Source organism: Pyxicephalus adspersus, chromosome 1, assembly GCF_032062135.1.
Source record: "Pyxicephalus adspersus chromosome 1, UCB_Pads_2.0, whole genome shotgun sequence".
In the NCBI taxonomy this organism is placed as follows: domain Eukaryota; kingdom Metazoa; phylum Chordata; class Amphibia; order Anura; family Pyxicephalidae; genus Pyxicephalus; species Pyxicephalus adspersus.
The window spans coordinates 1,391,921-1,458,059 of record NC_092858.1 but is presented as its reverse complement, the minus strand read 5'-3'; the positions used below and the strand labels follow the sequence as shown (position 1 = coordinate 1,458,059).

The 66,139-nt window shown below is 42.0% G+C and overlaps 5 protein-coding genes across 5 annotated transcripts in view; 2 read left to right on the top strand and 3 right to left on the bottom strand.

Moving 5' to 3' along the window:
• The window catches only part of LOC140321790 (olfactory receptor 1E16-like), a 3,024-nt gene extending 1,810 nt beyond the window's left edge, over positions 1 to 1,214 (top strand). Inside the window, exon 2 of the mRNA XM_072398576.1 lies at positions 227 to 1,214. Coding sequence (XP_072254677.1) covers positions 227 to 1,214 — 988 coding nt within the window. The remainder of the gene's footprint in view (positions 1 to 226) is intronic.
• A 6,142-nt stretch (positions 1,215 to 7,356) lies between these two features.
• Positions 7,357 to 8,238, top strand: LOC140321789 (olfactory receptor 2M3-like). The gene has a single exon (XM_072398575.1). The coding sequence runs from the start codon at positions 7,357 to 7,359 to the stop codon at positions 8,236 to 8,238; it is 882 nt and encodes a 293-aa protein (XP_072254676.1).
• Positions 8,239 to 12,872: 4,634 nt separating this feature from the next.
• On the bottom strand, positions 12,873 to 14,789 carry LOC140321788 (galectin-1-like). Its single transcript, XM_072398574.1, has 3 exons — positions 14,763 to 14,789; positions 14,399 to 14,478; positions 12,873 to 13,176 (listed from the first exon to the last, which is right to left on the bottom strand). Exons 1-3 carry the CDS (start codon positions 14,772 to 14,774, stop codon positions 12,873 to 12,875), a joined length of 396 nt encoding a protein of 131 aa, XP_072254675.1. The 5' UTR covers positions 14,775 to 14,789.
• Positions 14,790 to 24,633: 9,844 nt separating this feature from the next.
• On the bottom strand, positions 24,634 to 29,214 carry LOC140323201 (galectin-1-like). Its single transcript, XM_072400093.1, has 4 exons — positions 28,996 to 29,214; positions 28,671 to 28,750; positions 27,348 to 27,519; positions 24,634 to 25,265 (listed from the first exon to the last, which is right to left on the bottom strand). Exons 1-4 carry the CDS (start codon positions 29,005 to 29,007, stop codon positions 25,122 to 25,124), a joined length of 408 nt encoding a protein of 135 aa, XP_072256194.1. The 5' UTR covers positions 29,008 to 29,214; the 3' UTR covers positions 24,634 to 25,121.
• A 7,084-nt stretch (positions 29,215 to 36,298) lies between these two features.
• On the bottom strand, positions 36,299 to 43,907 carry LOC140323172 (uncharacterized). The gene is made up of 2 exons (XM_072400017.1): positions 43,788 to 43,907; positions 36,299 to 39,056 (listed from the first exon to the last, which is right to left on the bottom strand). Exon 2 carries the CDS (start codon positions 38,885 to 38,887, stop codon positions 37,622 to 37,624), a length of 1,266 nt encoding a protein of 421 aa, XP_072256118.1. The 5' UTR covers positions 38,888 to 39,056; positions 43,788 to 43,907; the 3' UTR covers positions 36,299 to 37,621.
• Between the last annotated feature and the right edge of the window lie 22,232 nt (positions 43,908 to 66,139).

The following is a 66,139-nucleotide window of genomic DNA, read 5'->3' as shown; positions in this document are numbered from 1 at the left end:
TTTTTAGTATATCCCGATAAGCAGAACCCTTTGTTAGTTAAAGCTCTGCTGTACAAGAACTGCCGGAGACTGATAATAAATCCCATTCATGTATGATGTTCCCCAGGAAAGTTTGTTATATTCATCCTATATTCATCCTATATATTGGAATGGTAATGGGTGTGGTATGACATTATGTAATATATTTGTTCTTCTCTCCCTATAGGTGTCCAGTTTAGACCTTAAGAAATATGTCCAATCAGACACTGACCTCAGAAGTTATGTTGGTAGGGTTTCCAGGGGCTCCAGAATACTTAGAATCCTTTATATCTGCTTTAATGTTTCTTATATATATAATATCTTTGGTTGCCAATGGGAGCGTCATAGCTTTGGTGGCATTCAATGGGCACTTACACCAGCCCATGTACCTGATCATCGCCAACCTCTCTGCATCAGATATCTTATTTGACACCGTCACATTACCAAAACTAATTGCCAAGTACTGGTTTGGAGCTGCCCAAATGCCCCTCATGGTTTGTATTTTCCAGATGTTCTGTGTCCATTGTTTCGGGACCCTTGACTCTTTCCTCCTATTATTAATGGCCGTGGATCGTTACGTTGCCATTTGCCATCCATTAAGGTATGCCACCATCATCAACGTACGGATGACTGTTCTGGCGTGTGGCGCTTGCTGGGTGGTTTTAGCTCCTTTTTTCAATGTAATTATCACGATCAGGATTTCCCAAATAACTCTGTGTGACCGGAACAAAATCAGCACTTTATTCTGTACTCACACCGCCATCTCAACTCTGACCTGCATGGAGGTCTCCTCTCTCAGGGTGACAGCTTTCACATTCGCCCTAGTTGTCCTTCTGTCATGTCTAGCACTTATTATTATTTCCTATATTCTGATAATAAAAGAAATCTCATCCACCAGCCCTGAAAACTGGCAGAAGGCCTTTTATACCTGCACCACGCACCTCCTGGTCATCTCTCTCTATTATGTTCCTCGAGTATTTGTCTACATTGTAACCAACATCCCATTGCTAAAAATTCAAAATGAAGTCAATGTAATCCTCCTCGCTCTTTACTCATTTGTGCCGCACTTGGCCAATCCCATAATATATTTCCTCAGAACAAAGGAAATCACAGATACTTTACAGAAAGTTTTGAGAAAGAAGTTTAGATTTTGTTTTTCATCAGTCAGCTTCCAACCTGGGACAGAGAACAGCTGAAATGTTAATGTCAAGCAGATTCCAGAAATGAAATAAAAATGATTGCATGACGTGAGGGATGAGTTGTAATAATGGCAGCAAGACGTGTGAATATGGCCCTGGCCTTTCCTACCTGGGTTCTGGGATGGCACAGATAGTTACTAGCCGTCCGTCCTTTATTCATTTCTCTTTATTTTAATTTAATTAGTAGAGTACGGAATCAAAATGAGTTTCCTATGGTAAAAAATTCAGCTTATGCCACATTCCTTTATAAACATTACAAAAACAAGGACAAAACAATTGGGACTTTTTAGGCATTGCTGAGCATACTGTGTGAACGCAGATCGGGGACACTTACATCTGTAAGGACATTGTAATTTGTAAACTGTTTTGATTGTAATAAATTTATAATTTAATGGTTTGTTTCTAAAATTTGTTACAATAGGTCTCTGTAATCCTGAGGAAGCGAACTTTTTTCCCTGAAACACGTAAAAATGTAATATCAACTAGTTAGAGGCCAACATGTAGAGTGAAACATAAAACTACAAAAGTTAATTTTATGGATTTCCATTGTAACAAATTAGTTTTGGAGAATGTAGATGGTATTCAATATTGGAAATTATGCCTAAAATGTCCCAATTATTTTGTCCTTGTTGTTGTAGAATTTAAATATTTGAGATGATATAACTTTGGAATTACAGGAGAGTTCCTCCCAAAAAGTAATTTATTTTAGTTTTAAATGCACACCATTTGGTTTAATCATCAACTGCATTTTAATCATTACAAAACCTTACAAAATGATATCGCTGCTGAAGTTTTCTTCGTTACTTTCACCCCAACAACCCAACAAGAGAAGACATTCACCCACCAACCTTTCCACGTTCACATTCTAACCTCGCGGTATCGTCCTTCAAACTTTTTCTTTATCTTGCTGCAGCTCATTATAAAATGGTTGGTTTTCCTAATCAGTCTGATTTGGTTCAATCTGAGTTGTCACCGGGGATCTGAGATTTCTTTTCAGAAGCATTTGTGCTGAAATCTTTAGCAAGTTTCAGAAGGTGAATAATCAGCTTTGGTTGGTTAGGTCTGAAATATTTATCCTATTAAAGTTCATTATCCTCTAGAAAATATCATCCAGGGGGCTTACAGTTCACAGAACTCTAACGAGGGGACCCCCGGAGCAAAGTGTTACCTTGTCCTATTTTACTTCTGACTCCTCATGCAGTGTAGTCCCCTCCTTTCTAAATTTCACTTGCATCCCAAAATGTCCTCAGAGGTTTTCTTTTGGTCTATGGTTGGCCTAAACACGCTCTCCAAGGCTTTCATCAGTGAAGCTGGGTGATCTGGCAAACCTGGAAAGGATTTCTTAAAAGTAATTTGCTATTTGTTTTCAGTCCTAGACCAGATCCATTCCAGGTTTGCTGGAATGGATCTGGTCTAGGGGACAATCAGAGAGCACTAGAGGTTTTGAATGGGGAGACTTGTCCCCATTTAACCTCTAGTGCCCGGGGATCACAGTGGAATTGCAGATGAACTCTCAATGGAGTTTCTGATAAGTACAGCCCATGACCGTGTGCCTCCAATCAGCTGTGACTGCAGGCGAACTCTGAATAGAGTTTCTCCATTGAGAGTTCATCTGCAGTTCAAATCCACGGTCACCAGGCTGTACTTATCAGAAACTCCATTGAGAGTTCATCTGCAGTTCCACTGTGATCCAGGGGCACTAGAGGTAATTACCCTTCAGTGCCGGGGATCGTAATGATTTCCCCGATCTTCCGATGGTTTTGGGAAACGGGTTTGCCGAAATTTCGCGGACTCATCGGAAGTTGGAGGACATTTTTGCATGAATGCCACAGACCTTCTCGTTCATCCCTAATTATTATTTAAACATTTTTTTTACAATTGATTAAGTTGCTTATTATGATTTTAAAACCATTTTTTGTTTGTAAATATTTTACAATGCTTTTTTTTTACATAATTTCATTTAATTGAATATCATTAAGAAAAGAACACACACACACACACACACACACAAACACATATATATATATAAATAAAACATACAATTGCAATGTGTTCTTTTTATCTACATAAATCATCTTTTTTTATAGTTTTTGCTAATGGAGGAACTTCCACCAAGTTATAAAGAAAAAATGGATCAAAAACTAATTCTAAATTACATACTCCCCCTCCCCCCATGCATTGCAATACTGGCATTCATTCAAAAAGGAAAGAGCCCCAACAACCAGGTTCACCACAATTCATATTCTTAAAACATTGATGTAAAAATTTGGTCAAAAGCTATAGTAGGGAGGCCAAAAATATACTTCCCATCCCATCACTCCTGCAGAGAAAATCTTCATAAAGAGACAAGAGGCCGGATTTATTAACACTTTCCAAGGCTGGAGACGCTTTCATCAAGCTGGGTGATCCAGCAAACCTGAAATGAATCTGGTCCAGGATTCGAAACATTTGCTAACAAATAACAAATTACTTTTAGGAAATAGATAAGTAATTTCTGAGGAACATTTTCAGGATTCTCTATAAATATTATTAAAAAATTAATTCCCCCCCCTCACTCATATCTATAGTAGAACATGAACGCATCCACTAAACTCGTATTGGCCAAAGATTACAATTCACATCTGAGGATATATATTCACATGACCATCAAATTACACCACACCAGATTTTGGCCAGTATTCCCTTTATTACATTAATAACTTAACCAATTAAATACATTAAATAACAAAATTAAATAACAAAAATAACAAAACAACAACAAATCAAATTCTACTGTACTCAGCTCAGCTTTCCCTCATCCCTGGTAAGTCTCCCAGTCAATGCTGCTGCTGAAAAAACCTACACAGCATGATGCTGCCACCACCATGCTTCACAGTTGGGATAGTATTGGGCAGGTGATGGGCGGGGCCTTGTTTCTTCGAGACATAATGCTTAGAATTGAGGCCAAACTGTTAAATCTTCATGTCATCAGAGAATTTTGTTCCTCACAGTCTGAGAAACCTTCAGGGGTTTCGTCTAACCACTCTGCCATAAAGTCCAGATCATTGGAGGGGGCAGTTATGGTTGTCCGATCCCCAGAGAGGATCTTTGGAGCTCAGTCAGAGTGACCATCGAGTTCTTAGACACCTCTCTCCCTTCTCCCTCCATGGCTGTTCGGTTGGGTGACCAGCACTTGGAAGGTTCCTGGCTGTGCCAAAATTCTTCCATGTGAGAATTACGGGGGAGGCCGGGCTCCTGGGAACGTTCAGTGCAGCAGAAATGTTTTTGTAGTTTCCTCAGGTCTGTGCTTTGTAACAATCCGGTCCCTGAGCTCTGCAGGCCGTTCCTGTGACCTCATGGCTGGGTTATTGCTCTGATAGTCAGCTACGGGGCTTCTATAGAGAGGTGGCGCCTTCCCAAACCATGTCCAATCTACTCACCACAGGGGGGCGCCAATCAACTTACCACAGGCGACTCCAATCTACTCACCACAGGGGGGCGCCAATCAACTTACCACAGGCGACTCCAATCTACTCACCACAGGGGGGCACCAATCAACTTACCACAGGTGACTCCCATTTATTCACCACAGGGGGGGCGCCAATCAACTTACCACAGGCGACTCCAATCTACTCACCACAGGGGGGCACCAATCAACTTACCACAGGTGACTCCAATCTATTCACCACAGGGGGGCACCAATCAACTTTCCACAGGTGACTCCAATCTCTTCACCACAGGCGGCACCAATCCAAGGGCAGAAATATCTCAGCAGAAATCAAGAGACATGGGAGGCACCTAAACTGAATTTCATATGTTGTTACAAAAGATTTGAATACTGGAAATTTCCTTTTTTTTCTTTTTAATAAATTTACTAAATTTTGTAAAATTCAATGTTCACTTTGTTATTATGAGGTGCTGAGTGCAGATTAATGAGAAAAACAAAGAATGTACAGAATTGTAGCATTCTAGTGCAACATAACAAAAGGTAAAGTATATAATGCAAAAATATAGACAGCTAGGGGCCCATTGACACCACAGTGCTTTGCAAATGTTTTCTTACATTGAGGTTCCATTCTAAGTGAATGAGCTGTAACGTTGCATTGCATTGCCGTGCATTTTGTTGGAGGGTTGGGGGTCAGGGTTGCATGAAACATAAATGTAATAATAATATAACCACTGTACATGGAGTGAATGGGCCCTAAGAGTCAGGAGGAGGCTAATTAGCAATTAAAGAATTATTCATAACTCTCAAACCACAGCTTACATAATCGAGCTGTCAGATTTTATCCACCAGGGAAGATTCATATCATATAAATACAGACATAGAATCCATAAATCGAGGAGAATGCTGAGATATGTCATTATAATTATCATGGTATTTTTGGCAAATAAACTCCATTTAGAGAAATGTATTCGTCCAGGCAGATCACTCTTCAAACCATTTTAAAATGTTATCTAAATCTGTCTTTATTTTAGTTCTCCTGTAATGCCCCTGACACCAAGACTAAGTGAGAATCAGCCAATCAGGATTCTTCATTGGACAGTTATGTCAATCTAACACTGGAAGCTTGCTGACAGGTGAGAATTATCACATTGGACTGATCCTGATTCTTCTTCCAGTTAGCAGTCTGGGGATGGGCCGGTTGTTTAACCGCAGGGATGAGGTGATTAACCTGGCTATGTCATCTGGCCGAACAAATTCTGTGCCAGGTAAACAGTTCCATCATTTCATTTTAATCTTCCTTTCTGCTTTCAGGATACTTCTAACGAGACAATACACCAAAACCACCTCACACCCCTATGAACATTCCCAGCACATTTCTATCCACACCCCATGAAATGGCCGTCAGCCTACAGGTAATAGATTGACTTCATCTGCAGGACTACAGCTCCTTGGCCATACCTGCCCCAGCATGAAGGAAGTCACTGATTGGCTCATTGTCACCTCTTCCTCCTAGGCACAGAGGGGGCATTATCCATCTGGCATTATTGTGCACATTACCACTGCAAATTGCAGATTCACCAACCTCCCCCGAGCAAGGCCTGGCTTTCCATGCCATTTATTTTAGAACATTATTCTTAGCCCCTCCCCTGAGGAGTCACAATTGGCCATTCAAACATTCCTCACATTGACTTCGATTCACCCTTTTTTTTTTTAAAGTACCTCTTTATTATATTTTTTATGCAAAACTTCAACACACACAATAACATGTTATTAATTTTACAAACCACAAAAAACAGATAAATACCAAATAACACATACAATAAAAAACAAACTCCCACTAAATCATAATACATCCAAATCCCCCAAAGTGCCCTTCCACTTCTCTATACTGTACCAAGTTGGAATATTTTCATACTATCTACTAACTCCAAGAAAGTTCCTTCCTTAAAAAACTTAACCACATACCAAAAAAGTTTCACGGCATTGGGAACATTCACCCTTTTTTTTTTTTGGTTTCAACAAAACTCTTTCAATGTGACATAAAAAGACAGAAAGAGAAATTGGTGGTAAATTAATTTAGTGGTTTTTATATCCTTTATGCTAAAATTCTAAGACTGGTACCCCTGCTTGTCTTCTTATTTTTTTTGAGCTTGCATTTTTCATTTTTATTATGTATAAGATTCCAAAATACAACATTGGGCCTAAAAAGTATGTGTGTGTGATAAATAGTTGTATATTTTGTATATGTTTTATGGAGTTTTTATATACAATTTATTTATAACTTTAGGATTTTTTATATACATTCCATATACAGATTTTTCCAGCATTTTAGATAATTTGGTTACATTATAACTGATCATATAAACTAACTACACAAGTAAAATGGGTGAATGTTCATACACACACATATATATACCTGGGATAATCCTTTTTCTATTTGTTTGGTAATTGATTTGTATTTTTTCACGTCAAAGTTTCTATACTGAAACTATATAACAATATCAAAAAATGTCCATTAGAAGATGACTGAGGTCGATTTTCATTTTTTACCATTTTTTAAGATACAAAGCATCAGATAACCGAATCACACAATATTTTAGACAACTCAAGGCAAGAATAAAAACTTATCAGTTAAAAGGCCTCTGTGCCGTGTGTTTGGTACAAATCCCCCACAAGTGTATATGTTCTTCTCCTAGGTCGGTGTTGGAAATGATGTCCAATTACACGGCGGTATCAGAAGTTGTATTAGTTGGGTTCGCTGCTAACGGCACGGTCATATGTTTGGTCACCTTTAATAATTACCTACATCAACCCATGTACCTGCTCATAGCCAACCTGGCTGCCTCCGACCTCCTATTTGACACCGTGACCTTACCAAAACTCATAGCCAAATATTGGTTTGGAGCTTCCACCATTCCCTTAAGGCTGTGCCTGTTCCAAATCTTCCTGGTGCATTATCTTGGAAGTCTGGACTCCTTTCTCTTGATGCTGATGGCTATAGATCGGAATGTGGCCATCTGCTCTCCACTACGATACACCTCCATTATCACCAATAAAGTGGTCACTATTTCCTGTGGCATCTGCTGGATTATTTTGTCATCTTCTATAAATTCAGTTGCTGCCATTTTAGCATCGCAGATCCCCCTGTGTGGCCCCAACAAGGTAAACAGTTTGTTCTGTGGCTATACGGCCTACGCGGCTTTGGCCTGTGCGGATATATCTGGCCCAAGAAAGATTGTTTTTGTCAATGCTATGGTTGTTCTTTTATTACCCCTGGGGCTAATATTAGGGTCATACATTAAAATAATAGCAGTAATCTCATCAACTCGCTCCGAGAACCTCCGGAAAGCATTTTACACCTGTGTGACCCATTTGTTGGTCATCATCTTGTATTTCACTCCTCGAATCTTTATGTACATTGTAAGTAATGTTCCTTTTGTCACAATAAAACCGGACATGAGCGTTCTGCTTCTCTCCTTGTACTCATTTATACCCCACATGGCCAATCCAATTATATATTTCCTTCGAACCAAAGAAATCAAACAGACATTGAGAAAGGCTCTTAGGAGAAGCAAGTTCAGAGAGAAAGATTGATTATCTCACGTGCCAAATGTCTGCCATCTTTTATCGCAACGATTTTACACTTATACTTATGACAATGAAAGATAAATCTAAAAAAAAATTATTTATAGGATGCTGTTGGACAATTTATGTCAAAACAATGGGCAATAATATCATAGAGATGTAATATGGAGTTGACGCCTTTGTGACTATAAAGTCTTTCACTCCTCTTGGAATGCCTAATTTTAAGTTGGCTGTGGGAATTTTGTGTGTACGCAGCTTTAGAGTCAAACCATTGAAGGTGAATTTTTAGGGCTAATAGTCAAAATGCAAACAGGGATCCTCCTTCGGTATTTCTGCAACCAGATGTATCTGATACTTAGCTGGGGTCCTGGTCTTGGTTATCATTGTCACATTGTAGTGTTATTGTCACATTGTGAGTGACAATAGATTTACAATTGGCAACATAACTTTATTTTATAACTACACATATGTCTGTGTTTTCATTTCAATACCAGGACTTTTGGTACAATATCAGTGTGCTTTTTTTACTTTTTCATTTTCTGGGAATGGAAGAGGATCATGTATTTACCTCTGTACTGATAATCAGTATTGGTGTTCGAATACGGGATGTCCTTATATTCGACCCGAATATGGCTGTTTGAATTTGGATAGACCCGACAAAAAAACAAAATTTGATGGCAAAAATTCAGATTAAAAAATTAAAGTTTAATTAATTTAGTTTAAGTTTTTTTTTTTTTTTTTTTTTTTTTTTTTTACAGGTTATCCTACAATGACATGATATCCAGCACAGTACTATTATGATACATTTGTTACATTTGTTCTAGCAGTAGAAAAATGTAACAAATGTATCATATTACTGTGCTGGAAAGTGATACTTACAGGCCATCTTCTCAATGATTGAAGCCGTGGCTGCAATCATTGTGAAGAGTGTGTGATCCCGGGGCACTACAGGTTAATTAGCTTGTAGTGCCCCGGGGATCGTAGTGGAAGTGCAGAGTTAATCCCACATGACCGTGGGAACTTTGCCGTCACAGCTGTGACTGCAGGCGATCCCCGGGCACTAGAGGTTGAATGGGGACAAGTTTCCCTATTCATCACATCTAGTGCCCTGTGTTCTGGGAGAATTTGCTATTGCAGCCCTTATAGTGCCTAAAAATAACAAGTTCTCCCACCATTGACTTTAATGGTGTCCACCCAAAAATATCACACTATTCAATCGAATAGCTGTGGAATTGAATAGTAAGATATTTGACCAGCACTACTGATAATCCTGAGCCATGGGGGGGATTTCTAGTAGCCATGTACATTCCCAGAACACAACCCTACAATATGTACATGATCACACACCAAAGTATTCATCCACAGGTCACACATGGCATTTCCAGCAAGGATCTGCCGCCAACCATTTTATGCCATAGGTCCTATAGGTATGTGATGGCATCAGTCCTGATCTGTACCAGAAAAGTATGTTGTAGGTGAGAATTGCATTCCACATTTAGAAATATATATTTCCAGAAACAGGGCAAATTTCTGCATCACTTCTGAGAAACTTATATTTCTGTCTGTATTAGTCTGTCATTTGCAATCCCTATTTAATGTACAGCGCTGTGTAATATGTTGGCGCTATATAAATCCTGTTTATTAATAATAATATAGGAGCATTCTACCTACAATACCTTTATGTTAATCCCACAAGACCTCTAACACCTTATACAGATTGTTTCACTCTTCCTTCACTTGGTTCGTTACATTACTCATTTTGTACCTTAGGGCAATTTTTTAAAAATATAGTAAAACACCCCACCCTCACAGAAGTAAAGAAATCCCCAAATGTTATATTCAACAGACCAGTAATCTAGTAAACCATAAATGTGTTCCAGTGACTACAGCTTAGAATTCATTCATTTCATGGTGTCATAGCTCTCATTAGGATATCCTCCCCGATGCAGGATATACAATTACACTTGTATTGGAGGGGGCAAGTTTTTATTCCCCAGAGTTAATTTATGCAACTTGGTTTATGATCATCAATTTCTATTTTATTAATATATTCATAGACTATAGAGACATTAAAGTAAAAATGTTTGGAGACCGTCCCTTGCCATAAATCATCTCACCACCCGCTGAATTGATTTGGCAGAAGACTTTAAAAATGATAGACAGTAAACTTATTTTGTGAAACCTTTTAGGAGTGCAACCTTATTTTCTGGAATCATGCATTTACTAATGTTTGTCATCTTGAGAACTAATAAATAAAATCCTAAATTATTAGAGGCACAGAACTACAATATCATTTACTCATATCCGTTTGCAGCGCGTAATGGGCGGGAGACCCGGGTTCTATAAATGGCGCTGACCAATGGAGATTCTCATCTTAGAATGCAGTCATATGCCCATAAAGGTTATTACCCCCACAGGTGGGCTCCTGGACCCCATAATGTAGTATATGGAAGACCATGGTGACTTTTCTGCTCAGTAAACCCAATACATGAAGGAAGGAATTATCTTAACGAGATTACTGAGGCCCTGTACAATTCTTAAAAAAAGATCTTAATGTGTACTGCATTGTATTTCATGTTGGTAAAGGAAAATACTTGCGTTGAGGTTAGAAATAATTGATGGCAATGCCTTGCTATGCCATAAGCCATCACTGCATGGCCTTACTAAGGGTCATATTTTAGGCATTTCCTATTGCCCGTCTATGGTCCCCAGTGTTCTTGTTTTGCTGTGCTCATGAAAAGATTGGACAAGGCAACAGAGATTTATGTAGGAAGGAATGGAACACAGAACACAAATATTATATCTTTATCTGTTTATTGTCTTAGCACAGTCATCACAACAGCCATTTTTTGACAGTTTCCTCCAGATATATAACAAGGATCCCATTTCTTTTGACTTCCTAAAGATCAATTAAGACAGATCCGAAATTCAGCACTAGTGGCCTGTGATTACCATGAGCCTTATAGGGGCTGTGCCATAGCCTTCCAGCAGAAGGCGCTATAAAACACATGGATTTGTTATAGACTGCAACAACCAATCCTAAATTAGTTCTGTGACCTGAACAATTGATTGGATCAGACCTTTATTTGCTTATTGGCTGTGTGTGAAAGGAGCTGGGATGCGGAATGGTATTGGCGGGGTGTTCAGATGTTTTTAGCTACTCCAAGTGTGGCTCAGGATTACCTTTTTTTTCATGTTTTATTTACCCCAAGCCACACTCGGGATTAACACTCAGGGGGTTAAAGAGACCCTGTCACCAGACTCCAGGAATAATCTTTCGATATGTTTAAACATCTCTGTTCAATTGGTGATGGTAGTTACAAATCTCCAGGCCGCAGGGTTCCTTTATGCCAAGTATTCGTATGCAGATCTAGTACGAGCAAGCCAATGAAGGGAACCAACCGGTCCCGCGGAGTAAGGGACCCACATCTCATGACCTCAGCAACCCCCTTCCATGTTTTAATGCCACTGTCCTGGCAACATCTGCCTCCCCTGTAACCCGGCATCAGCACATCCACTTATTCTCCATGTAGATTACCCCCCACCACCATAATATTTATTAAAATAAAGACATGCAGTCTATACACCAGCAACTGTCAGAACTTTTTATGCATCAACACCAAAAATCCTAAACCTGCAATGATTTTCCAGCATGATCCCATTATTATCCTCTAACAATAAAGGCTCCTCAAAAGTTGCTTCCTGAGAAACTTGTGCCTTCCAGGTCAGTTACCCTGAGAAAGGATCTCTCCAAATCTCTAAGGTCGATGTTCTTCACACCAGTGTACCATAAGCTTTAAAAATAGCTATTGTCCGAGATTCCCCATGTCAAGAAAGTAACTTCCTCCCAATACTAAAAGGTTGAAAAGACTGCTATAGGGGTACAACCCGATCTGCCTCAGAACCAAAGGGCTCACTTTTCTGATATACATCCACCAATTACATTCTCATTGTAGAGTCGCCACACCTGCGGTAATACGTGGGTGTTCCTTGATGGAGATTGGGGACAGTGGAGGTGTTCTCTGCAATGTACGAGTCCATCTCCGAATGCGCCATTACATTGCTAAGCCACCTAATTCAGTTATTTTGTAACAATAAATGACAGCAATGAGCAGTAGGACGATGACGAGCAGATTCCCAGCATTCCCCCAGACTGAACAATTACTTGTCAGTGATTTCCTGATCCCTATTTCCTCCAATAGCTCCACAAACATGACATTAATGGGTCAATATGAGGCTGGAGGTGTTATATATACACAGCACAGATGAATAAAGGTTTCAGGGTGCAGCTCATGGGGTTTGAGCCAAATCCTGGCTACCATGGGTGTTAAATATCTCTCTTCCGGATGGAGAGGGATTTCCCTTCAGGTAACCTTCCCCATTTACCGCACCGGCGAAGTATCAACGCCGGCCACGGTAAATAGGGGAGCAACAGCAAGGAGGGGGCACTGGAGCTCCGGCAGTTCCTAACACCCCCTGGCCTATCCGTTGACCGATCGGCCACGGGACGTCAGGCCGGAACAATTTACCAACTAGGCCCTATCTGGCCTAAAGGCTGGAGTTTGCCAATCCCTGCTATAGAATTTACAATGGCAGCATTAGGAAAGCCCATCGACTGTAGAAGGTTTTCATCATTCAAGGAATTAGTTGAAAATGTAACCACTATAGCAGAGCTTTATACCCTCATCCAAAGCCATCACCACTTCTTTACATTCGTCCATTACTATGATCACTTTGCTGAATATACATGACAAATGTACAATGCATAGGCATACCGTGGCATCTGATCCTTTCTGGAAGGGGAATAAATCTTCGCTCTGCTCTTCTCCCCAAACACCGTTCTCCCGTGAGTTGCAGAATATCTTGTTGGTGACTCCAGAGAGGTCAAACCGGGGATTGAAGTGCAGCAACAAGTTTTCAGGATCTTTCCCCAGGTTTATGGCAAAGCTAGAAATACAAAACAGCAATTATTGTACTCTGACAAACCTGTGATATAAAATATTGGAGTTATTCCCACCTAATGACATTTTATAATAAAGAATCCCAGCAATGTTAGAGATTTAAATCCTTAAACAAATAAAGTTCCCATATAAAGTACCTAACGTGAACCTGTGGTCAGGACATGGACATTCAAATATTAAGGTGTCAATAAATCATAAGAGCTTTAAAACAATTGCAGATCTTTGTACGTTCCAGCACTGAAATCATCAATCCTCAAACTCCACCAGGAAATATGTAAAGCAGAACCACGCAGGTAACAGCACCTGGGAGCAGCAAACTGCAAGTAAGAGAGTTGGAAGGGACATTAGATTGTGAGCGTCTTAGAGGGACAGCTAGTCACATGACTATGGACTTTGTACAGCGCTGCATAATATGTCAGTGCTATATAAATACTGTGTAATAACTGCAGGAAAGTCTTTAGGCTACAACTACACAAACAATTTGTCACCTTTGACAGTTGCATGCAAAAAAATGGTTCCCAGACTCTTCCATTAACTTGGACATAGGACCAGTATTGCGGCTGAACATTCCCGCTCTGAAATCGTTCCTAAGGTGATTGGAACCATATTGGTGCAACTTCAACAAAAGAACAAAATGCCATCCTTCTCTCATTTGAACCAATAATTACATCTTCATGAGAAGTTTTTCCGGATCACCCTCACTTTTCTGGTCCAAGCAGTAACAAGAAAGACAGGCACTCCATGTAATACCTCTGTACTGACAGAAGGGGGAGCTGAGGAGTCACTGTCTGGAGGGGCATTGGAAGAGGCTTGGCAGGTGATGTTACATTGCAGGCCCACAAATAAATGTTTACTGAAAAGTCCATCACCTGCTATATGTTGCAGCCCAGGAGAGAATATAACAGAGTATAAGTCAGTCCCACAATTCAGGGAAAGCAGCTGATGGTCATTAAGTCATCAGAAGTAGTTTTATCCAAGTTATTACCACAAGCTGGAAGGTCTCTTGGTAGAAATTTAATATAAATTGGAATTAAGGAAAGCCCTCCTATTAAAAATTACTATAATGTGGGAAAGTAGTTTGTATGATACATACAGAGCACACTATTGTATATTGCACCATGCACAGAGCGGACATGTATCCAGGTTATTGCATATAATGACATCAGACACATACACCTTATACACATCGGGATCACATCAAGACTTACTCTGTGCAATCCTCTGCAATGAAGCCCTTCACCTTTATGAATTGGCCGTGTCTCACAAGGAGGTTGTTCACAATCACACCCTGTATGAGAGAAACACAAGAAGTTAGATTTACTCCACGTACAAGGAATGATAATTACCCCCAACATACCACAGAGAGGGGAACAGCTATAAAATATAGGGGGCAGAGTATAAGGGAAAATATTGAACATTCCTTGGAATTCAACTTTGAATGTAATAACCTGTGCATTGCCACATCTCAGAAAATAACCTTCCTATCTACTAAGCAGCACAGAACTCCCACAGCCTAATGGAGCCCATGATACCCCATGGTGCTCATGATATCCTATTGGTGCCCTTACTCACTTGCCCTTCCATGCTCTTTCCTTGCTGAGACACTTATGAAGAGCTGCCCTCACCCTTCCTCTTATTTAGAACGGGCTGCTCAGGGTGTAACCAATCATTAGGACGGGTGTAACCCCACATCCACCAATCACTGGACTGGAGAGGATATTTCAGAATTGCCTGATTATAAGACCAAATATTTGGTATCACACACCTGACCCAAGCATGCAGATAACGATGGTACAAGTTGTGCATTCCCATTGTAGGTCAGTGATTCAGAGGATCAGAACAACAACCAGGCCAGCAATGGCAGCTTCCATCAGTGAGCATAAAACACAAAACAATGGCAGCCATCAGAACACGGGGCCCGGTGTATGACCCCAATACTGGGAAGGTCAATAGGAACAATCCCTCATACTGCAAATTGCTCTTGATTGAAAACAAGCTGAACTCTTCAGTTGAAGTTTCACAAGTGAACACTAATAGGGATCTGCTGAATGGTGATCCAGTCCCAATGTTAGGACTCCAAGTGTCAGTTCTGTATATGGGACCCCCAGTGTCAGTGTGTCCCCAAGGACCCCAAGTCAGAGGTGCCATATTGTATTTTGTATGGACAAAAAGAATATTCTGGGCACTCCATTTATTTAATGGCCAATGAACAGATGACTTTATGGGGGGTTGTGAATGTGGTGTGTTTCTGCCAATGGTTCCACATTTGGCACGTTTTGCCGTCATGAATATCTGGATATTTGGTGATTTCTGATCCAACATGGATTGTCATTAGGCCTGAAGGAAGACGTCACCATTATTCATGAGAATAAAGTAGACGAAGTCTTTGTGATCTCTGTAAGAGGTAACAAATACCTGGAAGTGTCACACTGACATATAACTGAACATTCATGGATAAGAAGAGAAATATCCGATACTCCGGCCATTTTACCCTCCTAACAGCCATGTTTGTCACACACACCAATGTTTTGTTGGAATTGGGGAGATTTCCCATATTTACCCCCGGTTACACCAGGACATGAAATTACAGTTGTCCCCAGGGACTGGACATTACTAAGAACCCGATAGGTATTTTAACCCTTTCCCATGATAAAATGTCTATTCTTGTGCTCTGTACCCCCACCGGAGACATTTCCCGGTACTTTATCTCCTTGTGACCCCCTTATCACTGGCACAAAGCAAGGAAAATGGTTCAATGGGAACACTTTAAGCAATAAAGCTTTCTTCAGTGTTTGCTACAAAAATGGAAACCAATTTTTGCCATGTGATGTGAAGCTACTGCCACCAGTGGTCCCAATAAAGAGGTACTACAAGTCCCAGCCTGCCCTGACTGTAGCAGGCATCAGGTACTGGAAATAGTTTGTCAGCTACCAAGACATGCTGGGACTATCCCTCAGATGATGGAAGATGCTGGGATGTGTAGTACCTTTATAGGTGATGCCATAACGTGATATTCATAAGGGGTCTGCTGGGATCTGCACTTCTTTATCAGACCATGCTGGGTCTTATTTTTTTTACTAGAGGACGCAGGGTCTAGGTATTCTTTTATCAGACCATGCTGGGTCTTATTTTTTTACTAGAGGACGCAGGGTCTGGGTATTCTTTTATCAGACCATGCTGGGTGTTTTAGTCCTTTACCAGGTCTCGTGTCCTCCAGCAGTAGCAGGGTGCACTAACCTATAATGATGGTGCTGATGAGGGTCACCCCGGCAGTCTGACGAGCAGGAGGTAGATGTAGCGTGTGTATGGTGGGGGGAGGTGCAGGGTCATGTCCCCCTCCCAGCTCTGAGGGTTCTTTTTAGGATGGCAGTGAATCATGATATGCTCAGTGACTTAGCCAGTAAAGTCTTCCCATTGTGCTTCACCAGCACCCTACATTAAAGTTAATTTCTCCCCCTCCCAAGCAGCAAAAAGATTCAGTTTGGTAAATAATTGTTTTTACATTGTGCACTTCATTTACTCCCCCCCAACCCGGGAATATCTGAGGTGCCCCCTCATATTGTAACCCTGACTACAGAAACTGGAATATTAAGGAATAAATGTGGCTGCAATAAGAGTTAAACAATCCAACATTCTGGTTTATATGAAATTCAGTGTTATCCCAAGTAGTATTTAGCTAATGATTGTTAAATCATCAGAACACGTTTTATTCTGTTTGCCTCAAGCTCTAAATATTAAAAATAAAACACTTTATGTAAGGGATAATGGAGAAAGACCCCATATTTATCATTAACATGGAGGGTGGGGGTAAGTCATATTGACTATACAGATATTGCACCATGCACAGAGCGGACATGTATCCAGGTTATTGCATATAATGACATCACACAGATATAAGTTATACATCGGGATCACATCAAGACTTACTCTGTGCACTCCTCTGCAATGAGCCCCTTCACCTCTACAGATTGGCCGGGTTTCACAGTGAGGTTGTTCACAATCACACCCTACATGGGAGACATATTATACACCATGTATAAGAGAGGACGGAGGAGGATTACCCCCAACATACCACAGAAAGGGTGACACCGGCTACCCCCAGCATAATAAATATTTACATTACCCCCCCTCTAACTTCCATGGACCCGAACAACAAAAAACCTGCCACAAGCCGCAAACTTGACACCTTAAGTTTGCGAGCACCGCCACACCCTGACCGACCGTTGTAATGCTTCCCTCAGACTCAGCAACCACAAATCATTACGCACAGCATTAGGGGGAACGCCATCCCCTCGTAAAATTAATCCAAGATCAGACTCCAACTCCCTATGCCTTGCCACCAAGCCCCCAATCTTACCCATAAAGCGCCCCACCTCCTTATTAACCTTTATGCGCGCCTTATTTAATCGCTCGACCGAACGAGCCTGCCTCCATGCCAATCGACCCACCATTTCCGACCATACCAAGATGGTCCCAGGGAATGCCTCCCCGAGTCGTAAACAATCAAACTTGATGTCACGAATCAATTCCCTCATAGGCCGAAACCCTAAATCATTTCCACCCACATGAAGGATCAGCACATCAGGAGCTCTATCCAGGCCGGCAAACCTGTTCACCTCAGGGACAACCCGCCTCCACTGCATACCCGGGATCCCAATCCAATGCACCCGTGCCACCTCCCTCTGTGAACCCAATTGCCTACCATTCTGCCGCACATTCGCCCTTCTGGCCCCCCAAGACACGTATGAATGGCCCAAGATCCACACCAAACACGCCGGCTGATCTGCAACAAAAAGAAAAACACCTTACTAGCACCACAATGCCGTACAACAAAAAGAAAAAACCAACCCACAAATCAGCCCTTCATCCCATTCCAACAACATGCACCCGCATTTACTACAACAAATGCGGCCGCACATACAAACGGAACTCATGAGATTCCCACCGACCAATCTTTTTTATTACCTCCGGGCCCAAACCCCACCTAGCAGCCTCCGTGGCTGCCCCGATTCTAAAAGAATGAGCAGCATACTCACCAGGACTCCTGCCCGCCGCCTCTACACATCGTCTGAACACTGACACATATTGAAAGCGAGTTACGAAAGACCTATCTCCATGCAGAAACAAAGGCCCACCTCCCCTTGGCCTCAGCATCCTGTAGACCTCTCAGTACCAGGCGAGTCCCCTTGCCCACCTGATCCATCTTAGACTTATAGATCCACACCCATAACTCACTACCCAGCACCTTAACATCACCCAAACGCAGGCCCCCCTCACTTCGTTTACTAGGAGATACCACTTCACCCACCCGCAATGCTGCAAAAAACGTTAAAACAAATACAGCCTTAAAAAGTACAGCCTCAAAAACACTAAAGCACACTGTTCCAAGACTGCGACAGATTTCCTCTAACAGTCCAAACGACACTGGCCGTCTGCTATCACCCGGCCCCTCCCCTTTCTATAGCCTTTCATTGCCTGGCGAACCAGAAAGCATTTGGTGCTATCCGCCCGCCCCAAAATTTTAAATAAAAAGGCCAAGGCCGCCAACTTTTTGCGCATGACACTACTGGATACCCCCTTCTGAAAATTCCACAATAAAAACATTAAAACCATCTCCTCCCCACCCAAACTGTGTTCCAACCCTCGCTCATCTTCCAGAAACACCAACCATTCCCTCCAGATACCGACATAGGCCCTCCAAGTCCCCAAATTCCTGATTAACTCAACTAGTGCCCCCATATCACTGACCATAAATCCACTGGACAAGGAGTCCCTCGCACGTCTGCCCCAGGCGCCAACTCCCGAAATCGATCCCACTGAAAACGAGAAAGAGAGTCCGCAATTACATTCTCGTACCCAGGAACATGCACAGCCCGTACATAAACATTCAACTGTAAGCATAACAGAACCAAATGTTGTAACAGACAGATCACCTGTGGGGAAGATGCAGAATTATTGTTCGTAACCTCCACCACACACATGTTGTCGCAATGGAATCTAACCTTCCGATTCTGTAGCAAAGGACCCCAGAACGTTAAGGACACCACAAGCGGAAACAGTTCAAGTAAAACCAAATTTTTACACAAACCCAGCCCCTGCCAATCTTCCGGCCATGCCTCCGCACGCCAACGTCCGGCAAAATAAGCCCCATATCCCGAGCTCCCAGCTGCATCCGTCCAAAGGTCTAACACCCCATTATCCACCGGGGCTTCCATCCAAAGCGACCGCCCATTATACTGATCCAAAAATTGCCTCCAAACCCCCAAATCCCTCCGGAATACCTTCGTCAACCGAACAAAATGCTCAGGCCTCCTAACCCCTGCTGTAGCCGCTGCCAGCCGTCGGCTGAAAATCCTCCCCATTGGCATAATCCTGCATGCAAAATTCAACTTTCCCAACATGGATTGCAACTCCTTCAAACGTATTTTTTCCAAACAACAAGCCCTCTGAACCTCCTCCTTAAGTGCCACCAGCTTGTCCTCTGGTTACCTGCACTCCATGCGGACAGAGTCCAAAACTATCCCAAAAAACGACAACTCGGTCACTGGGCCAACGGTTTTGTCACCAGCTAAGGGCACGCCAAATTGTTCCGCCACATGTTCCAAGGTACCCAGCAGGTTGGCACAAACCATAGACCCACTAGGTCCAACACACAAAAAATCAAGATAATGGATGATGGACTGGACACCTGCTACCTCCTTTACAACCCATTCGAAAAACGAGCTAAACATCTCAAACAATGAACATGATATAGAATAACCCATGGGCAAACATATATCCACATAAAAAGCCCCTTCCCAACAACAACCCAGCAGCCAGAAACTATCAGGATGCACTGGTAGTAAACGAAACGCTGACTCAACATCAGCCTTAGCCATCAGGCATCCCCTCCCAGCCCGCAGAACCAATTCAACCGCTACATCAAAAGAAGTATAAACAACCCTGCACAGCTCAGGCGCAGTACCATCGTTAACCGATTCTCCTTTGGGATGTGACAAATGATGGATCATCCGAAATTGATCTGGCTCCCGCTTGGGTACCACACCCAAAGGGGAAACTACCAAATTCTCAAGTGGCAGAGCCCCAAAAGGCCCTGCCATGCAACCCAAAGCAACCTCTTTTTTCAACTTGGCAGTGACAACCCCAGGATTTAGCAACGCTGAGCGCAAGTTATTCTGTACCCTGCGTATACTCACCCACTCACAGGGGATCCTGAAACCCTCCGCCAACGCCCTTGCTGCCCTCTGATCCGGGTACTTAGAAAATGACCCATGTTTTCCAGCCTCACCCGGGTCCTCCCTCTTTCCCGCAAGCTCGTTGGGAAGCCCTTGCCCCCTAACCAGACACCGGGCCCCTGGATGTGCCCCCCCACAACCGGAACATTCATGCTTGAATCTACAGGGGCCCTGAATTTGCACGCTACCTCATTAAACAACCAACAAAGGCCTTTTTCTTACCTGCCAAGGATCCCACCCCTCCAGAACCCCCAGTGTTTCCAAGAAACACTCCAGAACCCCCAGTGTTTCCAAGGGCTGATGGGAAATCCTCGCCGACGTCATCAAACGCATCCAAAGGCTGATGTCCTTATGATCCCAACGCATTCCAGGCCTCATCGCCTTCTGCTGTCTAAATTGCTCATCATACCGAAGCCAAGCAAGGCCCCCATATACCCTATAGGCCTCACTAATAGCATCCAGGTAACAAAAAAGCGCCGAACAATTATCCGGCGCCTTTTCCCCCACAATACTTGCCAAAATTGCAAATGCCTGCAACCAATTCTGAAAAGTCCTCGGGATCAAACGCCACAACCCTTTTTCATCCCCAGAGCGCTTGCCCTCCCCGGGCTTCATATCCCGCCCACCAAAACGCTCAACCGGCAACAAAGAGAATATCTCCACATATTCCCCTTTCCAAATTTTATCTCTCGTCTCTGGCGCCAAGTGAGCGCCTAAAGGGCCTTCAAAGCAGACATAGACTTCCCCTTTGGCACCATCAGCCACTCCCTGAGAGACCACCTCCCCACCGCCATCCTTGCTGCCACTCCCTTCAGCCCCCAGAAGCATTGCATTCGCATTCCCCCCAGTACCAGCAGACCCTTCAACTAAAACTCCACCACAGCTTCGCACTGGCCCCTCTCCCACAACCACAGGCACTCTATCCACCATCTCCACAGCCCTGTCCTTATGTCCGTCCCCAGAAGCAACACCTTTGGCAGACCGGCCAGCAAATTTCAAAAACAAATCCCTCAATCCCATCAATAACTCCCCCCCCCAAAACTATCCCCCCGACCTTCTTCCACTTGCTGGCAAACCTGCCTCCCCCCACTCATCCTTGTGCCCTTCTTTCCCATTCCATGCATCACAACACTTTGCTCATTCCCCCCGGACCCCCCTCCCTCTCCCCGCATACCCCAGATCCCCAAATACTCACAAGGCTGCCGGGCTTCTTCCAAGCCCGCGGATGCCTCACTGCACTGATGCCGCACCGCTGGTCTGCTGTCCACCTCCTGGACCTCCCCCTCCGAAAAGGGCTCCTCCAGCATGCTCCGGTCTTCCTCTTCGCCCAGTGCCGGGCCCCGCAGAACGACATCATCACCGAGCGCCTCCGCTAACCCGGAACTTCCTCCCAAAGCTGACCTTTGCAGGACCCGCCTTGGACTCCGCCCACCAGGACACAGGTCAGAGCCCGCTGCCACTGATCCACTGCTGTTCCTCCTCAGACCAGATGCAACTGCCTCATGGACCTCCCTCAAGACTGGATCGCCGCTTGCCTCCATCACCACCCCGGACATCGCGTCACCCTGCCCGCCAGCACCTCTCCGGGCGGCGCCGACCGCCGTAAGTACTTCCTCCTCCATGCTCTTATCCAATCCCCGCCCTCCTCTCCGCAAAGACCGGCCCCTTGGTGCAACCTCCCGCTGTCAATCTCCTGTGGGGTCCCGCCTACGGTGAGGATTCCTCCCGGCTCCTCCGCTGGAATCATTAGACCGTCTTTTTACCGGAGGAGCTGGAGGGTCCCTTGCAGCGGCGCTGAACCCTGGGGGTCACACTGGGACTCAAGCGCTCCGGCGGCCTTGACTGCCGAGCGCGTCTAGAAAGGGGGGCTCCGCATATGCTTCCCCCTCGACCCCTTGCAATGCGGTAGCTAGTTGTGCTTCCAGCCACCCTGCTCCTCTTGATTCTGCAGCATGCTTCAGCTTCTCCATTAGGGCTTCAACGTCAGTCATCCTGAATAACTCAATGCAGTTCAACAGCAAAATTTTCAAGGTTCTGCTCCCACCCCAGAAAACCCTGCTTTTTAAACCCATGATTTTGAACTATTAACCTCTTTCTTAACATCCTTGCACGAGGTGTCTTCACCTTCTCAACCCCCCAGTTTTTTTTTTGAACTTTTAACCCCCCTTCTCTTACTTCGCATTTTTCTCCTTCACCTCCACATGGCTCCTCTTGAACTTTTCACCCCTCTTTTTCGGCCTTCAATACTCCCCCTGTCATGAGGCCCTTCGCCTATCCTGTTGGCATCAGGTACTGGAAATAGTTCATCAGCTACCAAGACATGCTGGGACTATCCCTCAGATGATGGAAGATGCTGGGATGTGTAGTACCTTTATAGGTGATGCCATAACGTGATATTCATAAGGGGTCTGCTGGGATCTGCACTTCTTTATCAGACCATGCTGGGTCTTATTTTTTTTACTAGAGGACGCAGGGTCTAGGTATTCTTTTATCAGACCATGCTGGGTCTTATTTTTTTACTAGAGGACGCAGGGTCTGGGTATTCTTTTATCAGACCATGCTGGGTGTTTTAGTCCTTTACCAGGTCTCGTGTCCTCCAGCAGTAGCAGGGTGCACTAACCTATAATGATGGTGCTGATGAGGGTCACCCCGGCAGTCTGACGAGCAGGAGGTAGATGTAGCGTGTGTATGGTGGGGGGAGGTGCAGGGTCATGTCCCCCTCCCAGCTCTGAGGGTTCTTTTTAGGATGGCAGTGAATCATGATATGCTCAGTGACTTAGCCAGTAAAGTCTTCCCATTGTGCTTCACCAGCACCCTACATTAAAGTTAATTTCTCCCCCTCCCAAGCAGCAAAAAGATTCAGTTTGGTAAATAATTGTTTTTACATTGTGCACTTCATTTACTCCCCCCCAACCCGGGAATATCTGAGGTGCCCCCTCATATTGTAACCCTGACTACAGAAACATTAGCACATGGAGGCTGTTGGTTCAAGTCATCATTTCACAGACATGGCACTGTACAGAGGGATGTTGGCAACTCCACTGAAAGTCTGATTGTTCTGGTAGCCCCAAGTGTCTCTGTATAATAATGCCGGGACCAGCGGGTCAATGTATAATTCTTTTAGTATCCCACCTGTTGGTGTATTAATATAACCAAGGATCTACAATTGGCACGGCGAAGCTACATTCCCTGGAACCAAATCTGGAATCCCTTGCAATAGAGGCAAGCAGCAACGTCTCCGCCATGAAGAACAGGTGAAGGAAGAAACAACTACAGTGTGGCGAGAACTTGGCAAAGCCAGCTGATGTATACTCGGAGCGGCTCAGGTGGTCCTTCCAAAGAACCAGTGGTGCATTTTCATGATTAACAACTAACCACCTGTGTGAATAATGTATTCACCTTGTTCAAAGGTTGAGCAGAAATCATGCAGATGTCAGAAAGTGATACTATAAAGAATGACCAAACTATTGTCTTCAGCTCAAAGGTTTCCCCACTAAGAGCAGATGAAGGACGACAACCGGGGCCCAAAACATAAGCGGCATCACAGATCCCGCTGGGAAACATTACCAGATGATCCCAGTCCCTTCCCACTTTGGTCATATTGGCAGATCAGACATGTCCAGTATTGGGGTGCACGTCAGTTTGTTCGGCAGTTCCGACCCTGGCTTAATACAAAAGCATTGTTGGCTCGAATAAGCATTCAGTTCTTTAAGGTTCATCTTCTTAGGGGGAACTACTTTAAATCAAATACTGAAAAATAATTTACCAAAACTATTTAATTGGAATGTAGACTAAAAGAATACCCCAAGGTTTGTAAACTTGTTTCTATACCAATAAGAGACCTGCAAATCAAGCCCTACTGACAGGTTTGTTGCCAATACTTGCTCAGATTCCTCCATGTGAAAACACAGCTCCAGGTAAAGCAAGGCAGCAATGGGCTTTGTAGATGGTGGTGAGCAAAAGAAGAAATTATTCACAACATCCAACTTTCCATTCATTGGCTCCCAGGCCCTATAGATGTAGGGATCAGAGCGACCATGTTGCTCATCCCAACACAAACCAGAGCCCAGTGTGAGGATTGTAATACCCTAAATTGCTGGAAGGATCCCGATAGACCTATTGGACATCCATCAAATATACAACTTAGCCAATTTGAGATTGAGTAAATGCTTGTTCTGCTGTCCGAGACATGACTAGAAACACAAATATTCTGTCTTATCCTTTTATTGTTTTCTGACCTGTGCAGCAGCTTTGACAGTTTTCATAAACTACAATACACAAGACGGTTTTTAGCATCCCATCAATGGACACCAAATCTATCATTGCAAACAGGAAATTCAGTGCCTGATGATTACCATGTTCTTTTTAGGAGTTATGCCACAGTCCTCCAGCAGGAGGGCGCTATACAGTAGACCATGATTTCCCATAGATTACAGCAGGCCAAGTCAGCTTAGTGTGCCACAATTGTTTGGATCACTAGCTGCTCTGTGGAATGAGAAATAAGGTGAAATGTCCAACAACAAAGAGCAAGCAGAGAACATTGTATGGCAAAATAAGCAGCATGGATGCAGATGAGGGTTAGCAGAACTACAAAACAGGATTAAAGTAACTTTTTTACTATTCCCCATTTCAGAGTCAGCAGCCAGTTCACAAATCTGGGCACCCAACACAAGTGGCTCCTCTGTGGCTGGTTTCTTTATTCTATCTTCAGGCACTTGAGTTGGAGGTTTTTCAAAGACAAATATGAGATCACCTCCATGGGAAGACGGACTGGGAATGAGAACCAACTTCCAGAAGGCAACAGTATGATAATCTTCTCCTTCTCATACTTGAAGGAAACCTGGAGAGAAAAAACAAAAAAGTCAGCCCAGCCAGAGGTAATGATCTCTATAGAACCTGAGAGGTGAAGAGACCCAGTCATCAGAACACGCACCTCAAGAAAGATCTTCCTATAAAATGACATGTGCATTCAATGAATACAGGTGTTACTTACCTGTAAAAGCAATCCCTGCATAGAAACCTACACCCCCCCCCCCCGCAGGCTGCTGGTGGGTGCCATTTGTGTGATATAAGTTCCTCTACAATGGAGATTTATTATTCCCTGCAGATATCACTAAAAGGTTATGTTGGGAGTGGGAGGACAAACCAAGCATTTAAATTGGCCATAGGGCCTGGATCCCATCAATGTTCCTGTCCATTCTCCTATCTCCGCATGCTAACAGGCGTAAAAGAACCTTTGGGCTGAATTATTCCTAAACTAACCAACAGGAGGGACTACTCTAAACTATGAAATATTCAATGTGTTGATCTATATGATGGTGAGAATGCCACAACAGTCTAATTATCATCATTTGTCATCTACAGACCTCCATGATGAAGCAATGTATTAGCCATCTTCCAACTATTAGTTTTCCCTGTTGATAATCTCCCAATTGCCACCTAAATATTCTATTTCTGGAATTAAATTTAAAGAATTTATCAGCCTCTGACCCCCACCCCTCTTCCTGGAGGTAACTATACACCTTTGGGTCCTGATGTAGAATTTTGGATGGTACCCACGTTCTGCAATTAGGCTGATGGTACAATTACAGCGTTATGAGTCCCAGTGATTGTATGACAAGGTCCCTTCTCGTCAGATCAGCCACTTCACACCAGAGATTTGTTCTTTACATTGAAAGCACCAGAACCCTACATTCACATTAGGAGCCCAATCAGACCTTAGCAGTTCCATCACAAGTTAAACTTCACAGGACGCCAATACTGTTGTACAGGAAGATTGTATATAGTCTTCCCTTACTGGGCTCCAATAGAAAACCAAGAAGAAGCCAATGGTAGAAGTCTTCCAATCTGACACCAACTGTACAACAGTCCCTATAGTAAGAGCCAATGTCACAATCAGCAATCCCTCTTTATGCCATTACCCCCCCACCAATCCCCAAAACACATCCTTCAAATTCTCCAGACTGATCGCCCTCCTCACCAATCACTGTATCCACCAATATAAATCAATGCAATCTAAACACCCACATCCAAATTATTTTATATAAATCTATTTGTATACTAACACCCTTTAATATTTGTCAGGGTAATATTGCTCATTTAATGGTTTTGCAGCATGGTCTCCTCTTACTATGCAACTACAATCTGATTTGTTCTCCATTCACCCCAGTACATCCATAAGATTCAATTACTAAGACCTGCCCCACCTCCAGTATTACATTCAATGCTGAAGACCCCCACCGTCCCCCAGGAACACCCATGTGTCCCCCCTCGGCCACCAACAACCCTCACAGTAACATTGATGAACCACCAAGTTCAGATTTGTACCAATAAAGACATCAATGTAACAATGATCTGTAGTTTGCACCTATCACCCCCATCATCCCCCAGACTGACACCTTACAATGACATGATGGGGACTGCCAGATCCCCATCTACTCACCTATTCCAATAATGGAAAAAATATTGGAAATCATGACAATATAAAATATTGAAATACTACACACCCTCTAATGTGACCGTGAAGCCAGAGTTGGGATACAAAAATCAAACATTCCAGAGCTCATTTCATTCTGTCTGACCAAACACCTGGCTACAATCATTGTGTCTGGCAAGATTAACATTGAATGGGAGCCAATAGGGACACTGCATGTCATGCACCTTAACAACTGACCTTTGCTGAACACTTTACAGAAATGTTCACATTGAACTTAAACCTCATCCCTATACAATGGCAGAATGACGCTATTTCCTCTGTGGGAGGTTTGCACCATTCATGGAATCAGCAGAGGATGTGACCTTCATACCAAAGCGTGTTGTACCCCAAGCTATCACTACCTATGGCATCTTACAGAAGTTGTGATTTGTTTAATGTGAGATTCCCACAGCAGGGTATGATCAGGATGAATCTATAGAGACATACCGTGGTATCTGATCCCTTCTGGAAGGGGAATACATCTTCCTTCTGCTCTTCTCCCCAATCATTGTTCTCCCGTGAGTTGCAGAATATGATGTTGGTGACTCCAGAGAGGTCAAACCGGGGATTGAAGTGCAGCAACAAGTTTTCAGGATCTTTCCCCAGGTTTATGGCAAAGCTAGAAATACAAAACAGCAAATATTATACTCCGACAACCCTGTGATATAGATTATTGGGGTTATTAGTTGTAGCTACTTCTGCCCCTTTAATGAAACTATATAAAAAACTGAGCAATTTTGGAGGATTTAAAGCCATAAACGCTTGGAAAATATTGACAGCAAGGGGCCTGGAAATATCTTCTCATATAAAGAGTACCTACAGTGAATCTATAGCCAGAACATGGACATTCACATGTGTATAACTATAAGTGAGCTCGTATTAAAACAATTATTGCAGCTTAAGGGACTGACATCAATCTGCACCAGAAAAACACTTCTAGCATTAAATATATATTAGTGCACTTGAAACAGTTACATTTTCAGGGGAAGCTTGCATAGGTCACCGCCACTTCTCTGGTCCAAGCAGTTACAAGAAAGTCCTTCAATGATGGTCCCAGCTCCATTATACCTGTATGTCTTCTGCACTGACAGAGGGGGAGCTCAGGAGTCATTGTCAGGAGGGGCAGCAGATGGGGCTGCTGATTATTACATTTCTCAGAATTGCACCACAGTGGGGTAAGTCATATTGAATATACAGATATTGCACCATGCAGAGCGGACATGTATCCAGGTTATTGCATATAATGACATCACACAGATATACGTTATACATCGGGATCACATCAAGACTTACTCTGTGCACTCCTCTGCAATGAGCCCCTTCACCTCTACAGATTGGCCGGGTTTCACAGCGAGGTTGTTCACAATCACACCCAATTTAGGAGGAGTACATAAACATTGGGGAATAAACAGCTAGGCAATGGGAATGGAATATTAAGGAATAAATGTGGCTGCAATAAGAGTTAAACAATCCAACATTCTGGTTTATATGAAATTCAGTGTTATCCCAAGTAGTATTTAGTCAATGATTGTTAAATCATCAGAACAAGTTTTATTCTGTTTGCCTCAAGCTCTAAATATTAAAAATAAAACACTTCATGTAAGGGATAATGGAGAAAGACCCCATATTTATCATTAATATGGAGGGTGGGGGTAAGTCATATTGACTATACAGATATTGCACCATGCAGAGCGGACATGTATCCAGGTTATTGCATATAATGACATCACACAGATATACGTTATACATCGGGACCACATCAAGACTTACTCTGTGCACTCCTCTGCAATGAGCCCCTTCACCTCTACAGATTGGCCGGGTTTCACAGCGAGGTTGTTCACAATCACACCCTACATGAGAGACATATTATACACCATGTATAAGAGAGGACGGAGGAGGATTACCCCCAACATACCACAGAAAGGGTGACACCGGCTACCCCCAGCATAATAAGACTCAGCTTGCCCCAATATAACAGAGGGAGATACAAAAAAATGGAGGAGGACCCAGTGCAGGGGGGTAACATTATATCCATGGAGCACCCCATAACCCACCACTTGTCTGGCCCCATATTACCCATTGTGCCCATACTCACTTCTCCATCCATGCTGCTTCCCTTGGCTGAGACACTTAAGAAGAGCTGCCCTTCCCCTTCCTCTTATATAGGACATGCTGCTCAGGGTGTAACCAATCAGTAAGACGGGTGTAACCCCACACCCACCAATCACTGGACTGGAGAGGATATTTCAGAATTGCCTGAAAATAAGACCAAATATTTGGGATGATAGACCTGACCCAAGCATGCAGATAACGATGGTACAAGTTGTGCTGCAATTATCTGAATATCTCATGAGCATCCCCATTGTAGGTCAGTGATTCAGAGGATCAGAACAACAACCAGGCCAGCAATGGCCGCTACCATCAGTGAGCCTACAACATAAAACAATGGCAGCCATCTGAACATGGGGCTCGGTTTATGACCCCAATACTGGGAAGGTCAGGTGTAACCCCCACACCCACCAATCACTGGACTGGAGAGGATGTTCCAGAATCAGTCACTGCCAGGGCAATGATAGGAAGGGCATATTGATCATTAAAGAGAACCTCTCACTGAGACATGATAAATACTGCCATTGCTAAACTCATTGTAAAGAAATGCCTGGATGTAAATCTGATCTTATGGAATCACTCACACACCTGACCCAGGCATAGAGATAACCATGGTACAAGTTATGCTGCAATTATCTGAACATCTGATCCGCATTCAGTGATTCCGAGGATCAGAACAACAACCAGGACAGCAATGGCAGCTCCCATCATCTCTCAGATGGCTACAGATCACAATGGGAGCTTTAGTTGTACAAGTCATTAAATAGATAAGAATTTCTGTTTGATCCATGGTGATAAAAAGACTACAACACATACCAATGGCGGCCATCAGAACACGGGGCCCGGTGAATGACTGGGAAGGTCAATAAGAACAATCCCCCATACTGCAAATTACTCTCCTCCAGCTTGTAGTAGAAAACAAGATGAGCTCCGGGTATTATGTGTAGTCACTGCTCAGTGGCAGCATAGGTAGGTAGCAGGTGAATCAGAAGCCTCTAAAGACCTCAGAGGTGAATGTGTGGAATTAGGTGAAAGTTTCCTTAGTTCCCCTGCATCAGCAGTAATGGTGTAGTTGGCCATCTCCGAGTACCTAAAGCATTACTCTGCTCCAGTCTGGGTGAGATTGACCAACAGTACCCCTGTTACACCTCTGATTCACTTATATGAATCAACTATTGGCATGAACATGCTGGATTTTTTTGTGCAATATCTGCAATACTTTGGTTGCTGAGAGCGATGATATTATTACCGCTGGTGGGATGGAACAAAGGCAAATATTACTTAATGGCCCACGTTCACTTTTGAGTCACCCCTAGTCTCAGTGCGTAAGAATTCTGGGACCCCCATGGCGTCACCATGACTTTGCTTCTGGATGGCAAACAAAGTTCCTATTTAAGGATAAGAGACTAATACATTTTGGATGCCCCAATTATTTTGACTTTGGTTACACTTTTTGTGTTTTAGCCTGATTTTCACACAAAGTAACTGGGATCTGGGTCTGTTGTGATTCACCATCCAGGTCCAGGTTATGGATTATCACTGATATCATAACAAAGATGGTGCCATCCTTCCAGAGAGTGAAGCAAATGAAGGGCAGGGACCCCTGTAATAAATCTCTGGAAGTGTTACACTGACATATTACTGGGCATGTATATAATATGTGAATATATCTGATATATGACATTAGGATTGGATAGAATACTTTTATTGCCATGTGTGACCTTATTAGAAAGATTTTTCTCCATGTTTTATCCTTTGGACACCACAACAGAAAATTAAGGGAACAGTTGTCACCGGGGCAAAAATAGGCAGTAATAAACACCTGGTAGAGTTTCTTTTTCCATATTAAAATGTTTTTGTTGCTCTCTTCATCTGAGCTGGAGTCAATTCACAATTATAATATTATAAAAGTATTATCTCCTTGTGACCCCGTCACTGGCACCAGAGGAAATATTTACAATTAGGACACCCAAAACACTAAAACTTTTCCTATCTTAAATAAAATTCTGCAATTGGGCTTGAAATGCAAATTGATTTTCTCCATGTGGTTGAAAAGTACTGATGCCAGTGTGGCCCATTAGAAGTATTACCAGTCCCTCCCATCCCTAAATATTGGGGTATTAGAAGAATTGGGGTATTAGTTCTTTGGCAAGGCACACTGGAACTTTTGCTTGATGAGAATTGTGGTTTCTTTTCTATCAGGCCATGCTGGGTCTTGTATTCTTCATCAGGCCATGATGGGACTTTTGTCATCTAAGGGTCACTTTACAGCTGGGTCTATATGGGCTTTACTGCTCCTACCGTGTTTATACAAGCGTTTACTGAGTTTTAAGCTAATTCTAACCCCAGGGAATGAGTACAGGTGTACTATACCATATATCTATTCCCAGAAAGGGTTAAATATATATAGAACTTGACTAATGTAAAAGTATTTTTAATATATACATGTGATTTGTGTTTACCTGTACATAGTTACATTATTTTACAGGTTATGCCACCATTACAGGACGATTCCATCAGCTGCACTCTGACATGGGCACAGCCGTGGGACTCCTGACAGAACCCCCAAAAACCCAGTGTTCAAAAGTCAGAGCTTGATGTGCATTGTAATGAGTGAAATAAGTATTGGATCCCTTAGTACTTGGTGGCAAACCCCTTGTTGGCAATCACAGAGGTCAGACGTTAATTGTAGTTGGCCCCAGGTTTGCACAGATCTCAGGAGGGTATTTGTCCCACTCCTCTTTGCAGATCCTCTCCAAGTCAGTAAGGTTTCGAGGCTGATGTTTGGCAACTCGAACCTTCAGCTCCCTCCACAGATTTTCTATAGGATTAAGGTCTGGGCTATGGCTAGGCCACTCCAGGACCTTCATGTGCTTCTTCCTGAGCCACTCCTTTGTTTCCTTGGCCGTGTGTTTTGGGTCATTGTCAAGCTGGAATACCCATTTACGACCCATTTTCAATGCCCTGGCTGAGGGAAAGAGGTGCTCACCCAAGATTAGTCAGTACATGGCCCCGTCCATTGTCCCTTCGATGCGTTGAAGATGTCCTGTCCCCTTAGCAGAAAAAAACATAATGTGTCCACCTTCATGTTTGATGGTGAAGATGGTGTTCTTAGGGTCATAGGCAGCATTCCTCCTCTTCCAAACACGGCGAGTTGAGTTGATGCCAAAGAGCTCAATTTTGGTCTCATCTGACCACAACACATTCACCCAGTTCTCCTCTGGATCATTCAGATGTTCATTGGCAAACTGCAGACGGGCCTGTACATGTGCTAAGGTCAGAAGGACATAATATGGTGAATACATCAATCTCTTTATATCCTTTAACAAAAATAAAATACACAGTGTTTGATTTTTACTCCCGTGGTAAATGATTGTTGTTAAAACCCCCAGATGCAAATTCCACACTCCCTTGTCAAGATTCATACTATGGATTATCTTTCATCTTCATCAGATTAATGAAATACTGAATAAAACAATAAAATGTGTTTACAGCTGTGTGACCCCTATATTGGCTATATCCTTCTCAATTCAAGTCTTCAAACCTGATTGTTGTGGACTCCTCTTGGGGCTATATAAACACTGTTTATTATGAATAATAATATTTATTAATTTTGTACCCCTGTACTCATTCCCCAGGGTGGGGCGGCAGACTTCCAGATTCCAAAATCCTGCTAAAAAATCCCGCTTTTAAACACTTGTAAATGTCTTCATTGTTTTCAACACAAGCTTATAAAAGCAATAAAACGCCTATCAACTAGTGAAAACGGTTATGTGACTGGTGTGGCGAAGGAGAAGCCCCAGGACCACCAAGGTGATGCCCCTCTCCTGGGTCACAGAGGTGGTGATAGATGAAGAGGTGCTCAGGGCCTTTACCACTGAAGTCTGCCCGTTGTTGATTTGGTCCTCCAACTAAAGTCTCATGGACCTGTAAGGGCATCCACTGCTATCCCTTAGGGACAGATGCACCTGGAGGAGAAAATAGTGAGTTTCCGGGTTTGGTGAGATGCGAGAAGGTCCACTTCCAGAACACAGATCAGAAGGAACTCAGTGAGCCAAATGAGATGTGACACAGCAACAGGTAAATCTTTTTAAAGCAGAACACTAGAATTTTAAACACTGATCAGGCAGGTCCTTTATGGCAGAATGAACTCCACGGTCCAATGATTCAGAGGAGAGCGCACAAATCAGCAACCCATATTATTGAGGACAATCCAGCACCAGAGACGGGGCAAAAAATGAAGAGGACTAGCCTTCTGAAAAAGGTAAGTATGAAACAAATTAAAGTGGACCTAAACTCAGAATTTTTACTATACATAAAAGGGTATCTTGACAACCATTTGACGTAAAGAAAAAATTCTGTTTTTTTTTTTTAAGTGCAACACTTTTAAAAACAAAAAAATAATAAAAAAGGTGCAAGAACACCCTCTAATTCTCGATCGCCTAGGCGATCCAGAATGAATGGGAGTGCAAAAGAGAAGAAGCACCCAAGAGCCTCCCGGGATGCGTGACATAGGTATCCAGGGATGCTCTTAGATGCTTCTTGTGCCAGGACGACACAGGACCCGATGAAAGAGACCTCCGGATGGATCAAACTGCGCTGCGAGATTGAAGGTAAGTGTATATATTGTGTTTTAGGGATTTTGACTTTAGTTTCTCTATTAAAAGAACACCTTAGTGGGGGCAAGCTTAAAAAGGAACTTACTGATCTGTAACCCAGTTGGCCATTGCTAACTTTTTAAATCTATTTCTTTGAAGTGAGAACAAACGTTTCTTGGCCCCTTAATTTCCAATTTCCACCCACCAAGGATTTCTACTTGTTCTATGGTGGTAAAGTAGAAATTATGGAGGCTACAGATGTGGAGCTAAAATCTTCAGGGAAAATTTAGGAGCAGAATCACAGATTTGACGTACACAAGGCAACATCTTGCCTCCCTATCTCGGGTACCAACATACACTGGTAATTCCAAGCCAACCTACTATAGACAGAATTAACATTTGGACTCCAGTATCAATATAACTTTGTTATTCTCCTACAGTAACAGAAAATAGCCGTTCTGCAAAAAAATAACCTTACCTTCCTGATCAGAACTTTAATACACTCACCTGTCCCAGGATCACCATCTTCTGTCATCTCGTCTTGTTGATTTTGACATTTTCAATCTGATGGTAATTGGTACAGCAGGCATGCGGGAGTTCATTCGGTCCCAGCTGGGTACATTAGCATGTAGACCATCCTAGCTAATGCCGGGTCCCATCAATAAAGATAAATGAAATTCAATGAATAAAAGGGTGGGACAATGGAAGTATGACTGAGAAGGAAAGAGCTAGATGATATGTGATATCCTCCAAAGCAGATGGAATTTCTGCAGCTTCTAATTTACTGTGCATGAAAGCTTTAAAGAAGCAGACTTTAGGGTTTAGTGGTCCATTCAGTCAACCAATGATTTAGTCCACCAGGCCTCTTTAACTGACATTTTGCTTTTTGGGTGAATATGTTGAAAAATAAATCAAATCATGCTATTGTTTAGGTAAAATATAATCAAATTTATTAAACATATGTAAGTGGCACTTGTTAGTGATAGATTGTTTACATGTATATACAGTTAGGTCCATAAATATTTGGACAGAGACAACTTTTTGCTAATTTTGGTTCTGTACATTACCACAATTAATTTTAAATGAAACAACTCAGATGCCATTGAACTGCAGACTTTCAGCTTTAATTCAGTGGGTTGAACAGTGGGTCCTTCGTTGTAATGTACAGAACCAAAATTGGAAAAAAGTTGTCTGTCCAAATATGGACCTAACTGTAGTTAAATCATTCTAATCAACTGTACAAAGAACCCGTTTAACATTTGACATTCCCCTAATACTGGCCAAACCCTTTTAATTAATTCTCTAATCATCCAAACTCCTATAAATTCCCAGAAGCCATTCCTACCATATACACAAATACAGTGCCGGTCAAAAGTTTGGACAGACCATCCCTCAATGTTTTTTTCTATATTTTTATTGCTTTTTACATTGCATAATATTGAAGACATTAAATCTATTAAGAAACAAAGATAAAATATTATGAAAGAGTGTTAAACAAACCAGAATACGTTTTATATTTTGAATTCTTTAAAGTATTCACCTTTTGCCTTGATGATGGCTTTGCACGCCCATGGCATTCTCTCATTCGGGTTGATAAGCTTGTCACCTGGAATGGTTTCTTTTAACAGGTGTGCCTTTTCAAGGATTATTATTTGAAATTTCTTGCCTTGCTCATCAGTTTTGTGCAGTGGTAACCTTGGTACAGAGTTGTATCCAGTGAATAGCCCTATGTGATTACTAATGTTCTACATTTTCTGACAAAAAGCACTAAGTAAAGAGAAATGACAACCCATCATTACTTTAGGACATAAAGGTCAGACAATTAAAAAAAAAATTCTAACATTTTCACAAACTTTGAATGTATCCTCAAGTTTTCGTCTCAGTGGTAAAAAACCATTAAACACAATGAAACTGGCTTCTGAGGCCCCCGTAAAGGACAGGTCAGGAGTTACCAGCCATGAAATCAACTTTACCCGAACATTAGATTACAGCCCAGATTGATGCTTTACACACTTCAACTACCTCCTAACATCAAGTGTTCAGAGTGGCCTGTGTGACCCAATCCTTCATTGTGGAATAGCTGCAAAGAATAATTACTAAGCAAGAAAAAAAGGTTGGGCTAAAAAACACAAGGAATGGACATTGGATCAGTGAAAATCTTTTTTTTGGTCTGATGATTCCAAATTTCAGACTTGTGGTTTCCACCCAAGTCTTTGTGAGACACATAAAAGGAGAATGGATGCCTTTTACATGTGTGCTGGTGGAACTAATGGTGATTTATTCCAAGGCACAAAAACAGCATGGCTACTACAGAATTCTGCAGCAACATGCCACCCCATCACTTAGTGGGACCAATCAAATACATACATTTCCAGGCTACATAAGGGCTATCAGACCAAGAAAGATTGTGATGGAGATCAGCTGACCTGGCCTCCACAATCACCTGATCTAAACCGATCTGAAATGGTTTGGGATAAATAGGAGGGCAGCCGTAAGGCATGGCAGCAAACACGTGATCAGGACCTCTGCTAACTCCTTCAGGACTGTTGTAACACCATTCCAGATTACCGACTATCTCATGAAGCTGAAAATACTACAAATGTGGAAAGCCGTCATAAAAGTAAAAAGTGGCGACTTTGAAGAATATAAATATAAAACATCTTTTGTTAAAAACATAAATCCATATTCGTGTTCTTGCAAAGTTTGGATGTCTTTAATAAAAATCTTCAAATCTACATCGTAACTTAGTAATTTTAAAGTTTATTGTTAAGTTCTACAGATTTCTTGCTTTCTGAAAATATATGGTTGATAGGACTTTCGCAAATATTGTTTGTCACCTATGAAAAACTTAAAACATTGGTCCAACATCGTGTATTGAAAAAGTGAGAGAGTGAGTAAAATGCCAAGCTCTCCAACTGCCACTTTTTACTGGACCGAAACAGGAAATGAAAACTTAACAGATCTACTGGCAGAGTCAACAGGTAATAAAACTAAATTACAGGGGCCTAACATGTTATTTATAGAGTATCACATATGTAATTTGTCATAGTTACACTTTACCACTTGCATAGACCAGAAGTGTTTTTTCTCAAAGTGTACTTGGAGATTGATTTATCGTAATCACATTAAGAGGAAATCCAGCCCTGCTGTTGTTGAAGAATGCCCCTACAGGGTTTAGTTCCAGATCTCGTACAGTTGAAAGAGATGAGCAATAAATGGATAGAGAAACCAGATACTGGGACATCTATTTGTTTACATAAATGGCCAGCTTAGCGTAACAGGGTCCAGATCATCACAAAGAACTTCAGAAAGCAAATCCTAAAGGTCCAAGGCCTAAAGCAGCTTAAGAAGTCGCTTTCCCACCAAACAATACCTTTCTTTGGCTTATGTACAGAGCTGTTATTCGCAATAGGTGGAACCATGGACAAGGTGGGCTTAGCTGAAGCACTGATGTAGCAAAATCAGCAGAATCTGGAAATTTCTCTTACACCAATTCTGCAGAGGATTGGAAAGTGCCACTTAACCATCAATCTCCGATACGAAGACAATGTTGTCAAGTGTATTGGATCTGACAATGAAGGAAACCCTTGGAAAAGTAATTTATTGAATGACTCAAATATTCAAATATGTTCAGTGAAAGCTCAAAAAAAAAAAAAAAAACAATTTCAGTCATTGCTGCTTGCCCAAATAGCATATCTAGAAGTTAAAATATTTAAATACTTTCTAGGTAAAGCCTGATGGACAGAAGCCCTAAATTCAATTTGTCAGTTTAATTCCTTGCTTTTAAACATAGCATTGCATTTTTTCACTTTCCTATAAGCTTGTAGAATGATCGGAAATAAGAAACCAATGAGACACCAAATTCTTTTGTTGAGCTTACTCATTAACCACTCATCATTCTCCTAAATTCTTTTTCTACTGGAGATGAAGATTGTAAATCACCTGGTGTTCACTAAGAACACTTATGTGGCTTCTCTCTCTTGTGAACACTCTTTTACATGATAAGATCTGTCTTTATTGTAGAAGTTCTTTCACATTGTAAAGATTAATGTGTGTCTTTTCTGTAGTGTGAACCCTCTGATGTCTGGTAAGCTTTGACTTCTGTATGAAAGCTTTGTCACATTCAGTACACTGATAAGGCTTATCACCATTGTGAGTCCTTCTGTGTGTGGCAAGATCTACCTTCAATCGATAAGCTTTGTCACATTCTGAACACTGATATGGCTTCTCTCCAGTGTGAACTGTCTGGTGCATGAAAAGATCCCCCTTTGATCTAAAACCTTTATCGCATTCAGAACACGGGTACGGCCTCTCTCCAGTGTGATTCAGCTGGTGTCTCATAAGGTTTATTTTTCGTGTGAAAACTTTACTACATTTAGAACATGAATATGGCTTTTCTCCAGTGTGACCCCTCTCATGTTTAACAAGGTCACCCTTCGATCTAAAACCTTTATCACATTTACAACACTGAAATGGCTTCTCTCCGGTGTGAATCCTCTGGTGTATGATAAGGTTGGACTTCAATGTAAAGCTTTTGTCACATTCAGAACACTGAAATGGTTTCTCTCCAGTGTGAACCCGCTGGTGTAAGATAAGGTTTGTCCTCAATGCAAAACTTTTGTCACATTCAGAACACTGAAATGGTTTTAACCCAGTGTGAATGGCCTTGTGTATGATGAGGTGTGTGCTCACTGTAAAAGCTTGATCACATTCACTACACTTATATGGCTTCTCTCCTGTGTGAACCCTCTGGTGTTTAGTAAGATGTGTTTTCACCGTAAAAGCTTTATCGCATTCGGAACACTTATATGGCTTCTCTCCAGTATGAACCCTCTGGTGTCGGACAAGCTCTGCCCTCACCGTAAACACTTTGTTACATTCAGAACACTGATTTAACTTTTCCCCAGTGTGAATCCTCCGGTGTATGAGAAGATCTGTCTTCAACGTAAACGTTTTGTCACAGTCCGTGCACTGATGTGGTTTCTCTCCACTGTGAATCAACTGATGTCTGTGAAGGTTTGCTTTCTCCGAGAAAGATTTACCACATTCAGGACACGGAAACGGCTTTTCTCCAGTATGAATCATCTTATGCCGGATCAGCTCCGAGTTCTTAGTAAAAACTTTTTCACATTCAAAACACGGATATAGCTTCTGTTCAAGGTGAACCCTCTTATGTGAGATAAGTTCAGTTTTACGCTTAAAAACTCTGTTGCAATCAGAACACAGATATATCTTGTTTTCATTGTGAACCTTCTGGGATGTGATAAGCCTTGCCTGCATTATAAAGCCAAATATTTCCTCTTTGTTTTCCACCGGAACAATGGTGTAAAGTCTTATGATCTTTAGAACATGGCTCGTGTCCGGTGTAAATCCATCGAGTGAACAGTAGTAAATACTTTTAATAAATCGGGAAAAGTTAAATGACTCCCATGTGCTTATGAAGATCAACCTATCCAAGTATAAGAAAAAAAATTATACATATATATATGTGACTAAATCAACATTTGTAATACTTATTCTTCATTATTAAACATATTTAATTCAGAGAATGAATATAGGCTTTATGTGTTTATATGTTTATACCTAATGTTACTGATATTACTATAACAGCTATTTATTCATCCTTTGAACATGTTTAGAGTATTGTTCTGCATTTCTCGTCAAGGTAAAATGTATGATACATCGAAAGTATTACATTTAGTCCCATAAACTTTGCTCCTTACTAGGCTTACTGCACACTGATTCCCCATATATCATAGAAGTGGAAACCTTTTAATTTTGAAAGAATCAAACAAAAAGAACATAGGGAGTGCGGACAAATTTACAGGTAATGCCTTTGTGTTGGAATACAACATCTCCATCAAAAGTACATCCGTCCCACTATCTGCCTTCATCCCGGCAGGAGCCGCCATCTTCCTTTCTGACTCGCTCACTTGATCTTGCACTGTGCATGCAGATCGGTGACGTAGCCCGCTGTAACGGGGGTGGGAGTGATGATGTCACTGCGCATGTGTGAGATCGGCAATCTTTCCCCGCCATGTATTAAAATGTCCTTTCTGTGCATGCCCAATCTCAGGCATGTGCAGAAGGAGCAGCCAGGAGCTTCCCGGGATGCGTGATGTAGATATCCCAGAAGGCTTTGCACCCCTATTCAGTCTTGGTCACTGCAGTGATCAAGAAAGAAGGAGAGGGGCTTCACTTTTTTTTAATTAAAATAAAGGGTGTTGGTGGAAAAAAAATAAAATTTTTACTTGACATAAAAAGGTAGAGAACCCTATTATGTAAAATAAACTTTTTGGGGATATGTCCACTCCACACCAATATGCCTGTAAACAAATTTTTAAAAGCAATCCATCTTTGCAAGAAACAACCACTATAAGTACTATATGAACATCACTGTAACCTACATACTGAAGGAGTGGATATTAAGGACTATTTTGTAGATGGGTGTCAGGCCCTCTACTGTGACCCAACTACAGTAACCACTCAAAAAACAGCTGGGTGGTTACTAAAAAAATATGCCAGGTGGTACGCCCACCTAAAAGGGGCTGGGGAGAACACTGGATATAGCTTTGATGAATATGAATATAATACATACATTTTAGATATGAGAGTGCTTATTTTGAAAGATATCAACTGCTTAGCTTGTTTTAAATACTAAAAAAAAAAAAAAAAAATAGATTTAAGTGCTGGGTGGCAGAAGATTTGAAACAAATTGATTTAGGCTTCTACTATTTGGGAGCCCTTGATAGAGAAATTAGAGCTAGAGGTTTATGTAACTGTGCGCTCTCCCCTTCACTTTTATTATTCACCGTTCCTCTTTCATAGATTCACCAGGATGGATCCAGGAACAACATACACTGTGCACACGACAGATTTTCATCCAATATCAGCCCTGAGGCGATAATTGAGCGAGAATGATCTGTCGTGTGAGCGTAGCCTTAGTCCCTTGGCGCTATGATTTTCTTAACAAAAATAAGGCCTTTTACATGATTACTAATTCCAAAAACATACAGTTGGGTTAATTGTCTTCCCCCCAAAATTGCCCTTAGACTGTGTTAAAGACACATGATTATGGTAGGGGCATTAGATTGTGAGTTCCTTTGAGGGACAGCTAGTCACATGACTATGGACTTTGCACAGCTCTGCATAATATGTTGGTGCTATATAAATACTGTGTAATAATAATAATAATAATAATAATAGAGCCAGCACAAAAGAAACCCTTAGGGCAGGCATGGGCAAGCTATAGCCCGCGGGACGTATATGGATTAATAAGGTTGTTTCTCTGGCCCTTTGGGTGTTCTGCGGCTCTGGCCAACCCGTGCAGGGTCAGGAGAAGGAACCCGCCTGGGGGGCGCACTGGCCAGAGCCACAGAATGTGTCCCCCGTTTGTACCCAGGCTTAGACCCCCTGATGGGAGAATAGGCGTGCCATGTCCAGGGAGTGGGCAGGGTTAGGCCAACTTACCGCACGAAGAAGAAAACGCTGTTCTGTTTGTGAAGAATTGAAGGATTGAAAGTAAGTTTACACTGCTTTTTGCAACTACAATACAATCTGGTATATGGCCTACTTTGTTTTTCGATCGGTGCCGTCTGTGCTTGTTGAAATGTGTAGTGTTTATAAACAATAAAATAGATCATTGTATTGGATACAGGAATAGAAGTGTATGCAAAAACAGAAAAATAAGTAAATTTAACAACGGTGTTTTAAAATGTAGATTTATGTTATCTCCTACCATCAAGGCTTTGCTTGGTGTTTCTAAAAATCTAAATCCCACACAGCACAGGTGTGCCCAGGACTGGACAGTAATACAGATTATGGCTCCAGTCTTCTATCATCATATTTATGTTCCAGTACTCTGAACGTGCAGGAAGTCTATTAATTTGAATGCGTTCCCTAATGCACCCAAAAAGGTGCATTCCGCATTTTCGGCACTTGTAAAGTTCTGTGAAGATTCATTCTGTATGGCACCCAATGCACCGATACCGCACAGCACAATGCAAGCTAATGCACTGCTGCTCACTTCAATACTCATTCACAATGCAATACATGCATAAGCTTACATTGTGCTGCACGCTACCACAAATGCATTGGGTGCGATTCAGAACAAATCAAAACCATCCATAAATCGGAGGAATAGAGTGAAGTTTCTTATGATTTTGGAAAATGTAATATTTGTTCGAGTTTTCAAAGCAGAAGTAGGAGCGACATGCAAATCATGCCATAATTCTAACTTAATGCAGCTGGATCTGTGAAATAACATTTGTGTTACTAATATTTAGGTGCAATTTCCAAATGATTAATGAAGGTAAATGTCAGAAAATGACAGGACAAAACAGTTTTATAATTAAGAGACTGAGAATTGCTAATGAAGCTGCAGCAAAGTTATTTGTCAGTTTACACAGAAAACAGCGTATGTGAGCGGAGCTCCCTCATCAATAGATGGAGCATGTGGGGATTATACTTGTGTATGGAGCTGGGGGCAGATCGGGAGCTCCGGGGATTCCCGGTGACGTCTCTGCATATGTCCATGCAGACGGGTGGATAGGCGGGAAATTGAAATAATTTTGTATTGGATTCAATATAAAATAGCTGTATTGAGTCCAATACAAAGAAATATTCAAATAATATATAAATTATATAAGCTACTGTACAGTTTTATTACATTACACACTATTTTTTTAACAATTTTTTTAAAGTTTATTATAAAATGTATTATATTTATTAAATATTGGACATATTTTTGGTGAGCTACGCCTAAGAATTATCGCCTACAATGTAAAATAAATTTCCGTGCAAAAAAGAAATATGGAGAGAATTACAACGCTGGGGGGCTAGCTGAATGCAGTATCGCTTTCAGACACTTTTTCCGAACAGAATCATAACACCAGGGAGGTTAAAAAGATTTAGTGGTTGGGTACGGTAAGTAGTATACCTACCTAACCACTAAGTTCCTACTATGGTATTTGTTTACTGTAATATGCAGTTTTATCAGTATTTATTTTGAATGTTGAAAGGTGTTGGTGGCTGCAGCATTTCCCACCCTAGGCTTATACACCAATCAATCAATTTTTCCTGTTTTCCAAGGTAAATAGGTACCTCGGCTTATACACGGATATATACTGTATATTATATTCATGTATATATACATATATTCATGTTTTGCTACCTGCTAAGGGCCAAAATCTGATCTAGCCCCTGTCAAATTTTAGAACCCATTGTGGCCCCTGAGTCAAAAAGTTTGCCCACCCCTGCCTTAGGGTCTAGCTGGCTTAGAAAAGATTATTTCTATTGCACACTATTATTTCACATGCTGGACAGCCTTTTTAATGTTATTATTTCACCTTACAATCAAATTTAAGCTCCTGTGCTTTGCCTTCAAATCCCTGCACAGTTATTGTCCCACTTACATCTCTGACATGGTTAAAAAATACTACCCGTGCCGCTCTCTCCGCTCCCCCAATGACCTACTAATGACTTCCTCACTCATAACCTCATCACACGCACGGATACAAGACTTCTCTAGAGCTGCACCGACTCTCTGGAATGGTCTTCCTCGTCCTATTCGGCTTGCTCCTACTTTCTGCTCATTTAAAAGAAAACTCAAAACCCATTTTTTCAAACTTGCCTACCCGGCTTCTTCTGTCGTTTGAAACCATCACTACTTCCCACACTACATATCTCTCATCCTATTGTGTGTGTTATTCCCCCACCTACTAGATTTTAAGCTCTTCGGGGCAGGGTCCTCTCCTCCTGTATCACTGTCTGTATTAGTCTGTCATTTGCAATCCCTTTTTAATGTACAGCGCTGCGTAATATGTTGGCGCTATATACTCCTGTTTATTAATAAAATAATAATAATGAGCAGGATTTATATGGCACCAACATATTACGTAGCGCTGAATACTGGGGCACATGAGGCATATATAACTGTATGTAAAGTGCACACAACAGATATCATCACAAGTTATTATACTCTTTTATATGTTTTAGGTTGATAAAACAGCGATGTTAGATTAGGAATATTACTCACATTCAATAAAGATCTTTATAAAAAGCCAATATATAACACAATGAAAATGAAATATTGTCAGATAATAAAGTGAATAATAGAATCCCAGCAATATAAATAAAGCAAAGCCCAGCACTACTAACAGCCACAGCAGAAATGACAAACCTCAGACTGAATGCTGCTTGCTGCAGATCTCCCTCTCACAGGAAGTGCACAGGAAGTGCCTCCAACCTCATGGGCTTCTACTCCTCCTCCTTCCAGGGTGGGTGAGGGGAGGAAATGCTCATGTACACCCCACAGCAATGGCTGTGCAACAACAAAAGCACATGTAGAGGGGGAGGGGCTGTTCCTGCAGCAGACGTGCAAGCTGCATGGGCGATGTCTGCAGACCTTTGCATACAGCTAATGCAGGATCTAATGGTGTGTAATTATAGATGATTGGATGTTTGTCTGGCCATACAATGCAGCAAGGTGACAGAGAAAACAATAAAGGTCACTGCACAATGGTAGCGTTGTATGAGATTTCATTTACTTCATGCCAGCAGCATGGCATCTAATGCATTAACATATATTCAGCATGGCATTGCCTGGTTCCATGCCCTATACATGGCAGTCCTATGGCAGTGCCTGGGGTGCCATGCTGCATTGGTACACATCCCCCATGGCATATCCCAAATCCCAATACTAATTTTCTACATATGCCCCAAGGTAGAGCTCAGCTAAATAATGTGGCATTGGTATTTGTTCTCCATGGCATTGCCTGGCTCCCCAGATAAACACAGTGCCACCTGTTGGTTGGTGAGCAGCAGAGCACTGCATGGATCCTCAGTTTTTCTGGTGTGCCCAAACATCTCAGCCCTGCACAGAAGGAGCCTTTTCGTGAGAAGAGAAACATTTGCTGATCTCACGCATGCGCAGTGTGATTGGCAAGTTTTTTTTCCAACCTATGTCACCCAATCTCATGCCTGGGTCAGGTGGCGTAGGAAGAAGAACCAGAAAGAAGAGGCGAAGATGGCAGCACCAGGTGCACCGGCTCAGGAGACGTATGCCGGGACAAGGCGGGACCCGATGGAAGACACCTCCAGACCGAGCAAATGTGATGAGGAATTGAAGGTAAATAGATTTTTTTTTTGTTTTAGTTTAATTCCTCTTTAATTTAGCACTCATCCATTGTATGTTCATCATGCACCCTGAACACTAGCACTGACAAGCACAGCGCCTTCTATTGGTTGTTCAGCACTCTGTACTTTTGCAGCCAGCACAGCGCCATCTGTCTTTTACAAATGTTCTTTACTTCTTCAGCTCTTATGCCTGTACAGCCCCTATGGACCAGAGAAAATTTTAGTTTCTTTTTCAAAAGTTAAAAGAAATATGATTGTATTTCCTTTTCAGAAAAAAATGTGTTTTGTCAAATGTTAGGTGAAGGCATCGGCAGGTAGTTAACCAATTCTTAGATTCTCAAATTTATATAAAAAAAACAAAGTCAAGCGTTAAACTACATGTTTAGAAGGAATATACACATGGAGGATGTATATTATACACCACAGGCACTGTGGGTCTTCCGAACTGGTACATGGCAAATCATCCCTGGCAGCAACCTTTTTCTAATGTTGTATGTCCTTTTACATTGCCTGCTGGTTTTGCAGTTGGGGCACCGGTGGTGGGAGCAGGGGTAATCCCTGTAAAGCCCTCATTATCAACTACCACTATATTCTAAATTGTTAGAATTGGTCACTGAATGTTAGGGTCACATAACCAGATCTCCGATCCAGTGTCCCTGGTCCCAGGTCTCCAACCACCACTTATAAGGTGAGGGAGCCAACTGCTTGTGTTTGGGGGAGTGCGCAGCAGTTTCCAAAAGGATGAATTTGGACACCCACACTATTTTCCTTAGAATTTTTGTTAAGCTGGGTTGGAAAAAGCTGTAGGCGGGTGGTGACCCCAGTATAGTGAGCCAGCTTTACAGCAATCACCCAAAACAACTGGGTGGTTAGAGTGGTGCCCCCGGCTAAAACATACCTGTTTGCTGTTTAACCTCTAGTAATTGGAGTAAAGTTTATTAGAATTTTCCTGCCTGACATTAATGATCAAATAGCAGAAAGATTGCAAAAATATCCAGGATACTCATGAAGAAGAGAGAAAGAGCGGGAGAACATGAGACAGAACAAACAGCGGACCTGAGTAGTGTTTGACACGTTCTAGCTTCTCCTTCTTAGACATTCTCAAAGATTACAGTCTGTTTTTTTAGCTCTCACATTCCCATTGTATGTGCGGACAGAAAGATTCTAGTATATATATTCTTATTAATATATATATATCTTTATATACACATATATATTCTCATTGTGCCATCTGCTGGAGCTCCCCTGGATACCCAAATGATATTGCCCCTGGCTGTCACTGTCTGATGGCATGAAAATTGGGCATCCCAAGGCTAAAGGTTTCATTAACCCAGACATAAACTAAAATGTTTATCATAAAAAGCGTAGAAAACCCTTTTATATAAGGTAAAAATTACTTTTTTTGTGGGGAGTTTAAAACCTTTAAAAAAAGGCAGAACCAGTACAGCCCTTACTTTATTGAATTGGAATGGCACATAGAGATGAGCGATAATGCCTCACTAAAATTTCCTCAAACTTCTGATGGGTGCGCGAAATTTCGGTGAACCCGGACCCATAATGATTCCCATGACATTCATTTATGATGAGTACAGAAGACATACTACAGGGACATACTACTAGACATACTACTCCCAAAAAATTTGATCTTGACGGACGAATTTACATGTTACATGCCATTCTCCAATACATGTTCGAAAAGCAAGAATGTGGATGCCGATTCGCAGCAAGATCGAAGTTTAAAATTTCGCTCGCTCATCCCAAATGGCACATTACCAGGTCTCCAATCCAGTGCCTGTGGTTTCAGACCTCAAACCACCACTTCCTAGGGTGAATGAGAGAGCTAAATTATTATTAAAATTATTATTATTACAAGCCGAATAATACGAGAGGGACCATTCCAGACTGTGGGGGCTCTAGAAAAGTCTTGGAGCCCTGTGTGTGAGGAGGTTATAAGTAAAGAAGTCATTAGAGCTAAATACTTGTTGGGCAGGGTATACAGCAGTTTTTCAAAAGGATAAATTCAGACCTATAGGCATCCTTGCCGGATGCTCAACATCTAGTAGTTGGTGAAAAGTGTATTAGAAGTTTCCTGTCTGACATTAATAACAAACAAAAAGATTGACTGACTCTGTAGTTACAAATCTGAAATACACAGTGTCCTCATGAAGAAGGGGGAAAGAGTAGAGAGGAAAAACACGGAACAGAAGGCGGCTATGAGCAATGCTTACTGTGCCACTTTATAGTTTTTTTAACTTAGGTTGGCAAGTTATTTTGCCCTAACCATGTATGTGTACATGGAGATAAAAATTACCCAATTTACCCGGCCGGGGGTTGCAGCATCCAATTGGTATGTACAGACAAAGGTATATGACTATCCGGTGTTAGCCATTTTACCTTCTGTTCATAACCTTAGGATAATCTTCTCTTTTCAATGTATTCCCTTCCAATATAGTTTAAACTTTTTGATTTACCCACGTCCCCCCAAAAAGGTGACCTGTTTTGTTCATATCTTTGAATTAAAAAGTAGCCTTGTCCAGGCAAAAAATTTCCTTAATTTTTTTTTATATAGCATTTAAGATCATCAATTACCAAATATATACCTCTATATATATACCTCTAATCACCAAACTATTTACCTTCATCTTTGATGTCTTTAGGTGATCTTATAATTAGGTTGCACTAAGTTATGACACAGGAAATAAATCTCACCAATCTTGTACTCCACACTATGTTTATACACATAAAATTATAATCGCCTTACTATTTATGCATATCTGACTGTATCTGTGTTGAATAATGATCTTCCTTGTATATATATATATAATTGTACTTTTCTGATGTTGTTCTTATATGTCTTGCAATTAAATATAGACCATTTAGAGCTTCAAAGATTACTCCCAAGGAAACTCTTCGAGGCGAAACACATCGGGCATAATTATGACTTTTAGGGTTATTTACCACTATATAGACAGAAGGTGATGTCTAGAAATTAGATATTTATATGTATATATCAGTACATAAATAATGATTTACACCATTATTATTTTGGAGCCAGAACCTCTTTCTTTCGTCTCCCTTTCTCTAAAATCAAGTAGCTCCATGATGAACTGTTATGCAAGCGGGTGTGGACCCACTGTGCCACTGACCTGCTATACTCCAGAGGGGCGTGACTAAGCAGCTACCAGGTCTTCGCTAGAGCCTCTGATGGTGAGGATAGGCTTGGGCTGCGGGGTAGCTGCCAGGTGCCACTCCAGAGCAATCCCCAGGCCAGTGGCAGCTGACCACAGGAGTCAGGAAGCAATGATACAGAACCAGGACCAGGCGGCAAACAGGCGAAGTCCAGAAACGTAATTCAAGGTCAGGGTCAGGCAGCAATCAGGCAAAGTCCAAAACGTATCCGAGGTCAGGGTCAGGCAGCAAACAGGCAGAGTCCAAAATCGTTAGCAAGGTCCGGTACACGGTAAAGCAAAACAGGAAGGCTGAGAAGGCAGCCAGAGTAGGTTCCAGGCTGAGAAGGCAGCCAGAGTAGGTTCCAGGCTGAGAAAGCAGTCAGAGTGGGTTCCAGGCTGAGAAGGAAGCCAGAGTGGGTTCCAGGCTGAGAAGGCAGCCAGAGTGAGTTCCAGGCCGACTGGCGAGAGATTATGCCGTAGGTTTCCAAGAGCTGGAGAGGAGACTTTGGATTGAGATTACCAAAACTGCATGAACCATGAGGGGATTATGTTTAGCACATTTGCATGAACTGTGTACCACTGGGGCTTACAAGTGGACAGAGAGATAGCATACCTAAAGTGAGACAGCTAGTTGCCCAGCTGGGCCATCACAATAAAGCCTGCAGGCGGGAGCCTGGACTTTTATGTTGATTTAAAGTGTTGCTGCCTTATTGTGAACTGTTTGATCCCTGCTGCCCAATTCCCCACAACCACAACTGGTTACCCTGCAAGCATCCTGTTACCATGAGCAATTCCCCTGTGCTATGTCATATTATATATATATTATGTAAGGATTACTTTGTTTTGGATTTAATAGTTATTTTGTATTTAATCCAATACAAAATTATTTGAATTTCCTGCCGCACCTCCCGCCAGCACCAACTTCACCGGGGAAACCCTGGGAATGCCACTGCACTTGCTGGCTGAAGATCATAAGAAGAGGACAAGCCCAAGGATGGCCATGGACAAGCGGGACGCTGGAGGACATGATGGGACCAGGTAAGTGGTTTATTTTTATGTTTTTAAGCTACCCCGAGTGTGGCTCTGGGTCACCGCTTTTTGCATGTTTTTTTTAACCCGAGCCACACTCGGGAATACCGCCAGGGGTTTTAAACTAAATGTAGCCACCTGGCTTTAGCTGTGTGGGCTGAGTATCAGAAGCCGGAGCCCTATCAGGATCATTATGCCCTGGGGGTTCAGGTGAATTGGCAGAATCATGTAAATGCCCAATGTGTGTTTATTTACTTTTTTTGGCACCAGGTATTTAGTTTGATTGGATTCAGTATCACAGATCTGGCTTCATACACTATGGACCTTAAAGAGAAAAAAAAATTATAATAACTACAGAACGTGCCAGTAGATCCAGCTGCTGTAATAGGCACAAATCTCAAGTATAGGAGAAACCATGGGCAGAACGTGCGTACAATGATCTGCCCATATTTATATGAATTAAAACCAAGCCCTTTTCCCTTATAAGCGGTGTACTTGAACTGCTGGAGTACTATTTAGCTGGTGGTGCCAAGCCTCCTAAGTCAGCTTCTTCCCCTCACCCTAGGAAATCAGTACAGGGGTATATGGCATCTCTTACCTATTCCCAAAAAGGGTTCACTTAGACCTAGGGGCACATGATAGAAAGAAATGTCTTATTTTTATGTGCGATCCAGCGCAGATCCATCAGGCGCCCCCTCTGCACAATGACAGGAGCTCAGGTCAGCTCAGCATTCTTTCATCATTTTTATGTTTCCAACCTGACACCTGTATTGGCTGAACACAGGTCCGAAATCCAGGAGCTTTTCTCATTGTGTTTACCCACCAGTGGGGGGAGCTGTCCCCGGCCTCTCCGAGGTGTCCCTACTGAACCCAATGACGGGAGCTCAGCCCAGCTGGTTAGAGTTCTGCATTGTTTACATGTCCTCACCTTTCACCTGTCAAATAAATGATAATCAATGCATGCATTTGGTCCAACGTTTGACCTTTCATGATCGGTTCCAGAGCCCTGCACACACATCGCTGCTGTTTTATTGAGAGGGAGCAGGACATGTGAGTGGGAACCATGCTGTGACCTCCTCCATAGCAAAGTACAGCTACCATCCATTATTCTTCCAGAGCAGAGTGATGAATAAAAGTGTTGGACACAAGCCATATTTTTGGGGGATTTTCTGGGTTTATCGTACACCCAATCTCACATTTCACAGGCATGAGAATGGTTGATGCATGTCTTGAAAATGCAAAAAACATAACATATGTATCCCAGGGGCCAGAGGGTTTCCCATTCAGTCTTTACTGCTGTGACAGTACGTGCGAGAGGGGAGTGGTACTCCTCGAAATATATTCATTCAGTTCCCTATATCGATGTGTATCTGCTACCCCATACCTGCCTCCTATCTCATTTCAATTCACCTCACACACCCCACAACTAAACTAATAAAAGGAATGGAGGAGCTCCGCTATGAGAAGAGATTAGCTGAACTGAATCTATTCTCCCTTGAGAAGAGACGTATAAGGGGGGATATGATCACCCTGTATAAATATATAAAGGCGACTATCTGCATATGAGAAGAGGAAGTGTCCTCAGTGTAAGAGGGACGGCGGCCATTTTGTTGTAGCCTGGAAGAGGCTGAGGAGTTTTAATAAGTGACAGATACTTCCTGCTGAAGGGTTTGTAGTCTGAGGGGAGGAATTAATTAAGTCTTACTTTTTTGGGATAATGTTCTTTACATATAAACATAATGTATATAGTATATTAAAGCAGAATTAAGCTCAAGTCAGTTCACCTGTCCCAGCGCCAGACGCCACCACCTTTCTTACCCGCTTACTCTTCCAGACATTTTGCAGACATCTTGATTGGCCGTGCCTGGAGGACATAACTCCCGGGCAGGCATTTATTCATCTCTGGCATACGCAAGGGTAAGCAGAAATGTCAAGTTTCCATGGCAACCAAAGCCAAAGCTGCTCATGCGCATCTCGGCTTTTTACCAGAAACTCGGCATAATCAGGCCGCTAAGTCTCATGATTGCAGAATAGACACCTTACAAACCGTGGGCTAAAGGTCCTCGACGTTTCTGTAAATTGGGGCACCACTATAGTCCCGTCATTGGCTGGTGGCCTTGGGATAATGTTTTCCTCTTGTTGTGCCTCCATTGCTCTACCTCTGCTTTGTTGCTGCACTACAATGATGGTACTGCTTGTATTTCCTACAACTCACCATTTTCATTAACTTCACACAAAATGGTGCAAACATCCCAGATCATCAGTCACTGATTGCGTGACAAAACTTTAGGTTCCAGGGAGCAAGTCATCCCAAAGGTACTCACGTGATACAAAAGACAGGATTCCCTGGGGGAACTTAAAGTTGAAATCTATTCAGTACCCTAAGGTAACTTCAAATGTTCCATTTTAAATTCCCATGACCCTGTATGATGTCTCTTCTTAGCCCATGTGGCATTGTTACTTTTTTTGTGGAACTGATCAATACAAATTATGTTTTGTAGCCAAGCTCACTATTTTTGGTGTTAACAGAACCACATCAACAGAAGGAGGTCATTAAACCACTGCAGAGAGGCCGGGAGGAAATTTAAAGCATACCTAAACTCAGGTAGACAACCCTTTTATTTAAAGTAAAACTTTTGTTTGTTAGTGTAAACATTTGTAGCCATGTTATGGGGGGGGGGGGGAAGGGATGCAGGCACCTATCCTGGCTGAGCACATGTTCTCATCTCTGTCCCTGTACCTCCTGCATTTCTCTAAATCCTGATGGGGTTTCCCAGGCCACTATCAGGGGCAGGAAAACTTTAACAATTTTATTTGCTATTTACAAAGTTACAACTCAGCAAGCAGATAGAAAAAGGCAGACCCCTACACATTTTTTTTAAAGGATGCTGCACCACCACCTTAATTCTTAATCGCTTCGGTCAGGGTGTCAAACTCAAATACACAGTGGGCCAAAATTAAAAATTTAGACAAACTTGTTGTGGGCCAAACTTGAAACTGACATATCACCGCTACTACTATTCCCTGCATCAAGAAAACAGTCCAATGCGGGCCCACGCATAGGCAGAGAGGCTGGTAGTCTATATATGCAAGGAATAATGCAAGGAGTGATGCAAGGAATTGTAGTAGCGCCGTTATTTAAATGCAGCTGCAACTTATGTTTAGGTTTCGAGGGCCAAAACAAAGGACATTGCGGGCCAGAGTTTGACACTCCTGGCCTAGGTGATCAAGAATGAATAGGAGCACAGAGACTCCAGGTATACCTATGTCACGCATCCTGGGGTCCACTTGGATGCTCCTTCTGCTCATGCCTATGCCTCTCGGGCATGCGCAGAAGGAGCCCTTTCATTAATAGGGAAAAAAATTGCCAATCTCATATGTGTGGAAGAACAGAGGAGAAGATGGCGGTGCCTGGAGCTCCCCCTACGCCGGGCTGAAGAAGGATACCAGGATGACACGAGACCTGATGGAAGAAACCTCCCCGACAGATCGACTGCTCTGCGGGACTGAAGATAAGTGTGGTTTTATTGTTTTGTGTTTACTTACGGTATTTTTGTGTCTTTGTTCTGCCTTCCAAAGAATAAATTAGACACTATCTATGTATCTAATTTATTTTTTTTACATTTTATGTGAAGGTTTTTAAGTTCATAAGGATGTTTTTTGTTTATTTTTTTATTCTCTTGTAGTCCTATTCCCACTCATTCTGCAGGCTACTGATGTGTTGTGGCACAACCTGTGTGGTATATAGGAGCAGAGCCTTTACTTTATCTGTGGAAACAGGATGAAATCTCCCATAAGCACAGTGCCTCCACTCAATTGGGTCTTGTGAGTAGCAAGTGCAGTCCCAGTTGAGAATAGTATACTCATAGACAATAATCCACACTGTATTAGCAGAAAGAGTCTCTGTATTGAACAGTAACAAAATATGAAATCCAGTGTAACATCAAACTTTGCAATCTTCAAACAGCAGCAGTGTACACATGTTAAAGTCCTTTCAGTATGTCCCAGTGAGTGGATTCTGCCATAACTTACAGTCTGCAGTTATACTTTCTCTGCGCATGCAACAGAATCTGAGTCTCTCACTCTCCAGCCCATGTCCTTCCCAAGCGCTTACCCAAGAATCCCTGACCCAGACTAGGTCAGTACAGATCACGTCATCCCCCAAAGTGCCGAGGGCACAGCAACCATCTTGGAACATGGCAAAACACACACTGCAGTAATTATCATAGAATACATTAATGCATAAACAGGTAGTGAAATGACTACATTGCTACACTCTTTACATTTATTTCATAGTCAGGTGACCAGAGATGAATGCAGGAATGCTTGCAATTCTTCCAAGATTAAAAACAGGTTGGTGTGGGATGAAAACATGTTATATATGTATCCAGGTTGCTGGGCAACCATTGTGTAAGATCTGATATTTTTTTATTTTTTGAGTGTTTTTGGAAAGGATGCGAAGGCAGAAGCTAAGCAGCTCTGATGTTTTCATGCATTACCTCTCTTGACTGTGCTACAAGGCAAATATAAAGTTAAATGCTAGATTTTTTTGTACCTATTTACTAATGTACTCTTAACAACCTCCAATAACAAAACATTAACAGATTTTGTATTTTTTTAACAAATTTATTTATTTCACCCCCCCAAAAAAAAATATTTTCAAACATTAATAACAAAAATAATAAATATAATAAAATATAAACAAAAATCCAAAACAACATATTTACATTTAGTTTAAAAATTTACTTTTGGGGGCATACCCTGAGGTCGGTCCATCCCCAGTTGCTGCTTAATGGCAGACATCCTTCTGTGGAGCCAGCTAGCCTGGAGATTTTTAGGAAAACAATGTGGCAAAATCCTGGCAAAACAAAAATCAAATAAAAAAAACTTACCAGCAGGATGTCTGCCATATTGCTGGGTTAGGATGGGACCTCCTCAGGGCCGGCTGCCTCCGTTGAACTTAAGCTTGGTGTGTATTTGGAAAGAAAAAAAAAAGTAGAGCGGTAAATACTGAGCTAACACAATGGTTTAATATTTGGTCTTCCAACGAGCATATTCTAAAAGGAAAGGTGAAAATTTGAGCTTGGTCTTAAATTGCACAGTACTTAATAATGAAAGGTATGTTATCCAGTTTCATCAAGTTATGACTGTTTTTCTGTTTACACCGAGCAAAACAAGAAAGAAAACTGCTTCCTGGAGCCAAGCTAATTATGGCAATGGAACTAAAGTAATACAGTTGGTGTCAATGGAGGTTGTGGCTTTTCAAAAGGCCAAACTTGGTTAACCCCCCCTAGCGGTCTGATTCTGTCCAAATTTCCATGCAAAAAGCGGTACAATTTTTTGCATGGAAATTTATTTTACATTCCAGACCTATAATTCTTGGGCAAAACTCACCGAATTAATAAATTTAATAAAAAAACTTTAAAAAAACCTCACAAAAAAAAAATAATGTAATATTACTGTACAGCAGCATATATAATATAATATAATATAATATATATATATATATATATAATATAATTAGATATATAATATATGAATATTTCTTTGTATTGGACTCAATACAGCTATTTAGTATTAAATCTAATACAAAATGATTTAAATTTCCCGCCACTAAGTCCCATGCATGTACTGACGTCACCGGGAAACCCCGTAGGACGTCTCTGCACTTCGCGGCTGGAGATCGGAGCAGCAGGATGTGTCCCTAGGACCTGCGGGGACCAGCAGGAAGATGGAGGATGCAGACAGAGTAAGGTAAGTGGGGTTTTTTTTAAGCTTAAAGCTACCCCATATGTGACTCTGGAATACCGATTTTTGCACTAAAATCCACCCAGAGTCACACTCGGGAATACCGCTCAGAAGGTTAAATGACATTTACCTTTGGCTTCTGCTAAACATTGCCTAGACATAAAGCTAGTCATACTCTCATAATCATACTTATTATAGCTAGGCTTAACAAACTATATCCTAGTTTATATTATTTGTTCTAAAGGAATGTTCACAATATAGAAAGACTATAAATTACCGTCAGATTAACTTGTGTTCTGGAGAAGGGGAAGCCAACCCAGCTGTAGAGAAAAACAACAGCATAAGTAAAAGTAGTTGGGCCAGACTAAAGTACACTTGCAAGGGTATTCAAGGATAAAAGCTTAAGGCAGAACTAAAAGATATTTTTTGGGGGCCTGTGTAGTATGGACACAGGAACATAATTTCTCCCTCATTCCATATTCCTCTCCGTCATCACAGAAACCAACTTACGGATCCACAGGTCTGTTAAAACTCAGGATATGGCAGATACATAAACAAGCACGTATATGTATACGTACATACATATATAGGAGTGACCTCTGACTTGTTAGATAATTTGAAGAGCACTAATTGGTCTCCTGGGTCTCAGACAAGCCTAAAAACTCTTTTTGTCTAGAGGACATTCTCCCAGAAGGCTTCCACTGTCCTCTGGACAAAAAGAGTTTCCAGGCTTGTCCGAGACCTAGGAAACAAATGAGATATATATATATATATATATATAGATGCAAACAAGAATGCGATTGGCTGAACTATCCCGCTGGAAGAAGTGAAGAATCCCTCGTTTCTAAGCTAATATATAATTTTTAAACGTTCACACATAACATACATTGTTTTTTTGGATGTACCGGTAGTGGGAAGATGTATGCCATTCAAAATGATTTTCACGACCAGGTATCATCCTGCTATTTACCAGTGGACTCACCTGGCACTACCATGGATGGGTGCCATTGCGAAATATAAACGAGCGCCATGCAAGTCTCCAGCTTCCTCTCCACTTCTACCATCGGAGGACAGCATGGACTCGGTTCCATGCCAGCTGAAAGAGGTACCACAGGGAGATGTTTCAGGTTTCATACAGCGCTTAAGGGTCATGATAAGAGAGGAGCTTTCTCAGGCTTCTGCATCCATAACCGCTGAGTTGACCTAAGGGACATCGGCCATTGTACAGCATCTTTAGAAACACATACGGGATGATGCCACAACAATGTTAGAAAGTATGGATCAAGATCTAGGGGCAGCTCTGAAAGAAATTCAGTACCTTAAAGATCAATTGGAAGATTGTGAAAACCGCTCCCGGAGGAGCAATCTCAGAGGGCATTCCAGAAACAGTGGTTGATGTACAGGGGTATGTTACTACCCTGCTGGAGGAGCTGGCACAGGAGATCCTAGCCAACCATAGTCCAATTTCACTTTTGAATGTGGACGTGAAAATTCTAGCCTAAATTTTGGCAACTAGATTAAAACGGTTCTTAAGTGATTTGATCCATGGTGACCAAGTGGGATTCGTCTATAGATGCCAGGCAGGAGATATTATAGGAGCACTACAGATTTTGCACCTGGCTCTTTCTAAGAAGATTCAGTGCACCTTTCTTTCTTTAGATGTGCGCAAAGCATTTGATTTGCTCTCCTTGCAATATGTTTTTTGCACTCAATAAATGGGGGTTTGACGATGAATTTCTTCATTGGTTGTCAGCATTATATGCTTCTCCATCAGCAGTATTCAGATATATGGGTTTTGAATCTGCTTTGTTTCCCATATTAAGGGGTAGAAGGCAAGGTTGCCCCCTCTTGCCTATACTTTTTTATCTTAGTCCTTGAGCCTCTGCACTGGCTATTCGGAATAATTCCGACATTACAGGGGTCAGGATATTTGACCTTGAGCAGAAGGTAATGGCGACTATGTACTATTATCTCTTACATCACCGGTAACAACATTGCCTAACTTGTGTTCTTTGCTGTCCTCTTTTGTTGTGATTTTAGGTTTGCATGTTAATGATAGAAAAATCCAAAGCTTTAGATATTACCTTACCACCGCAGGTTGTAGAAGCCATACGCCCACACTTTGCTTTTCAATGGCAAGACACAATCCCCTAACTAGGGTATTAAACTTATGTTTAGATTGTCATCGATTTACCATGCTAATTACCCACCATTATTGAAAGAATTATCAGTCCCATGTACTAAGTGGCAGGGTTACCCTCTTTCATGGATTGGCAAAATACATGCTAATAAAATGTCCTACCTCCCGAAGCTACTTTATTTTTTTTTTGCACACTTCCTATCCCAATTCCTTCACTAATTCATAGGTCAGAGCAGAAGAAAGTCCTTCAATGTATTTGCCATTCACTTAGGCCCCTTGTCTCTGAACACATACTATATAAACCTAAACTACTGGAAGCCTTTCGGTACCCAACTCTTAGTATTTTCTAGCAACGCAGTTAGCTCCCTTAGTGGCTTTGCACCGGTCCAGGGAATTCCCAATATGGGCTCAGATCTATTCTGGTGAATTGCCTTCGATTTCATTACATAATATATTGTGGCTACCTGCAACCCAGAGGCCACAAATTGAAGACTCCATTCCCTCATATGCCCTGGGCCTTTGGGATAGACTACAAATTTCTGCAGGGCTAATGTCCGGGCATACTCCTTTAGCTGGGATAATTAACTGTCCCTTTTTTGAACCGGCTTTTACTAATACACACACTTTTGGTTGGTGAGTGTCTAAACCAGGAAGCTTTGTGTGTGAGCTATACTCCTTTACAGGAAATAAGTCTTTCTCATTCCTGAAGAAACATTGGACCTGACCCTCAAATTGAATGTTTCGATATATGCAGATAAGACATTATCCGAAAGCTTTGTTACGGAATCCTAATGGTTCACCTTTACAAGTATCAGACTTTGAATCATGTTGTCTACGCAATCCCTATTTCATGGGTCTGGTGTCCTTCCTGTACAGGATACTGGTTCGTATGAACACTCACCGCCCGCAAAACATGTTTGAATGGGAAGATGACCTGAACTCCACTATAGGCCCAGAGCGATGAAATGATATCTGGCAATCCATAGCTAAGTTTTCGCCCAATATTACTGCCCAAGAAAATGCCTATAAAGTACTATTTAGATCAAGGGTCAGCAAACTTTTTGGCTACTAGGCAATTTTAGGAGGTCAAGAAGGCACACTAGGCTAGAGTTTCTCTCTCGCTGATGCCTCCGCCCCCACCAGGAACGCCCCTGACGGGAAATCCCTCCCCTCTGCAATGCATACGGAGGAGAGGGAATGTCCCCTTACCCTGGTGGCGTAAGTCTTAATGCCAGCCACGGGTAAATAGGGAAGGGAAGCCTAACAAGGAGGCTCAATAGCTGCATGCGGCTCCGGAGCCACGGGTAGCCGACCCCTGCCAGCCGATTAAGCCGATCGACCAGGGGGGCGTTAAAACAGAAGGGTTCACTGGCTAGGCCGTATCTGGCCTAAAGGCCAGAGTTTACTGACCCCTGATTTAGATGGTACTTAACACCAGATAGGACAGCTAAGGACAGCAAATAGGGAAGGGAAGCGTAACAAGGAGGCTCAATAGCTGCATGCGGCTCCGGAGCCACGGGTTGCCGACATCTGCCGGCTGACTAAGCCAATCGACCAACCAGGGGGGCCTTAAAACAGAAGGGTTCACTGGCTAGGCCGTATCTGGCCTAAAGGCCAGAGTTTGCTGACCCCTGATTTAGATGGTACTTAACACTAGATAGGACAGCTAAATTTGTTCCAGATGGAACTTTACGTTGTTTCAAAGGGTGTGGAGCTATTGGCACTTTTCTCCATACCTGGTGGGACTGACCAGTTGTTCGTCGACTTTGGATTAGGGTATATAATCATATAGGATCTGTTTTAAACATATCAATTCGGAAGAACCTTTGGGAAGCACTTTTTCATGTGCCAAACTTGTCTTTCACAAAACAGCAAAACCTATTTCATTTGTGTTTTTAGCTACCCGTCAAACCATAGCTTGGAAAAAGCCTACTCTCAATTATTCAGCAGGTCTCTCTCGAGTTTCTAATACTATGGCATTAGAAAAGATTACTGCTGTAGATAACGATACTGTCAATAACTTTCATAAAGTTTGGTCTCCTTGGTTAGACCATCATGCCTCTCCAGATTTGGATCGCAGACTTTTGCAGCTCCAAACATCTGCGTGTCATCCTTCTCCTATTTGGAGCTTCATGTTGCACTTTTTTATTGTCACCCATAACTATTTTTTATTTTTTTGTGTTTTTGTATTTGTTACATTGTTATTGCAGATGATTCTGTATTTCTTTTTTTTTTTCATTTTGTATATTTTTAAAGTTCATACTTTTAAATGTAAACTTATTTGGAAAAACTACTAAAAATGTATTGAAACCAAATAATTATATTTTCCGAACAATTTTAGTGCAAGCTCGCTGTCAAAGATCTCCACAAGTTAAGGGGATCTGTGCCTTTTTTAGGCTCACTCACCTTGCACTCCCCTGCTGTCAGCACAAACTCTGCTTCAGGAACCAACTCTCTGCTCACTGCATGGTTCAGGTCATGTGACTCCGGATCAGCTGCTTCCTTGCCTCAGAGGACTAGAGTGTTACACAGACGCACTCCATCTGCTGGCAGGCATCTAAACTACACCTGAGAATATGTCTTCACCAGCACTCATTCTGCTGGTGGGTTAGGAGTCTGCTGCTCACGTGACTCAATCATCAAATGAAAACCCCTTTATAGGGAAGTGGCTGGCAACAGGAAGTTGCCTGGACAAGGAGTTCCTTTTGGTTCTGCTCCCAGGCTCCCACTGGTCCAGGTCTGCACTGTATGTCTCACCTACTGCCTCTCCAGACAGGAAAGACATAGAATTCACTGTTTATAGTGGTTCAGTAGAGGAGGTTACACTTTTTCTATTTAGAGCATTCCGAGATTCAGCTTACACTTTGTATAGTGTTTAAAAAGTACAAAGATAACAAAACACACAGCATAAACAGGACCGAAAAATAAAGACTAATCAAAGAACAATAACAATAAAGTTGGTTTTCTTGGTCCAGGTTACTTGTTTAAAATTCAGTTGTTCAGAGTGAATAGGCTCTTTCCAAACTAGGCATGTCTGGGACTTAAGCCGCTAACACACTTTCAATTATAGTCGTTGGAAAGGATCTTTCATGATCACTTCCAACGACTAAGCATACCACAATGGGTGAATGATGATGTACATACAGCACCGTTCTGCTCTATGCAAAGGGGAGGGAGAGAGCGACGGAGCAGCACCCCGCTGCACGCTCTCCCCCTCCACTTGCATTAGGATCGTTTGTCGTTCATCGTCCGTGGATCCGCCAGGACGGTCGCTCGTACGATGAATGATGCGTGCTGTACACACTTCAGATTCTCGTCCGATATCAGCCCTGAGCTGATTATCGAGCGAGAACCATTGGAAGTGTGTACGTAGCTTTATGGTTCACCAGAACACGCTAAAGGGGGTTTCCAGATTTTCCTGAGGGCTAGGAGACACAAAATTCCAACTTTTACTATGTATGTTGAAAACTAGCAGATCTTGGAGGATGTACTGGCGGGTTATCTGATAACAGATAAGAATACCTGATTAGGGAGAAGTTATGTTTCTGTGGCTATACTAATGGACACAGGCCCTAAAAAAGGGACTCTAGCCCCTACTCCTCTACCTTTAATGTGAAATGACATTGGTGCTCTCCAATATCACACGCGTGTTCTGAATGGTAATGATATACAAGTCCCAGTGTGTCCCAAAAGACAAGGTATCGCCAACCCCAGCTAGTGAGAACTACCAGTACTAGTCCTATTTCCAGAACCAGTAGTTCTTTATCAGGGCATGCAGGGTGTTGCGTCCTTCTCACAGCAGCAGGATGCATTTTCCTTTTTCAATGGCTCTGATAAAGCAAGCAGAGCCTGGTCAATCCACCATGGTGATCTGGTGGAACCTGAGTGTGAACCTCAGGTTCTTGGGGATGGGCACAGCAATGCATGCATTTTGTTTTGAATCTCTTCCCCATGGCAGCAGCACTGCAGCCTCATGAGCAGACTAAACACCACATGCGTACTGCTCAGTCAGCACAGTCTGTTTAGTGAAGTTGGAGACCTCCCTCATTCTTTGGGCCTGATTTATTAAAGTTCTCCAAGCCTGAAGAGGATACACTTTCATCTGTGGAGCTGGGTGACCCAGCAAACTTGGAATGGATCTGGTCCAGGACTGAAAACACTTGCTGGCAAACTACGTTTAAGAAATCTATCCCAGGATTGCTGGATCACCCAGCTTCACTGATGAAAGTGTATCCTCTTCAGTCTTGGAGAGCTTCAATAAAGGTCCATTGTTCTAATTATATTCTGTGTTAGCTGTGTGTAAAGTGCTGCAAACATTTCCAATGCTATGCTCTCTGACACCAAACTACAGCTTGCACAGCTGTTGGGGGAACAGACAGACCCTTCCCTTCCCCTCTACATGTGCTTTTGTTGATATATGTTCACCGATCGGAGGGATGAACATGAGCATTACCTCCCCCCACCCTGGAAATGTATAAATTGTTGGAGTAAATGAGCAGCCCACAAGGCTGGAGGACATCACCAAAGACACTTCCTGTGAGCTGCTCCCAAGGACACTTGGTGCAGGAACACAAACCATGTGAGCTGCAAAGAGGTATTGGGACATAAAGTTTGTAAATGTGGGTGGTGTGACTAATATTAGTAGATATAGTATTTGTTTTCTTTATATTAGTGTGATGGTAATATAGGTTTATTGCAAGCTATAATATGCTGCAATATTAAAGATTTTATTATCTACCATAATGTTATATAACTCTTTTAATGATTTGTACTGTATGTAGCAAATAATAAACATAATCTAACATTGCTGTTTTATTCTATAAAATTAATATTCAAGAATATAAAACCTGTAAACCATGTGATATCTTTTATGTACACCTCACTTAATTTCATTACGAGTATTCAGCTAATGGAATGTGTGCAATAATGGTTTGCAAACTGGTATGATGCCTTATTGTTTCACCAATTTATAGGAGGCTCATCCTGTTATCTTCTCATGACAGCAATGTCTCTTTGGCTACGTACACACGTCAGATGATTCTCGTGTGATAATCGCCTCAGGGCTGAAATCGGAAGAGAATCTGCCGTGTGTACTGTGCTCGTCGTCCATTATTCAGGCGACTGTCTTTGCGGATCCACAGACAAGGAATGAAATAAAGTGGAGAGAGCTCAGTGGGTCTAGCTCAATCATTCTAACCCTCCCATCTCCGTAGAGCAGAATAGTGCTGTATGTACAGCGCATATTCATGCATCGTGCAGTCTTTTGTTGTGTCATGAAAGTTCCTTTCCAATAACAATTATTGCATGTCTGTACCCAGCCTTTTTTCAAGGAACATAAATTCTCCCATTTCTGATATTCCCTCATCAGATAATCCATCAACTCATTCTTCTAGATCTGATAGTTTACAACAGGCATTGTAAAAGTTGGAATTTTGTGTCACCTGGTGTTATAAAACACAGCATCTGGCAGATAGTGGTAGTGGAGTGGCCTCTTAAGCTGTTTTCAGGAACACATTTCTTAATAAACATAATTTTTATACTATAAAGTACTGTACAAAGTTGTAGTTTGGTGATCCATAGACAGATCATTATTGTGAGCATTTTGAGACCAGGAATTATTCTCCCAACCCTCAGGAACGTCTGCTCCCTTTAGCCTGTTCTGGTGAACCATAAGTCCCAGACATGCCTAGTTTGCTCTAATTGAACTCCATAATTTCTTTAACACTATAAAAAGTGTAAGCTGAATCCCTGAATGCTCTAAGTATAAACAATGAAACCTCCTCTCCTGAATGCTACCTTAACTCTACCTGAACTTTGAGTCATCCCTGACTGGAGTGACAGGGGGGGGGGGCAGACAGACTAAAACATGCAGAATCACAACTGCGGTTGTCAAAGGTACTGATTTGTGTTTGTTGTGGCAGGCTACCTATGAGTGTGTGTTTGGCAAGGTTTTTCAAATTGGTTACCCTTACCCCATGAAGGCCCTTTTTCAGCCTGCTGGTGTTCAGATTGTTCCTGAGTGTGCTGCTGTAAAATCTAACCGCATGGCTTGGGCTGAAAGGCATTCCGTACACCCCAAGATCTTTACTACCCCTCTGTGTTCTCCTCTACTTCTAGATTGCACCTCTCCACCAGGTGTTCTCCCTTGTACTCCTAGATTGCACCCCCCACAAAATATTCTCCTGTACCCCTAGATTACATCACGCACAAAGTATTCTCCTGTCCAGATCACACCCCTACACAGGTGCTATCTTTTATCCCTAGATTCCCCCCCAACTGGGGCTCTTCTATCTCCAGATGGCACCCCACAAGGTGCTTTTCTCTGTCCCTAGATCACAGCTCCCACCAGGTGGTCTTCTTTATTGATATTATTAATATTAATAATAATAATATTAAACAGGATTTATATAGGGCAAACATATTACAGAGCACTGTACATTAAATAGGGGTTGCAAATGACAGACGAACACAGACAGTGACACAGAAGGAGAGGACCCTGCCCAGAAGAGATTACAATTTAGTAGTCTCCTTTAAACCCAGATCGCACCTCCCCACTAGGTGTTCTCCCGTACCCCCAGATTACACCCCACCCAAAGGTCTACTCCTCTATACCTAGATCACACATCCACACCAGGTGCTCTCTTGTACCCCCCGGATCACACATCCCTACACAGTTCTCTTCTGCTCCTCTAGATTGCATCCCCCCACCAGGTTCCCTCCTATACTACTAGATGGCTTTCCCCCACCAGGGGTTCTCCCATACCCCTGATTGCATCCCCCAACCAGGTGCCCTCCTGTACCCCTAGATCGCACTCCTCCCCTGGTGCTCTTGTATAACCCTCTCTCTTCTATATAATCTCCCAGATTGCACATCCCCACTGGGTTCTCTCATGTACCCCTGGATTGCATACCCCCACCAGGTGCCCTCCTTTACTCGTAGATCACACTCCCATCAGGTTGCTCCCCCCAACAGATGTTCTCCAGTACCCCCAAAATTGAACTTTCCTGCTGGTGCTCTCCTGTAGCCCCAGATCACACATCCCCATCAGGTTCTCTCTAGTACCCCTCGATCACACCCCCACACCACCACATGTTGTCCTCTACACCTAGACTTCACTCTTCCAACAGGTGCTCTTCTTTGTACCCCTAGAATGCATCCCCCCACCTGGTGCTCCCCTGTACCCCTAGATTGCATTCTCCCATCAGGTGCCCTCCTGTACTCCTAGATCACATCCCTACAGGTGCACTGCTGTACCCCTAGATTGTACCACCCCCAGGTGCTGTATATCACACCCTCTTCAACCTGGTGCTCTCGCGATATATATATTCTGACTTTTCCTTTGTTTTTGTTATTTATACAGGTTGATAGATCTACTTGTATCTGGGTCTTCATAAGCACATGGGAGAGAAGTAATTTTTGTGACAATGACAATGGCTTCACAGTAAGGTCACAACCCATGGCTACAGCAGAGAAATAATTTTAGGAGCTATTTGCATGTTTGGAAAAAGGCTTTACAATAGACAAAGCATAACGCACACCTGAAGCTTCACAGTTCAGAAAAGCCATATTAGTGTTTTACATGCATCAAAAGTTTTAAATATAAGGCAGAGCTTATTACACACAAGACTGTTCACACTGGAGAAAAGTTTTGAATGAGAAAATTTTTTTTTACAGAGAAATCAAAACTTACTAATTACAAGATGGTTTACACTCTAGAGAGACTGTATCAATGTTCTGAATGTGACAGCTTTTTCAGCAAAAGCAAGGCTTAACAGACACAAAATGATTCACACAGGAGAGAAACCATATCTGTGTTCTGAATGTGACAAAGCTTTTTCAAAAAAGATAAACCTTATCACACATCAGAGGAGTCACACTGGAGAGAAGCCATTTCAGTGTACTAAATGTGACAAAGCTTTTTCAACAAAGGGAAGTCACACCGGAGAGAAGCCATTTCAGTGTTCTGAATGTGACAAAGCTTATCGAGTAAAGGGAGAACTTACCATACACCAGATGAGTCACACTGGAGAGAAGCCATTTCAGTGTACTGAATGTGACAAAGCTTTTGTAGTGAAGTCAAAGCTTACTAAACATCATAGGGTACACACTAGAGAAAAGACATATTAGTCTTCTCACAGTGACAACGTTTTTACACTGACATCAGATCATCATATACAAAAGAGATCACAAGGGAGAAAGCCATGAAGTGTTCTGAATAAGGGATAGCTTGCAGAACCTCAAAGTCCAGATGATTAGCAATCTTCATCCTCTTCTCAGCAGAAACTCTTGGAAAATGAGGAGTGGTAAAGAGATGTTCTAAAATAAGAAGGTTGTTTTAAAAAAGTTTATACCCCCCAAACAGACATATCAGGCATGTATCTTGTTTCTCTGTCAAGCAGTTACTTACCTTCATAGACTAATTTTGTGAAAAGTAGTCATTGTACATCATGCCTTTGAACTCTATAAGGAGTTACATAATATGATGGTACTATATAAAAAAAATATGATAATAATAATAAGAATACAAATCAGTGAAGACGACCCTTTTATGTATGGTAAAAATTATGTTTGTTTTCTTTTTTTAAGTAAAAAAAAAAGAGTGCAGCACCGCACCCGAATTTTCGATCGCCTAGATGATCGAGAAGAAATGGGAGAGCAAAGCCTCCCGGGCTACCTACGTCACCCATTTCGGGAGGCTTGGATGTTCTTTCTGCACATGCCCGAGCATCTCAGGCATGGGCAGAAGGAGCCCTTTTGTCAAAAGGAAAAAATATGCCGAACTCACGCATGTGTTTTTTTTTTTTCTTTGTTTTGGGGGACTTTTGAGTTTATTTCCTCTTTAACACATAGCTATGTATGACAAATATTCTACAATGTCTCCTGATGAACTGGATTTTATTCTGACTGTTAATTTTTATTGATGCTGAGTCTTTTTTGGTCTTTTCTCCAAATATAGTTTGTCTGAGAAAAACACTTCTTGTCATTGTAATTTATATAATGTTATCCTGAGAGTGTACCTTTATAAAAAAAAAATATTTGATGCACTCTGTTTTTAACATCCTAGGATTTGCTTTTCTGAATAATTTGTAATTTATTTTTCCTGTTGACCCTGCCAGTACATCTCTTATGTTTCTCTTTTCTATTATAGGCCAAGCTGTTCAGCAAAATGGAAGTTGGAGAGAATGTGGCACAAACATGCATGCACAGCGAGTACAGTTATAGTTACATACACTGAGGGTAAGGTTTTTAAAGCTCATTTTATAACCTCTTCACAGATTTAACACTTATACATATACTGTGGAAGGAAA

Bases quoted from the DNA above. Each gene is read 5' to 3' on its own strand.
- LOC140321789 (XM_072398575.1), top strand. From the start codon at position 7,357: ATGTCCAATTACACGGCGGTATCAGAAGTTGTATTAGTTGGGTTCGCT.
- LOC140321788 (XM_072398574.1), bottom strand. The intron at 13,177-14,398 runs GTAAGTCTTGAT...TTGTATTTCTAG, and splicing joins ATTGCAGAGGATTGCACAGA to CTTTGCCATAAACCTGGGGA.
- LOC140323201 (XM_072400093.1), bottom strand. The intron at 27,520-28,670 runs GTAAGTCTTGAT...TTGTATTTCTAG, and splicing joins ATTGCAGAGGAGTGCACAGA to CTTTGCCATAAACCTGGGGA. The intron at 25,266-27,347 runs GTATGTCTCTAT...TTTTCTCTCCAG, and splicing joins AGAAGGGATCAGATACCACG to GTTTCCTTCAAGTATGAGAA.
- LOC140323172 (XM_072400017.1), bottom strand. From the start codon at position 38,887: ATGCAGGCAAGGCTTATCACATCCCAGAAGGTTCACAATGAAAACAAG.